Below are 62,774 nucleotides of genomic sequence, written 5' to 3' on the forward strand. Positions count from 1 at the left end.
CTAGTCAAACAAACCCTGGCCATGCTTCTGGCTTCACCCACAAAGAAACTGGCTGATATTCACAGAGCTGCTCTCAGGCAGCAAACCTTTTTTCCTTCCTCTTTTCCGCTTGTGTCATCTTCTCTTGGTTCTAAGCTGGTACTGAGCACAACCAAGAGTCTGCAGGAAGGGCCAGGCTGCAGCTGGCACACCAACACAGCCTCACTGACTCAGAGTGGCCGAGCCTCTGACAGGAATCCTCCCACATCAACAATGCATACCTGGGGACTACTGGCACAGCAGAAGAGGAAACCACGCAGAAAGACCCTGCCATCACACTTGTCTTCTCATCCCTCTTGGTACAGCTTGAGCCCCGGAGCTGCAGCGACAGGCACCTGTGCCCACTGCTCCCAGCCACATCAAGGACAAGGCTTGATCGAGCAGAGGGAAAGGCAGATGCTGTACCACCTCCTTCTGTCCTGGCAGGAGCACAGTACCCTGTCACAAAGACAGCAAGAAATTTGGGATCCTTCAGGTCACTCTGGATGTGGAACTTACCCTTGGATGAACTGGTCCCTGCTGCCTCAGTGATGAAGCACTACGAGGTTTGTAAGGTAGCTTTCTTTCGACAACCCAAGGCTTAACAAATATTCCTGCTCAACTTCTCAGTCCTTTTTGGACAGTGTGCTGCCTTCCCCCAAGCTTAACTACCATGATCACCAACAGAAAAATAACAGATTCCTCTAGAGGTCTTTAATGAGGTACCCGGTCTTAGAGAGATTTTCTTTCTCCAGCAAAGGGTAGAGAAAACCTTGGTAAAGACTGTGTCCCCCCATCTATTGCTGTGCTATTTCAATGTCTGTCTGTCTGCTCTCCCTCTGGTCCATTAGCTGTGAGCAGCTTGCAGAGAAAACATGCCCGAAAGCTCATCTGTGCTCATGACTTGTAGCTGGGAAGATACCTGTAAATTAGGGCTTTGCCCAGCAGATCCTCCTAGTCCTCCTTCTCTTGCAAGAGCGGGAGAGGGGTGGTGGAGGTCAGGCCTTTAAAGCCAGGTGACAGTAAATCCACATGGCACTTACCCCATTGTCTGAAGATTCATGGCTTTGTTCTCTGAAGGTCAGCTTCCTCTGTTCTGGTCAATTAAGAATAATCTATCACTTCTCCCTCTGCACCCTCCCTGGCTGTATGCTCTTTGTCAGCAGGACACCATTGGTCAAATAAAAGTCAGAACTGCTCAGTGTCCCAGAGATATGCAGCAAGAAGAGCAGAAAAAGGCAGAGAGCTCTTTGTCTCATGATGGGCTCCCAGGGATCCTGCTTCTCTGAAAGGCTGAGGACTGGCAGAGGGGGAAAGTCCACAGAGTGATACAAACGTCTGGGAACAATTCGCAGCGTGGGGGACAGGAGAGGGTCCTTCTGACTATGCCATAAAACAACCCCAATACCTCACAACTTCTGTCACAGTGCCATTCCCACAGATCTCATGGGGATCCCTCTAGCATGTAGGTCCATTTGCTCTCTCCATCACTCTCATATGACCACATCTCTTTCAACCCGTCTTACAGCTAGAAACACAGCCCACCAGCCCACCTTCCCAGTCCTGCCTGCAGCCCTGGTGACTCTCTGTCTTCTCTGTTCATGGCCTCTGGAGCCTTCCTCAGAGGAAGGGCTACTCCTTCCTGTACCTCCCTCTGTGCCTGCTTTTTTGAGTATTTCACCATTTGCAGAAGACCACTTGCAGCTCCCTCTTTTGAATGCTGGAGCTGGAGGAGCATAGGGCAGGCTGAGAGGAGGCTGGGTCTTGGGAATGGCAGGAGGCAAAGAAGGGCTGTTAGGAAGTGGAGACACAGACCCCCATGCCATACTAAAACCTAGAATCAGGAACAGACTTTGAGGTCTGAGCATGAAACCATTGACCTAAAGTTATTTTCTCATGGTTACTCACGTGGTGGCACCTCTAAGTGTGGCCGAGAAACCGGTCTCTAGTTTGCAGGAGGAGTCAAAGGGGCTTGAGATCTCACATATTTTATGCCACTGAAACCAGTAGCAGAGCCAGGACTACAACTCTGACCTGCTGACACGCAGCTGAGACCAGAATCTAAGAGCACACTTCCAGTGGCTTCGGGTTCTGGGATTGCAAAACAAAACAGCACATCCTGAAAATTAATCTCACATTTGATTTACAAGAGTTTTCTTAAAAAAAAAAAAAAAAACAGCCCCAGATGACAGGGGCAGTTTTTCAGCAGGGGATGGAAGGAGGCCAGTGCAGGAGCAGTGGTAACGGGGTCTCTGTTGCATCCACTGGCAGCAGGGGAGGGATGAACAGAGAGATGTTGACCTTGGCCATGCCTCAGGAGTTGTGCAGCTGACTTGGTCTCTCCTCTTGGGCCCAGACAGACTGGGAATTGGGGCACATTCTCCCTCTAAATTTTCTCTATGGGACGAGGATGTGTAAGAGTTTCCAGCCTCCCCGGTTCTTCCTTTCTTTGTTCATTTTATTAGCTCATTTTGTTTGTCTGCTTTGTTTCTGAGCAGTCCTCAAGGCTGTGTTTTGGAGAAAGAGTTTAATCAAGCAAAAAAAAGATACAAAGATGAGTTAATGAGAACGATTATTCAGTGACAGCTGCTGCTGCTCACCTCCTAACAAGTGTAAGGCACAGCCTTGTAAAAACAAGGCTTTCTCTGATGGTAATGTTCAGGGGGATTAACTTGGGAAACTTTAAGACCTGCAGTGATCTTATTGGAAATTTAGTCAATAAGCAGGCAGGTACAGGGGAAAAACATACCGTGTTTAAAGTCCATTTGTGGGGAGCAGAGCGAGCCTGAGGCTGGATTGGGGCAGACCAGAGATGCGCAGCCTCTGCTCTGCTGTCCCTGGGTTACTCACCATCACCCGGGGATGCGCAGCCGAAGTCAACGGCCCACCTGGAGCTCAGCGAAGCAGAGTCTGTTTGCAGAAGCATTTTCTCCCCCGACTGCTGCAGTCCACAAATCAAATCCTTTGTCTCAAGCCCAAACAGCCTGGGACAGGGCTGGGGAAGGACCAGACCGTGAGCTGCTGCGGTGAACACTGGCTCTGTTTCTCACTGCAGGTAGACTCCACTCTACAACTACAGTCAGGTTTACCAATGATTATCTCTGTGTCCATGCCCGAGGTGTGCTCGTCATCGGCCTCTCCACACAGGGATGTGATGCACAAGCTTGGCACATAGTGCCTGCCATTTAATGTCCCCCATCAAGCCACAGAAAAACCAAATGGACTGGAAAACTGGCCTGGGATTGGTGCTTTCCTTCCAAACCGGCGCCAATGGAATGCAGGACACCAGTCCGTTTTCAGCCTGGCATCCCAACCAGCCTCCTGCTCAGCTGTCCATGCCTGGGAATAGCATCAGTGCCAGATGCGGTTGTCTCTACCTGTGCCACCAGTGGTGGGACGGGGTCTCCCTGCTGCCTGGTGTTCTGGCACAGCTGGCCAAGGGGGACACCCACACCCCGGTCCCCAGGCACAAGGCTCAGCTCCCCTTAGAGCCGGTGTCACAGCCCTGCCAGTAGCGCAGGCAGATGGTCAGCAAGCCTGGCTCCATCTCCTGTGGCTGTTTGGCCACTACAGAGAACTGTTCAGGCCAACTTAAATTCAGCTGGCAGGTGTCTGTACCTCAAATGCAATTCTTTTGGCAGGAGCAGCTGTGAACCAAGTGGATGAAACGCTGTGTTCCCCATAGAGACCACAGAAGGGGGTCTGCCCCACAACAGCCCCTGGGATTTCCTCACCTGGATGCACCCAATCTGATGCTCAGCAGCTGGCTCCCATCCTCAGTTGCATTTTGGGCATCAGTGGCCCCACACTTTCAGCCAGGGCTGGCCCTGCTGCCAGAGCAGCATCTGAAAGCACTGGCTCTGACTCCGCATTTTCCCCACCAGGCTCTCTTTGAAACCGTGCTCCTTGATTCATGGCTGTTTCACCTCACCTGCAGTGAGTGGCCCCCAAGCTCTGGGGTCCTGCTATGGTCCATAGCTAGCAGTCAGCATTAATCTACTCCTGGCTGCCATTCATAAAGCCATGGGTGTTTTCTGGCTTTTTCTGCTGTGCCGTCTTTCATTTTGGCCCGTTCAGTGCCTCCTTCACTCCCTCTTTTAAATATCTGTGTCCTGAGAGGGAAGTGCCCCTTGCACCCTCCCATCCTGCTACAAGGTCAAGCAGCAGCTGAGACACATCAGGTCCACAATCATCACTGGCTTTCCAAAGCTGGCTCTTGAAGGGGCTGCAGGGGTTCTACTGCCACCTTTAAATCCCAGTGTATAAAAACCAAAATCAGTCTTCCCCTACACAAACCTCTAATCTGCTTTGCACACAGCCAGTGCCTGTGGCAGTAAAACTCCCACCACAAGTCCATACTGCTCCTCTTCCTAGAGAAAAGAAAGGAGCGGCATTACCGTGCTCTCAAGAGATGAGGAAACAACTATGGTCTTCTCTATATGCCCAAAGGAAACTTTACCGGCTTGTGTTTAGGGCCAGAGGTCTGCAAAAAGCAATGCTCTTAAAAACAAAATAAGAAGCCTTGAAGAATTTTTATTTTCCATCTCTACTCACAGGCAATAAGAGGAGTAGGACATCAGGTCTGGGTTTATGTGGAGGCTTTTTATCATTTTTTCTTTTTCAGTTTGTTTTAATCATATAGCTCTTGTAGCACTAGAAATGCATCTTGCATGATAAATAAATACAGGAAGAGCACTCCATAAAAAGTCTAATCAATACCACTGGACAGCAAGAGCTGAAAACATGTCAAAAAGGAGTTCGGAATTGGAAGAAAGTAACAGATGTCATTCAAAACCTCAAGGCGTGATGAAGGGCCAAATCGTGCCCTGACTGGCTGAACAGCCCTGGCCCCACGGGAGCTGAAACTAGTGTCAGGGAAAGAATCATAGAAACATAGAATGGTTTGGGTTGGAAGGGACCTTGGAGATCACCTAGTTCCAACCCCCTGCCGTGGGCAGGGACACCTCCCACCAGACCAGGTTGCTCAAAGCCGCGTCCAACCTGTCTGTGAACACCTCCAGGGATGGGGCATCCACAGCTGCTCCGGGCAGCCTGTTCCAGGGCCTCAGCACCCTCATGGGGAAGAACTTCTTCCTTGTCTCTCATCTGAATCTACCCATTTTCAGTTCCAAAGCCATTACCCCTTGTTTTATCACTGCATACCCTTGCAAAAAGTCCCTCTACAGCCTTCTTGTAGGTCCGCTTCAGGTACTGGCAGGCTACTATAAGGTCTCCCTGGAGCCTTTTCCAGGCTGAACAACCCCAACTTTCTCAGCCTGTCCTCACAGGAGAGGTGCTCCAGCCCTCTGATCATCTTCATGGCCTCCTCTGGACTCACTCCAAGAGATTTTTGTCCTTCTTATGTTGGAGGCCCAAGATCTGGATGCAGCACTGCAGGTGGGTTCACACCATGGTGGAGCAGAGAGACAGAATCACCTCCCTCGACCTGCTGGTCACGCTTCTTTTGATGCGGCCCAGTACACGGTTGGCTTTCTGGGCTGCAAGCTCATGTTGCCAGGTCATGTTGAGCTTCTCATCAAGCAACATCCCCAGGTCCTTCTCCTCAGGGCCACTGTCAATCCATTCCTCACCCAGCCTGTATTTGTGCTTGGGATTGCCCCAACCCGTGTTCAGGACCTTGCACTTGGCCTTGTTGAACTTCATGAGGTTCATACAGGCTCACCTCTCAAGCCTATCAAGGATGGCATCTGGATGGCATCCCTTCCTCCAGTGTGTCAACCACACCACACAGCTTGGTGCAGTCAGGAAACTTGCTGAGGATGCACTCGATCCCACTGTCCATGTTGCAGACAAAGATGTAAACAGTGTTGGTCCCAATACCAACCTCTGAGGAACACCACTCACCACTGGTCTCCACGTGGACCAATATTGAGCTGTTAACTGCAATCATCCAGCCAATTCCTTATTCATCAAGTGACCCAACTGTCAAGGGATGGGAGGGGGATTCATTGGTGTCAGACATTAGATACAAGAACATAGGAGCAATGGGAAAACATATGAGCAACAACAGGGAAAATTGCCCAGCCAGTGCTCTTGCACCAGGAAAGAGTTTGGCCCTGTCACTGAAGAAATGTGTGGGAGGGACAAGATAGCAAATACACAACAGCCAACAGCCCATGGAACTGGGGGGCAGCAGGGATGGGCAGAGACCACAGGACAAGGGGAGCAGAGGGAGGTGACACGCTGCTGGAGATGGAGAGCGGGCACCATGTGGGTGATGGCAGGAGCCCTCCTGAAAGAGGATAACAGAAGAATTTATGAGCACAGTGATAATGAAAGCCAGTTATCCGTGACCATCTTAAATCTTGTCAGAAGTAGGATGAGAGGGGCTGCCTCCGGTGGACAGGTTGGAAGATTCAATGCCGCTGTTCAGCAACGTAATCACAAAATTAGTCCCCCCACACTGGCTGCCACTCTGTGGGTAGGGGCTCATGCTCCTGCCCGTGCTTTCAGAGCTGGTTAGGGCCAAGTGTCGACCGCCACTGTCAGAGAGGGCCAGCTCTCAGCCAGCCGAAAAGAGAGGGAGGTTAAATAACACAGAAGTCACTGCAGAGAGGCTCAGCATCTCTCCCAAAGACCAGGGAGGGTCAGGACACCACCAGGCTGCTGCAGCCCAAATGTAGTATGTGCCAAAAGGCTCAGCTCAAAGGTTCAAAATACTCAGCTACTGAGGACATCACACCAGTCGTGTCCCCTGGCACACACCAGTGGCCCCGCACATCCTTGCTCCCACAGCCTTGATTAACAGCACTGCATTTCCAGCCATGGGAAAGAGGACACAGCCCTGCGGCAGCTTCCTAGGGCTGGAGAGGGACAGGTCCTGAGATTGTCCTTCTCTCACCAGGACAAGCTGCACATAACCTCTTCGCCACCTCTGAGCCGCTCATCTGTCTCTGCATCACCGGGGTGCAGCTGAGCAGAGCCCAGGCTGGAGTGCACACACACAGTTCTGCCTGCACCCTGCATGTCCCCCTAGCCCCCATTCCAGCACTCGGCTCCTCACACAGCTTGGCAAGCTCTGGGCCAGGCACACACGTCCGGCGGGTAGAGCTTTCACAGCAAGGACTTGGGGAGCATGAACTCAGACGTAACAGTGCCAACCCAGGAGCCTCCCTGCAAGCCTGAGGTCCACATGAGATGGCTCTCTGCCAACCGTGGGCCAGCACCAGCAGCGAGGAAGGAAGCCCCAAGCTCCAGCCAGGGACCCCAGGGTACGAGGGGACAGGGGAAGAGCAGCCACAGCCACTGCAGCCCCCACGTCCCCAGAGTCCAGCCACGGAGCTGCCTGCCTCCCCCGCCACAACCAAGCAGCCGTGGCATGCTCTCCCCAAGAGAGAAAGAAATTAGGTAAGCAATGTCTATTCCATATGGAGTGGCTGTGATGCTGCCCAGGCTTCAGCTCAAAAAAGTGCACGTCTTATGGTATAAATATTTTGGTTTGCCACCTTCTCTCCAGCCCACAAGCTCCAGCATGAGAACCACAACAGCAGCCCTCATCACAGCCGTTTTGGCAATCTGCTCCCTCTGATCCCCACAGTAACCGATGTTTGCTGCAACAAAAGCCCACACAAACTCACCTGGCTGGGGCAGAAACCCCCAACTCTACATATAACCCCCCACATACTTCCTGCGTTTTGAATCATCATTCCAGAGTTTTGGGATGCCTCAAGTCTGAATCAGCTGTGTATCCAAACTTGTGGTTTATAATGTTGTTGGAGTGCTGGATAATTTTGGATAAACCCTCTTACTAGTTGGTTCTCTGATAGGAGACTGAGGGGTGACCTCATCAATGTTTATAAATATATAAAGGGTGGGTGTCACGAGGATGGAGCCAGGCTCTTCTCGGTGACAACCAACAGTAAGACAAGGGGTAATGGGTTCAAGCTGGAACACAAGAGGTTCCACTTAAATTTGAGAAGAAACTTCTTCTCAGTGAGGGTGACAGAACACTGGAACAGGCTGCCCAGGGAGGTTGTGGATTCTCCTTCTCTGGAGACATTCAAAACCCGCCTGGACACCTTCCTGTGTAACCTCACCTGAGTGTTCCTGCTCCAGCAGGGCGGTTGCACTGGATGATCTTTTGAGGTCCCTTCCAATCCCCAACATTCTGTGATTCTGTAAACAGTTCTGGTTAGAACAAAGTCTGTTTGGAGCTTATTGCCTGCCCAAATTGATTTTTTGGGGTGTTTTTGCAACAGCATTGCTGAATGCAAAGAGGCATGAGCTGCCACCTCCCACAGGTGCACAAGGAGAACAGCGATTAAGCCCAGATGCCAGCCCCAGAACTTTCTTCAAACTCAGTCAAGTGCGGTACGAATTTTTTGGTTAAAATGGAAAGACAAGGAAATCCATCAGGGGCTTTCTTCACTGAGTCCTCTTGGAACAACGAAAAGAAAGGGAAAGAGAATTTGTCTAATTAAAAACAATATTAAAAGCTATTTTTCACCAGCATATCTATTATGTCTTTTTAAGTCTTGATGAATGAGATGGTGTCCTGCCTCCCCCAGCCCTGCTTTGGTTGTGAATGCAGCCCCAGCCTTCACCCCACTCCATCTGCACAGCGGGTGCCTGCGGAGAGACCTGGAGCAGCTCGTCAGGCTGCTGCTTTGCCTTCAGACGTCCAGAGCAGGACACATAACCTGCAACGATTGCTCAGGCAGTGCCTCCCTGCGTGTAAGCTCCAAAGCTGCACACCCAATGCAAAACCTGAGCTCAGGATCTGCACTTACCTGGGCAAACATTTGTTTTGTGCTCTAATAGCCAGGTGAGCACACAATTCCTGTGTGTAAACATCCACTTTCAAGACATAAGCACTACTGAGCTGTGCTGCACTCCTCTGTTCAAACAGCCACTTTCTAGGTGAAATCTGCTGCATTCTTCTGTGTCAACAGAGTCAGTGCTTGGGGCTTTCCTGGTCTCCTCTGAAACATCCCTTGTCTTGGATGAGAACGGTCCAAAGGTTGCTATTTATCCATGTAAATGCAACCCCTGTTTTTAAGGTGCGCTCTGTTACTTGTGCCATCTCAACAGATGGAGTTTGCAAAGCAGGAGTGGGAAGAAAAGGATGATGAACAGCATAGACACAAAAGAAAACATGTTAAAACACATAGTGGGTTTATCTTCTCAGGCTAATGTGATAACTGTCTTCAAAGAGAAAGGCAAAGGGAATAGAGCAATCTTACCTCTCTGGTCTTAGTGCTGATGCTCCATGGGGGATGGTGATCAAAGCAAGAACACGTGGGGAGTGGGAGAACACAAAACTAGACAAAAGCGAGTCCTGGAACAGAAATAATGAGGCTGGAGGGAAGGTACCAGCAGAGCGAGTTTGTGACCCACACTAATTTTTTCATTCGTGACATCATGCTGATGACATCTGATGCTGGTACAAAGCCAGGAAGCAGCAGGAGCACATGGAGGGTGCACAGCCCGTCACTGAGCAGAAGACAGCTTGGAGCCCACCAAGAGGCGGAATGAGGAGCACAGCGTGCAAGGCTCAGGCTCCCGAGCATGGGGTTAGGAACAGTTGTTTCCATTGCCCATCAAGGGCTCATCAGTTGGGAAGGGCCAAGGAAGAAAATTATCTCGTAAACTATGAGTGTGATGGGACCCCAGAAGAAATAAATGTTTTTCTAGGGGAGATGTTACAATGCCACTCACAGCAGTCTATGGGGCACTGGTTAGACCCTCAGGAAAACCCTTCAGCACCAACAGATCAGAGAAGTGGCATCACACAAGTTCCCAGCTGCTGTTGTTTTCCTTGGAAAACTTTTTAATCATTACTTTTTCCTCCCAGTTTTAGGTTTATGGCAGGACCTAGGATGTGTTTGGTGATGTGTGGGTGGGTCACCAGCATTCAGCCTGCTCTGGATGCTCGTTTGGACTACTCAGCTATTCTGAGACTGCTTGCAACAGTCTGGGACAGCACTCATGTCCCATATCACTTCAGTTTATGTTTCTGTTGAGATGTAAATTCACAGAGTAATGAAATGAGCCCTGTCCCCATAAAGGACCAGGGCTGGGAAGGAGAAAGCTTCTATACCTCCTATAGCACACCTAACCCACCCCATGCCGCAGGATGATGTCACTGTCTTCTCTCTATAGGTGGGAGGAAGGTGAGGCAAGAAAAGTGAAATCACTTGCTCAGGGTTGCTCACCGCGTGGTGGCTAAGCCAGAAGGCTGTCCACAATAAAGAAGGTTAAAAAGGAACAGAGAAGGGCTCCTGAGTGAGCTGGTGAACAGAGGACGCACGGTATAAAAATGGTATAGAAGAAGATACCTTGCTCAGCCTTGGTAAAACAAACTGGCAGTGATGTGACTTTTCCCTAAAAATGCATCTGGACGATAAACACCAGGGAGGTCAGAAAAAGCTATTTAAGCTGAAGGACAATAGTGGCACAAGAAAACAATCCATATTAATGTCTGCAGAAAGAAAAGAGCAGGTTATGGGGACAAGGAAAGGAGGAATGAGTGGCTTGAAGGAAAGGCAGAGGAAATACAGGCAGGACAAACCACAGAGCTGCCAGTGCAGCATCCCCAGCAGATCCCATGTGCTCTGCTGTCCACTTGGCTCAGAAGCCAGAGCCAGACAGTGCTTTCTCATTCCTCCTTCCAGAAGCAAGTCTTTGTTATTAGCCCTGTGAATTATTTATTCTATCATAATTAATGCAGGACTGTTAACGGCCACAGCAAAGCTCCGCAGCTCACCCGTCTGCAAACACTGCTCCACTTCTGCTCACCATTTTGGCATTAAATATGCATCAGGACTGATAAATTGCTCCAACACACCGATCGCCACAAGCCTGTCGAACAAAATGCTCTGAGCATGGATATCTCCCTCGGAAAGGGCTGTGCTGGGGTAAAGCAGAGGCCGTCGGGGAGGGAGGCATCTCCCAGTCAGGACAGGCTCACTCCCCTCTCACAGCTCACCACAGCCCCTGTTCTTACCACTAAACAGATACACCTTACCAGAGATGGTATCCGAGCCATCCTCAGATAAATCAGTCCCCTCAGGCTCTTGCTTCACACCTACCCTCTCTCTTTTCAGGTCAGGCTTAGAGCAGATGAACCCCTCCAAGTCCTCCTTGCTTTTCAGACCCGCTAGGTTTGCAGAGATGTCAGCCAGGGTGCAGGGCTCCATGGACAGTGACCATGAGACACCAGCATGCTCTGGGAGGGCGCCCAAGCCTCCAAAGGATGGGAGGAGCTGGAGGCTTCTCCAAACTTCCCAAGCCTTGCCACAGAAGAACTTGCAGCCACGTCCCTTTATCGTCTCTTCCAAGCACCTCTGCAAACACTTCTTTGGCATGAGAGAGGATTTTGGTGCCCTGTTCCCCCATCCCTTGTCACAGAGGACTCGAGTGCTCCCAGAGCAGCACCGGTGCCCATCACTCCACCCCTCCTCACCCTCCCAGCCAGATGCAGAGCAACGGAGAGAAGCCCACCCCTGCAGAGCATGGCTCACCGTCACTTGTCCCCATCCACAGCCGTTCTTTTCCGTCTACCGGTCAGGCTGCACATCAGCAGAGCTGGAGGCTGTGGGTCTTCTGCTGTGGAGGAGATGATGGAGAAAGGAGCCTACAGAGAGAGAGAAGATTCCTCCATCACAGCCGCCGGAGGTGGATGTCTACTCTGGCAGGGCCTCCCAGGACACATGAAGAGAAGGGATGGTTTCACGGGGTTTAAGTAAATGCCCAGAGAGAAGGAGGAAGATGGGGAGTAGTTGGCCTAATTGATAAAAACAAAAGGAAATTAACAGCTGCTCTGAAGCTGCTGAACAATTTTGCTCCTTTCTCAAACCAGCCCTTCGGAAGTAAAGCAATTTCAGAGTATGAGGCTTCCTCAACCTCAGTTGGCTTTTAGGCAGAGAGTTTTACTGGGAGTACCTGGGCAATTGGGTCCCATAAGGACAGGTATTACAGGATGCCTCAGGGACTCCCTGACAAGCTCACTGGTCATTAGGTGAAAAACAAGCCAATCCAGATTTAGTGCAACAAATCAGCCTGCCAGCGATCAACACCTGGGAAGCCTTTACTCCCTAACCCATCAAAATCCTCTCCCATTCACACCCCTTGGTCAGGCTGTGTCCTCCAGGACACCCTGTACCTGAGCACCCCAGTGCTGCTTATTTTACATTTTTTTCCTTTTCCAAAACTGCCACTTCTTCCAGGTGGCAGTGTCAGGCTCAAGAGAAAGGCAGGTTTCAATTATGACTAAACTGGATTTAAATCTGGAATATGGCTACACAGCACATAGGTTAGATCAAGAGACCATAAGAGCAGCAGTTACACAGCCCAGCTCCATGAGATTGCTCCAAGCAGCCTTTCACTGGCTAAACTGGTGCAAGAGAAAGGATTATTTCAAAACATGCCATGATCTGACTCTAACATGGAGGTCTGAATCCAGAAACTGAGAGTGGGGCTAGAGGAGCTGCTCCATCCCACCACTCAGGGGTTTAAAACAAGGAGAGAAAAAAGGAAGCATTAAACATGTACAGTCTGGGCTAATCCTGGCCCAGCAGTGAAGTGCATTTAAAATGACCCTTCTCTAAGCTTCATCTCTCTCATTTGATGTTTCTCTTGTTCAAGGATGTTTCTGGCTGCAACATCTATTTCTCTGTCAACAGCCCTCAGTGCATCTCTCTTGCTATCTTTAGTCTCAGTTTATCGATCTCTCATTCCTATCTATCCAATCTTTTGTGCTTGTTTCTGCCTGTCACTCCATTTGCCACAGAACACCTGTCCTGTTTTACAATGTGTAGCTCATGTCAGCCTCCCTTTTTCGAGTTCCCCTTTCCCAGTGAGGAGGGACACCAAGCAGGAAACCACATGGCAGCCTGTGGTGCCCACACAGGTCCTGGTAAGGGGCTGGGAGATGAGCAGCCCCAGCAGACAGAGATGCTTTCTGCTCAAGAATAAACTCCCCCTTGGCAGGGCTGGAGCATCCCCTTGACTGCGCCTGGAAAGGGGATAAATATAAATCAGGAAGAGCCACCTGAGCTGCCATGTTGGACCTTCTGTCCTGCAACTCCGCTGTGACACAGCTTATCGGAGGAGATTAGGCAGAACCTCGATCCTAATGCCGCTTCTGAATCCAAAACACCAGCCGTACCCTTGAAGATAAGGGCATCTTTGACAGCGGTGTCAGCTCTCCGTGCTGGCTAAATCAGGGCAAAGCAGGGAACAGGGAAAGGCAGTTGAAAGGAGAAAATAAAGACTGAGCAAAGGGGGAGGATGGAGGTGTGCCCTCAGAGCTGCTCTTGTTTTATTTTCACCTTTCATGTCTTTAAAGGTGAACAGGGAACAAAAAAAAAGGCCAAGAACAAAGCCCTATCACTTACCCTGGCTTGTTAACTCATTATCATTAATGTGGACCATGCTGTGGCAAGCAGTACAAGAGGCAGGAGAAGGATTTTCTGTCTCAGAGCAGGTGAATAAAGTCCCTCCTTACTCAGCAGGCAGTCACTTTTCAGAGGGCTTAAGCTGATGGATGTCCAGATTGCCTGGCCATCCCTCCCCAGGGCTTGGCAGGGCTGAAACCCTCACAAAGGGTCTGGTCCACATTTTCATGCTTTTTTGTGGGATGAAGCATGCTGGAGACCCCATCTCTGGACATGACCAAAGCACATGGTTAGTGTGGACACAGCACATCAAGAGGGACACCCAAAACCACTTGGACGTCCATCTGTCATGAAGGTTGACGGTCAGAAACTGGCTTACCCTCTGCTAGGGAACTGAGCTTGGAGCACTAGCAGGGGCTCAAACTCATCAGTGGGCACCACAGCCATGTGTGGTGGACAAAATGGGGTTGGAAACCCCTACCCTGGCCAGAAGACAGGTCTGGATCCTCAGTAAGTCTCAGTGTCTTGTGTCTATCACAGCTTTCGTAAAGATGGCTCCCAACTGTAAACTGCCTGTTGTTCTCCAGGCAAAGCTAAGCAAGTACACATACAGAATGTGGACTCACCCGGAAAGCCAACAGAAAAACCAGTGCCCTTCCTGAGTGAGGCTGAAAATCCCCAGAAATCCCCAAATCCTGACCCCACCAAGCAGCGACAGGTGACTGCTCCATGAAGATATGGCCAAGGGAACAGCCAAAACTGACACCCTTCTCAGGAGTGGGGAAGGATACACATCATGGCGATGATATCCAGGAGGACAAAGCCCTGCAGACATGTCCTGAGTTACAATGGCCTTGTGCCATAGAAATCCTGGGGCTAAACCTTGGTTACTTCATGGCCCATAGCAGCTCAGGGACAGAAAAGCTGCTGTGCCTGTTTCTCTGTCTGAACTACTAGATTGCCCCTGCCTGGGCAAGCAACAACCAAGACACTGATGCAAAGACCATTTTTCGCTCTTCTGCCACAGCCACAAATGAGAGAGATGAGAAAACAACCACCAGTGGCAGACAGATATAGAAGATTCATGCCTCCAATAAAAACTGTCCCCATGTTGTAGTCCCAGCACTTCAGCTGGAAATTGCTTTCACAGAAGAAGGATAATAACAGTGAGGCTGCAAGAGCATGTCCTTATTTAAGAAGTTCTGTTGGATTCTTGGGAAGGTCAGGAAAAAGGCATAGGATGCAAAGAAGGTTTATGCTCTAGCTTTGGGTACTCTGGTGTAAGACTACAGTCCAGGGCTTCAAAATCAATGGTTCAAATTACTCTCATGCTCTTTGCAAGCTGGTGGTCTTTGAAAGTGCATGCTTGGACTTCCCATGCAGGAGTTTCACCACAGCTCTCTGGTGCTCTCCGACATGCTCCTGGGCAAAGAAACTGAGGCCTGGATGGGCGACAGTGTCTGAAGTCCACCGCTGTCCCAGAGGGATGCTCCATCCAGGCTTCAGCAGGCTGCACAGCAATGGTTACTCCCAGTACCTCCAGCAGGAGCCGGGCACTCACCAGACTCCTCGTATCTCCTTGGCCTATCTCCAGCAGCAGAGCAGGGCAAGGGGAGCCAGATCCCACCAGGTGCAAGTGCAGGTTTCCCTCTTCCCTTATCTGGCATTGAGCCACTCATTATTGCACTTTTTCCACTGTAAGCTTGTTGCCTTGTGCTGGAGTGGAAAAGCCCTATAGCCTTGGGGCATGAGTCTCTCTTTCTCAGACACATCTCGCCTTCCATGAAATGGTCCCAGCAGGTCTTCCCTGTCCTGCCTTCCAAGTTCACATGTGTTAAATGCCATGGTTGTCACAAGTAACCTCCAGCTTCACTGTATAAACGCAGCTCCGACACAGTAGGGAAATCCTTCCGGGATTCCCCAAAAGTGCCAGGTCTTGTCTGAAATAACTGCTGCAGCAGCCAAAGGCTGACACAACCTTAAATCCCACCAGTGCAGAGCAAGGACCCTCAAAATCTGTGGCTTTATAACAGACCCCAGGGGAAAATCAGGAGAAAAACAGGATAAGAATAGAAACAGAGCAAGGTGGCATGCCCCATGATCCCAGCAAGTTGTGGTCTTGGGGACTTGTCAGGCTGATTTCTTTGGTTTGAAAGCTGCTGTGCTCTAACATGGGCCATGGCAGTTCGTGACCACCAGAAGACCAGGGCTTTCAGGACAGAACGAGTTAGGGAACCCAATGCTCATCCACACAACAGGGACAGCAGAGGAAAGGGAAGGAGGAGTGTGGCAGTAATTCAGCCTTAATGAGCCTCATCAAATATTCGTCTCATAATTTCTCTGAATTTACAGAGAACGTTAACAACATCAATACAATTCATTGACTCTTTGAAGACCCTGAAGCGTAAAGCTGACCCACTCCAAAACAGAGAACAGATTGGGAAGGAAGGGCATGGGTTTAAGCTGGCAGTTAAGTGCTGTGCGGATGGGAGGCCCCAGGCACTGGGATTTGCTCCAGCAGGGCCTTTGAAGATGCCAAGTTTAGCCCAGGGCCGTCCAGCTGACATGATCCCCCTGCCCTGCATCCCAGAGAGCTCACCAGTCCTGGCCAGAATTGGGTTTGGGGCGGCAGCTGAGAAGTCTTCTGGGTTTGGCTCCTGAGATAATGTGACCTGTGCTGATGAGCAGATAGGAAACGTCTCAGCCTGAGGTCTATCAGCAGCAGAGCCTTGCTGTTCTCCTGGTCTGAGACCAAGGCTGGAGAAGGAAAAAGGAATAATAACCAACTACTCCATGAAAATAGTTCTATAAATCGGACTCCTCACAGAAAGCAATAAAGCCAAGGCAAATTTACAGGGAACCTTTGCCATTGCTTTGCAGTAGAAAGATTTCCATAAACTGCTGGGTTTTAGTGCGTTTTGTTTGTTTGTGGGTTTTTTTCATGAGACGTTTTCCCTCAATTTCTTTTTTACAAAACTTTGTTTTTAAAGACAAGCAGCCAACTGGCACCCATCACTCAGGGGCTCTGACAAGCCAAAGCAACTGTCAGACCACATTTTGTCTTCTGGCTACATTCAAGGTTTTGCATTTCAACATTTTTTATTTTCCTAATGGAGTTTTCTCTTCAAGGCTAGCACACTATCAGAAACCAGAGTGCACCAGCACAAGGCAGAACTTCACACAGAAGTCTTATAATTCTATTTACTGCCAGGGAAACACTGCAGCGTGTGGCCACAGCAGGAATTCTCAAAGCAGACGTTATCCAGGTAGCAGGATACAGAACAGACCCAAATTTAGGAGCATCCAGATAACAGTGAGATTTGCAGGGATCACAGGGGGTTGAAAAGGAATAAGACTCACTGTGTGCTGGGCAAGCAGGCAGGGGAGAGCATTGGGAAACAGCAGGGCTCCTGAAGCCTTTCCTCAAGGATGGAATGTGCCTGCACCATCTGCAGACTGCAGAGCAGGCAGGAGAGCCCGGTTGCTGGGTCCAGGGTCCTCCTCCAGCCCTGAGCATGGTGAAGAAACTCCATGAGACACTTGTTCTGCTCCTGTCAGTCCTTCTGGAGGATGGCACCCGAGCTGACGCAACCCAAACCGAACTGTGCATGTGCCAGCACCACGGGAGGATAGCTCCAGGAGCTTGTATCAGAACACATTATTAATAATAATCTTTTTCTTTCATTGAGGGGGCTGGAAAGTGGGCATGAGCCATGCCTGGGCTCTGCAACTCATGCCAGCCCAGATTCATGAGTGCACTGAGGATGCAAGGGGTGGCCCAGGGACACCTGCTCGGGACAACCATCAGCCAGGGACTGCAGACCAGGCGGGAGGAAGGAGGGACCACCAGGGCAGGAGGGGAGCAGAAAAGGCTCATTGTGGAGTATAGCATCTGTTGTTCATAACTGTGATACAGAAAAATCATTTAAAAGTCCTTAGTTGAGGTAGGGTGAGCTACCAAAGGCCCCAGAATAAGCTGCAGTGGCAGCATTACTAGCCCAAGCCCCAAAGATGTGGACATAGATGACACAAAAGATCCCAGAGCCACCCACATCTCATGGGTGGCAATGCAAACTTGGGAGTTGAGCAAAATCTCTTCCAAGGGTAACAAAAACTTCAGGCAGCAGAGGTCACACGTATGTGCAAGGCACCAGACTTAGTCGAGCCAGAGGCAACATGAACTCGCAGACCAGCGAAGAAAGAGCCGAGTGTAAGGCCTGTCGGAAAACACATAAAACCAGCCCCAAATGGACTCAAGCAAGAGGAGGAAGAAACCCCCATGCTGAATGGCACATTGCACCTGGCAGAGCTGAGGAGGGTGATGGCTCATTGGCCCCCGCCCTGCACCCCAAGGCACCCAGGGGTGCCCAGTGCCAGGGGAAATACCAGCCTTTACTTGCACAACAGCTCATATCTGCAGCACTGCTGATGGTATTTGTTAAGTATTGATTGAAGAATCAATAGGCTGCCAGTGTTAGTATCACTTTAACCAGACTAACAATAACAACTGTTCATTGCATTTCTGGTTACATTGCTAAAAGTTTTAATAAGACTAACAAGAAATTCTTAGTTTGGTATAAGAAAGTGCATTTAGCTTTTGGTGCATAACATCCCCCAGCTCGGCCAGCGCATCTCGATCCTGCCCTGCCTCCCGGGGTGGATGGGAGCTGCCATCCTCCTGGTGGCTCAACACCACCCCCTTCACGGACACCCTTCTCAGGGCAAAATCAGAGCCAATGCCTCACAGCTCTCCCCGCTGCAAGCAACATTTGTGGGTCAGGGCACAGACTAACTCACCGCCTCCGCCTTGCACAGCTGTCCGCCACAGCCGATGTGAGTTCTGAAAGCCCCTTCAGCAACCAGCCCCTCCTTGCATCAAAGGAATTGGCACGCAAAGGCACAGTGGAAAAGCAGAGCTTTCATCTCAGTCTGCTGCTGATACCGCTGCAGAGACAGGTTAAGGGGATAACAGGGACCAGCTCGCATCAGCCATGCTCCAGGTGGCTGAGCCCCAAACCCAGAAGCAGCCCAGGTCAGAGGCAGCAAAGTGAGACTTTAAACTTCTGCAAAGGGCAAGTTTGCCCATGGGAGAGTATCTCTATAGCCATGCAGACAGCAGCGTGTTACCAGTTCGTACAAACTCCTGAGAGCGTTACACCATGCTGAGCACCTGTAGCAGCAGGGAAACCTTTGCTCCCGCACACGGGGATCAGCAAGATCCCTTTGCAGGACAAAGGACATCCCCCTGTGGCTGCTGGGTCTTCCCATCTGCAGGCACCACGAATCTGACCACAGCGCTAACCTGGCTCCGAGCAGGGCTGGAAGGCTGCTGCAGGCTGAGAAAGGGCTGAGTTCAGGTTATCTGCCAGCAAGCAAGAGCTCAGCCCCACACCAAGCCTGACAAGGGTCCACCCCTGTTTGCTCCATCTCCTGCAGCCTCCTCCAGGATGCTCCTAGGGGCAGATGTGACGGGTACCACCTTGAAGGCTGGAATGGGCCCAAGAGCCCCCAGATTCTGCCCCACTGTGCAATCCCAAAACTTGGCAATGTGTGGGGCTGCTTAACCCTTGCAAAACCCCTCTGTGTGCCCCATGCCAGCAACACCTTCTCGGTCCAGAGGCTTTCCCTACCATGAAAACCAGATGGAGGGATACAGGGGAGCTTGGCCACCTGGCAGGGAGCTGGGTGGCTCCAGGTCCCTCATCTCAAGTGGGGACACTTTGCCCAGCTCCCCCCAGCACCCCAAAAGCAGCCAGCAATTTCTCCACCTCCTTTGCATGCCTCACACCCCCGTCTCCATTCTCTCAGCCCCTGTGCCAGTGTCTGACAGCTTCCCAGTCCTCCCAGGGGCAAGAAACAGCGTGTGCTTACAGCCCACCCAGGGTAACAGTTCACCACAACACGCTCACTTTTAATTTGCTTACCCAAGCAATAAAGCAGAAATGAGGAATGGCAGCTAATTAAAAGTATCGATTCATGTGGCATTCAAAACTATCCAGAGCAAGCCAGGGGGGAAAGAGTGATGAGGAGCCTGGAAGAAGAAGAGGGAATAACAGGGCTGCGAAGCTCCAGATGGGTATATCCTTGCTCCCTGTGATTTCTTACCACGGGGAAGACGACTCTGCTCTAACAATCCTGCTCCTATAACACACTGTCCCCAAGACACTGGCTCTTTTCTTTGCCAGAGAAGTCTCCAAGATTCTCATTGCATCAGGTCCACGTGAACCCTCTCTGAAGTTTGGCACGCCTCATGTATTTTTAAGACTAGCTGATGGTGAGCAGACAAAAACTCTGAAATGGGGGAAAGAACAGTTGGGATGTGTTTCTACAACAATGGCACAGCACGCTCAAAGGTTACAGCTTGCAGTGCCCTTTGACCTTCGCATCTGCAAAACCCTGTGCAAACACACAAAATACGTTGTCTTTGTGACTCGGGCACATGCAGGACTGGGAGGGTGCCTGGGGGCAGCAAATCCAGAAGATTTCCAGTCTAGATGGTCCATAGCTCATCTGTTCTGCACACCATTGAATCCTCCCTGCTACAAGAAGATGTGTTTTAACACCAAAGCACCTAGAGCTCGCATGGGAATGGGAGTGCGGGAGATGGAGACCATCACCAGGGACTCGGGTCTCCTCCGTGGCTAGGTTTCTGTCAGAAGAAACATCCATTTCATTAGATAATGAAGGTGCTTATGACAAGACAGGAGCTGAGGCTGCCTGTGCCTGGCCAGTGTGGGTCTGCCTGGAGAGGAGGGTGGCTGCTGAATCCTCACTTCTCAATGAGAGCAAAAACTTTGAGTCTCAGGAAACAAGCCAAGTGAAGAGCATCTAGACAGCGCTTTGCCAGTGACAGAGCTATGAATAGACTCAGAAGCACCTACAGCCACCCATGAGGTGAGAAACTGCCACTCTCTTGCTCTGCATTACCCATGTCACTATCTCCCCACTCCTCTGTCTTGTGTAGCTACCGACAGCTGTCCTCATGGGGTTGGAAAAGAGCCAGAAAGCAGGACTGAAAGCCTTCTCCCCATCCCTCTGATCACACACACCAAGCAGATGCCACCATGGCCTAGATTGCAAACGGAGCAGGATACCCAAGTGCAGAACCACCATCTGATGACTCAGAAGCAAGGATGATCCTGCAGGCAAGGACTCCTGCTCTGCATATGCTCCAAAAGCTTCCCAGAGAAGTGCCAGAGTACCTTTAAAATTTCTTACCTTCAAAACTGCCCTGGCAGCCTCCTCAGCAAGGTCTGCATCCACATCATGGTCATGAACCCTGGCAGGATCTTCACCCTCTGCCTGGTGTGTTATCAGGGCTTCCTCTGAGCTCCAGGGAAAGCTGTGAAGGGTTGAAGGCACATGCTTAGGCTGGAGTAAGCAGAGAAGAAGGAGCCTATCTTTTTTCCCTAGACAGCAGCCTGCTCTACTCAAGCTGTTGCAGACCATCCCACCTAGCAAAGCACCCAGGCAGTTCGTCCTGGGGCACAGCCAGACATGGAGAGGGCCAGTGAAAAATATGTCACTTGGGGCAGAGAGAGGACAAGGGTGACTGAAGTCTCAGAGGAAGGAGAGGGAAGAAAACCTGCAGTCTAGAAACATCTCTCCTTGCAGACCTTGGTTCTGCAGGCTCTCGCCCTAAACCGACTGCATGGAGGAGACTTGCCCCCCGACCCCTGAGGCTGGAGGAACCAGACAAGGCAGATGCCCATGCAGGAGGTGGCAAGCTTACAGGCAACCGGTCCTGTGCCAATGTCACCCAGCCCGATTCTGGATCCTTGCTTCAACACCCAACTCAGACCCTGCCACTGTGACCCTGCCAGGGCTGCCTGGCTCCAACACCCTGCACTGCCCTGGCACAGCTTACCTGCACCGTGCAGCTCCAAGCGATGGGCAGAATTGCTATGCTCCCCCAGACCCCACTTTGCACCACCTGGTTAACTGACCACCATCTCGGCTCAAGCCTTTCCCCCATGTACCACCAGCCTGAGGAGTTCCTTTTAGGAGACCACTTGTAGGGCTGGGCTGAGGAGGGCACCAGGGAGACCCCCAGGATGCACGATGGGGCAAGGATGCCTTCACCCTCAGGAACACTGAGCTGGTGGGTCAAGGGGAGAAGGGGTGTTAGGAAAGCATCCCAGGGTTTTCCCTCCATCCCTCCAAAGGAGATGGCTGAGGTCGCTTCACCTCCTGCTCGCCCATCACGCTGAGCTGCTACCATGGCAACATACTCCAATTCAGAAAGGAATGGGTACTTCTCCCTGTTTAATCAAGAGGGAGGCAGCACCCTGGTATTTTGAATGGGGAAGGAGGAGGGAGCAAGCGAGACAGTCAGCATGTGAGCTCAGAGAAGCTGACCTGGAGCTGCACAACATGCAGGTCTGCAGCCTCCTGCCACCTGCAAGAGGGATGCAATGGTCAGCTACTTCAGCTCTGCTCCTCGTGGTCAGGAAACGTGTTCGTGGAGATAGTGATATGGCCCACACACCACACCGAGAACCCACATGAAAACAGGGGTGATAGAGGGCTTCAGGTCCACAGGACAAAACTGGGACTGAGCACAAACAGTCTGTATGACATGCTGGGTGCTCAGCACCAACCTTCCTCTCTAAAGGGCAGAGCATACCTCAGTGAGTCAAGACTTACTGAAACACCTCAGAAAGGTCCTCAGGTGCTCATCAGGGGCTGCAAAGAAAACGCACATTGTCTAGCACCACCAAAACCCCTCAGCAGTATCTCTTACGCTGGTGAGTGGTGGCTGTCCTCACCAACCATCTCCCAGGATGAGCCCCAGGACACAGCACATCCAGGATTGCCCATGGACCATGAGAACAAGCTGAGTGTAGATCCTTTTCCTTGAAACCCCACTCATACCTGCAGGAAAAGCAGGCAGTGCTTTGATTCCAGAGCTACTGAATTCAAATGATCATGGGCAAGCCATCCCTTCTCCGGGGAACAGCTGCATGGCAGTCTGGTGAGCTCATACACTACCTCCACATCCCAACCCCTGGAGAACGGGTGGATATCTTGCAGCCCTCTGTGTGCAGGACCTTGCTCCTGGGATGCAGTGCCAGCAGCATGCAGACAGTCCTGGTTCCCCTGAGTGCACAGGAGGCAGGAGCTGAGGGAGGCAAAGCCATCTGGGGAGCACTCAGAGGGGCCTGTGCTGGGAAGCTCGGACCTGCATCCAAACTTTCCTGATTTTCAAGAGGCTTTGGTCCAGCTGAGCCCATAGGAAAGTCATGACACAGTTAGAAAGACAGAGCAATACTGGGGCTTGCCCACTGCTTCGCACCACTGAGGTGGTGGCTGAATGGCCAGACCCCATCTCAGCAGTGCAGAGCAGACTCCTGCAGCAGCACAGCGCTATGGAGAAGATCATCACCAAGTTCAGCAGCACCAAGAGCAGCTGTGCTGCTGCCCCTGCCATGCCACATGCCAGAACCGCAGTCATTGTGGATACCAGTAAGCTATAAGCCAATCGTCCCTACAATCCCTGCATTTCACAACTTTTCCCCCAGCACTGTGTGAACCACAACAGAACTTCTCACCAGGGTGAGTCTGCTGTGCTGCAAGACTCAGAAGTTTCAGGCTTCATGCCAGACCCTGGGTTCAAAGCCAGGCCCACTCTGCAATCCCCAGATCCAGTGGTCCAAACTCATATGAACCCTTCTTGCAGCTTGCTGATCTAACCTCCGGAGAAGAGACAAAGCCAGATAGATGGTCTCCTGTGCTGCAGTCTCCAGCCCTGTCGTCCACAACCTAAGAAGAGGAGGTTATTTTGGGGCTTGCTCACAATCACCAAAATGGCCTCTTCGTGAACATCTGAAGAAAAACTAAAAGCAGACAGCCAGGAGACCGGAGTTATCTCCGTGGTGTCCTGGCAAGCTCTCTCGATTTTCCCCAGCTGTGAAATGGGTACTTACATTGCCCAAAGGCTGATGAGGCAGCTTTTTCTGGGTTTCATTCAGCAATTATTATTTCGTTCCTAGAAGCAGTTCTCAGAGAGAAGGAGGGAAGCCCGGTACCGCACAGTGCATTTATAGTTGATTCACCTGAGAACCCCAGCCCTTTTCCTGCAGCTCTGGTAGAGGCAGGCGAGGTCTGAAGCTGCACCCATTGGTAGCAGTAGATTTGCAGAAAACATCTTTCAGGAGGCTTCTCTGGTTTGATGGTGCTGGACGGGGTGGCTGCCTGGCGAGGCACACACATTTCCCTCTGGTCTGACCCCTCTAGAGATCAATATATTTGCTTCATATTTGATGTCTCCCACCCACAACACACAGCTGAGAAAGATTCAGTTGTATAGGGGATTCCTTTTTGCAATGGGAGAGATCTAAAAGGAGGAAATTATAATATACAGACAAGGCAGTTTAATGTGTCATGGTGCATGGGTGGTGTGGATTAGCCCCAGCTGGCAACCAAGCACCACACAGCTGCTCACTCACCACCACCCCTAGTGGGATGGGAGAGAGATTGAAAAAAAAAAACCACCTTGTGGGTTGAGATAAAGGCAGTTTAATAGGATAGCAAAGGAAGAGAGAATAATAATAATAAAAGAATATCCAAAACAAGTGATGTGCAATGCAACTGCTCACCACCCACTGATCAATGCCCAGCTCATCCCAGAGAAGTGATTGCCACCCTGGCCAGCTTCCCCAAGTTTCTATACTGAGCATGACATGATACGGTATGGAATATCCCTTTGACTAGTCTGGGTCCTGGCTGTGCCCCCTCCCAGATTCTTTTGCGCTATCAGCCTGCTGGCAGAAAAATGCTTGACTTGGTATAAACATTGCTTACCAACAACCAAAACATCAGTGTATCATCAACATTCTTCTCATACTAAATACAAAACACAATATTGTACCAGCTACTAGGAAGAAAATTAACTATCTCAGCTGTAACCAAGACAGTGGCCAAGTCTCTGCAGAGTGCTGAGCAAACTCTTACAGTGTGGACCCTCAGCTTTTCCTCCTGGACACCAGTCCTGAGGAGCAGCCTCTGGCCACCCTTGGCTCCCCAGCTCCAGGAGAGCCTTGTGGGGGAAAGGAACATACTAAAACCACCTGTAAAATGCGCAGCAGCCAAAGCTGTATCTGCTGTGCCCCACGTCTTCTCTGGCAGGAATTTAGGCAGCCCGCAAGGGCAGCTGTGCTATTGCGTGCTTCTCTCCAACATCTGCCTGTCCTGCTCACTGAAAAAAAAAAAAAAAATCATGGAGCTGCTGCTAATTTCATTAGCAGCCCTGTCAAGCGGTTCATCAATCTATGATTTCCTGGCTTGCCGCCGTGAGGAAACAAGCGGGATCTGCTCTGAATTCACAAAGCCATCCTCTGGGGCAATTTGTCTGAAGGCTTAACATTTCCCAAGTGGATTGTTATCTCGGACTAAAACTGGGGGAGGGAGTGGGTTTGGGGTTTTTTTTGTTGTTGCCTTCTTTTTTTTTTTTTTTTCCTGGAATAAAACAGAATATCCTCTAAGCTGCCAACCCAGAGGCGGGAGTTGCCCTGTCCCAGAGATGGGCAGGGACAAGCAGGACCACAGGCACCCGCCGTCCGGGGCCAGCAGCATCTCCTTGCTCAGCCCCTCTCCACAGCAGCAGAGAAACAAAATCCACAGGTGCCCAACCAGCTGCCCATGGAGAGGGGCACGGATTAGGTGTGTGGGGCAGGCAAAAGGTAACTGAGAAGCGTCGGAGCAATGAATAAGGCTCCAAGGAGCTACAGCTCCATCGGGAACCATGGAGGGTTGCGTTTCCAAACGCTGGTTTCCCCAAACCTGCCGAAACACAAGTGGCTGTGAATTCACAGCCCTCACGGAGGGTCCCGGCTGCCGGGGCTGCATCCAGCCCCCACAACCCCACCCAGCACCCCGGTCCCATCCAGCCCCCACAACCCCATCCAGCACTCCGGTCCCATCCAGCCCCCACAACCCCATCCAGCACCCCGGTCCCATCCAGCCCCTGTGGCCCCATCCAGCCCCCACAACCCCATCCAGCCCCCGCGGCCCCATCCGGCACCCCGGTGCCATCCAGCCCCCGCGGCCCCATCCGGCACCCCGGTCCCATCCAGCCCCCGCGGCCCCATCCGGCACCCCGGTCCCATCCAGCCCCTGTGGCCCCATCCAGCACCCTGGTCCCATCCAGCCCCCGCAGCCCCATCCAGCCCCCGCAGCCCCATCCAGCCCCCGCAGCCCCATCCAGCAACCCGGTCCCATCCAGCCCCCACAACCCCATCCAGCACCCCAGTCCCATCCAGCCCCCACAACCCCATCCAGCACCCCGGTCCCATCCAGCCCCCGGCTCCGGCTGCCGGTCGCGGCGGTTCCGCGGCTCACAGCTCCCTCTCCTGGCTCCATCGCAGCATCCCCCGGCGGAGCTGGGTTATTTCGGGGGGAGAGGGGATGCTCTGCCTGCCCGCACCCCACTGCCTGCCGCAGGCAAAGAACGAACGGCAAATTCAGGAGCGATAAATCACAGGAAAGGGGAAAGCTAGGAGCCGGGGCTTTTGGTGTTGGAAGAAGCAGCAGAACAGAAAACACCTCGCTTTCAACCAAAAATCATCTTAGTAATTAAAATAAATGGATAAATAAATAAAGCACCAGTAACCCTACAATTTAATTTAGAGATGACAAAAAAACTTCTTACCCCAAATTCTAATTTTGGGAATTTAACTTTCTCTCTCCACCACCAATCCCAAAAGGCAAGGCCATTATTTTAAATGGAAAAATTCTCACGCAAAATGAAGGGAGGTAGTGTTACATTGGAAGGAAAAGGACGGACAAAGCAAATACCCCCAGTTTTCCACCATTAACCTTTCTGGGTTGATACCTTCCCATGTGTCATCCCAATATTTTAGCCAAATGGTTGGCTGAATTTGACCCAGAACATTTATTCTTCCAAAATTCTATTTTCCACCAAACCTTCTCCTCCTTGGAGACCAGCCCCAGCCCACCTCACGGACTTAGAGAGCAGGAGCAGGAGGTCCCAGGTGCCTAAACACAAGTCAGGGCCAGCTACACGACAGAAGGAAGAAATGAGGTTGCATCTGCCAGTCCCAGCACCCGCACAGTACCATTAGGCATAGGTGGCATTACTGTTTGTGCTGATGTTGCTGTTGCTTGTAGGGTTTTGGTGGCCTTTCCTGCACTGCAACCCTCGCCAACAAGCTGAGGACCTGAGAGAAGTCCCTGGTCACAGGATCTGCTTTGTGAAATTGCAAACGTTGTCTCAGCACGAGGCCAGACATCATCTAGCTGACCTCTGTACCCTCTCAGTGCATCCTACCACGTAAACCTTTCTACTCGTCCTCAAGCAGACTGTCTGAGCTATCGGAGAAGAAGTCCTCCAGATCCTGCTGCCTCATCTTGGACTCCAGAAGAGTGATGCGCTGCTTGAGCTTCATCTGGGCATCATTGTACTCTGTCAGGAGCCGGCCAAAGCGGGTGTGCAGTGTGTCCAGGTTCAAGGCCAGCCTGTCCAGCTTCTCCTCTGTGCTTTTCCCCTCTGTGCTTGCCTCCGCAGCTGACTCATCCAGCAGCCCTTCCTTGATCAGGATCTCCCGGCCACGCTCCTCCAAGACCTTTTTGGCATCAGGATACTCCGTGACTGCTTCCATAAGATCTTCTTTTGAGAGGCAGAAGAGATCAGAGTAGCCCAAGCTACGGATGTTGGCAGTGCGCCTGTTGCCCATTTTGCTCCCTTTAATGTTAAGGATGCTGATCTCACCAAAGCAGCCTCCTGCAGTGAGCAAAGCATACTGTGTTATTCCATCATCTGCCACCACGGCCAGCTTCCCTTCCTTGATGATGTACATCTCTTTCCCAATGTCCCCCTTCCGACAAATGTAATCTCCTGGGCTGAACACCTGAAGGCGAAGCTTTAGCACCAGCTCCACCAGTAGACCTGCCTCACAGTCCTGGAAAATCCTCACCTTCTTCAGTGTCTCCAGGTGAACATTGATGGCAATCTCCGCCCTTAACTTATCAGGGAGATTCTTGAGGACTTCTCGTTCATCTACTGCCTTCTTGTTGGTCCACAGGTAGTCAAACCACTTGATGACTTTGGTTTCCATGTCTTTGCTCACTTTGCGGAACTGCATGTAGTGTTTGATGGCATCAATTTTTGCCTGGAACTCTGCCCTGGTGGCATTCATGTTGGATATCATGGATCCCACATTCCCCACAATGGTGGCAAAGATGAGGACACCGATGAGGAAATCAAAGATCACAAAGAGGTACTCTTCATCACGCACAGGGGGAGGGGTTTCTCCAATGGTAGTCAAAGTCAGTGTAGACCAGTAGAGACAGTAGACATACTCCCGGGTCAGATACCCATATTCAGGGTCTGTGACATTGGGATAGACCCAGGTGTCCTCTCCAAAGCCTATGGCCTTGGAGATGGCATAATAAATACATGCATTCCAGTGGATGATGACCAGGATGTAAAGAACCAAGTTGCAAATGCGGAAGATGTTGGGGTGGCTGGTTCTGGTCTCAGTCCTGTCAAAGAACTCAAACATGCGGGAGAAGTGCAGCAGCCTGTTGAAACGCAATGCAGGGTGGTGCAATCCCACAGCAACATATGCCAGGTCTGTGGGCAGGATGGAGAGAACATCCAGCTTGAACTGCAAGGTGTGGATGTAGTTATCCCGTAACTTCTTCAGGTCCTTAACCAGAAGGCCCTGTTCCAAGAAACCTGAGAAGTAAATGATAGAATTATTGTGGCTTCTGTTCAACTCTTCTGCAGGCTTTGCAAGCAGTTCTGAGAAACAATTTATGGTATGCCAATTTATGGTATGCCAACATGCGTATATACACAGGGTCATAAAAACATTACCAGTTCCACCTGATCTACTCCGTTTACAAGCTCGTGTTATCACTCAAACCCTTCATCTGGCAAAAGCCACCTAAATATATCACTTAGGGATTTACTATGTTGCCACAAAAAAAATGGGGGCACGAAGGTTTCCATCCTCCAGATCATGAATTATTGCAGTTCCGACAGAAAATGTAGAGCCACCTGCCGTGTTCCGAGAACATTAAATTCTACCATTTTTCTGTGTAGATAATTCATTAGCTGAATTGATGCAAAATCGAGATACAGACCTTCAGCTATGCCCGAATTCTAGTAGTAATGCAGGTAATTTTGTACAATTATTCAAAGGTGAAGTTGAAAGCTGGGAAGATTAATCTTTCATTCTGAAACTTACTCTGTTTCTCAGATCTTTTAATTAGATTCTTTCTCTGGAGACTGCTTCACATAATAGTGAGTGCTAAGATAGACAAAACCCTCATTCTAATGGAGCTGTAGATTAGGCCTCTCCCTTGCAGCTCATCTCTACTTTTAGGGGATTAAAGCAAAGCCCTCACAAGCCAGGGTGTTGCTTGCGCTTACCTGTGCGCAGGCGGATCACTATGTCCCCAATGTAGATAGAGTCTGAGATGTAGTCTAACACCAGCCAGAGGACAACGTAGGTCTTTTGCAGGTCACTGAAGCAAGCCCTGGAGGAAAGGCATGAAATAGGGTGGTGAGACCAAAAAATCTCCATATCATCTCCAACTAGTACAGCTGAATATAGGCTGATTCTGAGGCTCCTAACTGCAATAGGGCTTGGCTACACCCCCCTCTTCGAGAAATTAAAACCCCCTTCTCTGAAAAAACTGCCCCACCATGACCTACGTAAAACGAAGTCTTGAAACCACCTCCCAAACGCACCTTGCAACTTTACCCCAAAATCACGGTCCTTTTCACTCAGGGCCAGAGGATGGATGCTCTGCCTTTGCACCGCAGAAGTCACAGTGATAGCAAGGGTCCCTTTCCTTTAGGGTCCCGCCAGCCCCAGTGCCACCAGTATCGGTTGTCTGGTCCTGGCTGAGCCATGACAAGCAGGTGAACAGGAGGACTAGAGGAGACAGGGACCCTACAACCTCCCAGCTCACCTGGCTACAAGCAAGCACCAGTTATAGAGGACAGGAACTGCAATGACAGCCAGCCAGCGGTAATACCCGTCCCCTGCAGGGTCCACCACAAAGATCTGCCATTTCTTCCTGGAAACAGAGAGAAGCCAAAGCTGGCAATGTATGAATAAAGGGCTAAACACAGAAAATAGGGTTGGAAGGAACCATCTGAGACACATCCTTCATGCCTTGCACTAGACTGGCTCAAACAGAGCTGCAGCTTGAGTGCCATTCTGTGAACTAAAACCAGTCCCAGCAGCGATGAGCAAAAATGCCCAGCACTGTTTCAGCTCTTTTATCCCCAAAACTGTGTTCAGTCATGTACCAGGAGAGGAAACCACAGGACTGTAAGTCAAAGCAAGTGGCCTGCGTGCACACAGCACTCCAGTGGCAGAGCCAGAAACAGATGTATGGAAGGTGATGAGAAAACATCTCATTACATGACACTGCATCTCCCAGATGAGGTGTGGATTGGTGCCAGGCAGATCTTAAGAGCAGATTAATTAGAGCAGGAAGGAAAGCATGCTGCAGATCAGCGAGAGCACCAGGAGGGGATGCCCAAGCCCCAGAGGAGCCGCCCAGCGGGTGGTTGGCATTGCGAGGCTGCCACCACCATGCTGCTCACAGCTGCCCGCCTGCAGTCTGCTCAGCCCTGGGTCCACCCTTTGAACTGCTCCCAAGTGTTTGATCCCGCGCATCTTGAGACTCTGAGATAAGACGTGTGTGCTCCAGTCGCCAGATCTCACCAGACAAGCCAGGGAAGAGAAACTCTGTGACTGGGCTGATAGGTTTAGCTGCTGCAACCTCGTAGGGTAAAACTCCCTCCTCTCCCTCCTTCCAGCTTTTGAACACACAAAACTCCCTCCAGTGACAGGAAAACAAAACAGCCCGCTTAGCAGCAGGCTTCCCGTGCCTGCCCTGTTGATTCTGTCAGCTTCAAAAGCAAAATCTCTGCCTTGAAGTCTCCTTCCCCAGCCGCATAGGCAGCGGCACCCGTGGTGCCCGGAGCGTGGGGACTGGCACTCGGTGCAATGCCAGCAGCGGTCCTTCGTGTTTGCTCTAGGTTCTTCGCATTTGCTCTGGGTACAGCCACAGAGAAGCAGGTCGTCCAACATCCTCATTAAAAGTGCTTATCTTTTGCTCAGAAAGTGAGACTTAAATGGGGTTTTTTTGAGAAAGGGACTCTGCTCCCTGGGACATACAGCACTGCCAGATGGGAAGCACTGACTCACCTGCAGCCAGCCAGTACTGTTGTAACACCAACAAGCACTAGTAACCTCAATAATGGTGTTAATTACATCAGTAATTTCAGCTTTAAATCACCAGTACTGCCTACAGCAGGTGGCCAGGATCACTGGCATTACACTGACAGTGGGACCAAGGCTCTGGGTTAACCCAGGAAGAGGGAATAACCATCTGCCTCTTCCCAAAGGCTTTGCACCCAAGCCTGCAACCATGGAGGCTCTCACAGCAGTGAACAACAGCTCGTGTTTGGAGTTACCAGACTTGGGGCTCTTCTTACCTGTGCAGCTGGGGACCTAGAAAACAGCAGAAGTTACCACCATCTCCCCAAGACCCCACTGGCACTGAGCAGCCCTTTCACGGTATGCTTCAGCACCCTCTGATAATTAACAAGCTCCCCTGAACCTTGCAGGGCAGAAGATTTCTTTCCCCATGACTAGTGAAGACCCAGATACAAGGCTCAGATATTTTTCTCCTAGAGAAAACAAGCAATTTTTGGTGTTTTAATTACCATATATAATGTTAGAGTCCAGAGTAGTCTGTGAGCTTTGCCCTTCAATTAGCCAGCAGAAGAAAAGCCATGTTATTGTTTTTCACCGAGAATGTGAGCTGAGATGAAAGGGCTGGATTTGAAAGGGCCTTTTCAGAAAGCTGCCGTCACAATGTCTGCTCTTTGTGGGGTGTGGGCAGCAAACACACTCCCTTCATCCTGCAGATGATGAATGAGACCGGCAAATCCCATGTGTTTGTGTTTGCTGTGGTCTCCTGGGTGGAGATCACACATCCCTTGGCTTGTCCCCAGCTCCTCATATGCACAAGCTGAAGGGGCATCTCTTCACAGACCCAAGGCTGGCTCCAAGTGCCAACCCTGGCGCTGAACCGCTCTGAAAATGGGGAGCTTTCCCACCTGTCACAAGCCATAGCAATGTGTGTTTGCTACCAGGGCATGGACCAGAGGAGAGAATCCTCCACAGGTGAGGGAAAGGCCAGGTCTTTTCCACAAGGACAGACTACCAGGTCCTGTGTGCCTGCACAACAGCCCAGCAAAGCCAGGCTGGTTGTCTGGACAGGGGCTGGAGAGGACAGGAAGGACCCTTCCCACCACTGTGTCCCACCTCCCCCTTTCCCATCCCCACCCGCCTCCATCAGCCATCACTGCTGGGAACCCCCGAGTCCAGCCAAGTGCAGTTGCAGCCACAGGGAAGGGGCCCTACTTTTTGTTTGCCTCCTCGGTCTCTTCGTCTTCATGTCCAGCACCTGCAGCCACTGTCTGGAGCTCAGGGCCCTGGAAGCGCTCGAGGAAGGGGTCTGGCCTTTGCTGCTCCTCGTGCAAGCTCTTGCTGGCCCAGTCCCTCAGCACCAGCACCAGCCGGACTATCCTGGACAGGGGAGAGAGGCAGAGTCAGGAGGGGTCTGCACAGCAACGAGAAAGCAAAAGCTTGAGAGCAAGCAGGGGGCTACAGCTGAGAAGAAAACTCTCACACCTCCCTCTCAAGCCCAAACATTTCCTTTTTTCTCACCTTGTAGTGACGGTGTGGGACCAAGACTATATGAGCAAGAGAGCCCACCCTGGCAGAGTCCCACCGCTCCTTCCCCAATCCTGCTGCCGTTCCCACAGGGACACGAGGAATGTGTGGGTGACTGGGGCAGAGGGAGGCTGTCTGCAAGGCAAAGGAGTCCCGAGCCTTCCCGGGGTCCCCAGAGTGAAGGAGCCATCCCCTCCCACACCCCTGCTCATGGGCACCTGCACACACAGAGCAGCATTCGCAGATGCTGGTCCCTGCAACCTTTGAATGCCATGCGGCAGGAGGAGACCGTCACCCCACACCTGTCCCCAGCGTCAAAGCCAGGCACAAAAGGCTCAGGCTCACCCAGGCTCAGCAGCACACAGAGGTACCTGGCCAAGGCTCCCCTGCCTTGGAAAGCGGGGGCAGCCAGCTGCTCCCCCCCATCTGGGGGATCCCCTCTCCGCGGCTCTGAGGAGGTGTCCTCCTGGGCTGAGCAGGTCCTGCAGTGGGGAAAAGGGCAGGTCGCAGCCACAACGTGCCACCATGGCACCTGCCCACAGCCAAATGAACTGGAGGTAGCAGGCAGCTGAAGTTTGGCATCACAGCCCTGCCCACATCAGGTCTCTGCAAACACAGGGAGCTGGCCCTCCCCTTCCCTGCCTCCCTCAACCAAACCAGGGAACAGCCTGACCTCCTGGTGCTGAGCCCTGTCCCCTCCGCATCACCCTCCACTCGGGCTCGGGCAGGCGGGCAGGGGTGCTGGTTGGCCGGTGAGCTGTGCAGACCATTACTCTTGGCTGTCATCCTCCATGTGAGGAGACCATGGGCACACACCCTGTCCCAGAGACCTGCAAAGAGCAGAAAACAGCCATAAGAAGAGCCATGCAGGACACATCATGTGGTTTGAACCCAGAGATACGGCACAGCATGGGAAGAGAGAGGGTCAAACCCCATGGGATGTGCCCGTCCCATGTTTTCCACCACTGGCCATCACTGATGCTGCAGTAAGAGTCCTGCAGAGCATTTCACCCTCCCCAAGAGATCCTACATCTGCCCACGGCCCATCAAAGATGCTTTCCTCATCGTACAGGGTGCTCGGCCACTGCTAAGGCAACAGCATCCCCAGTGAGCCATGCCATAACAACGAGCCCACAGCTCTCGGCACCACTACTGTCCCAAGGACAAGAAAAGAGACTCATAAGGGATGTAAACACGAGGCCAGCCCTGTCAGGGAGATGCTGTCGTGCAGCAGCAGGGAGTAGACTTTGCATGTACAAAGGTGTTTGCACCTAAGCAACCCCTGTCCTTCCCCAGGGCACTGCAACCTGTGGGTGCTCTGCCCAGGAAGCCCCACCTCTCATCACCACAGAAATCTCCCTTGAGCTGGAAATTAAAGTTTGCTGTTTAAAAAGAGCCTTGCTGAGGTTCGTGCTGGCAGGAGCTACCATCTGGTTTCAGAGAGCAGCAGAGAAGATCCTGGATTAATACATGGAGACTGCTGTGGAGCTGTTAAGTGTGGGATTTCATCAGGAATTGTTTACCTAATAAGCAAGAGATGCCTGCAGGGCTTGCCCATCTCCAGCATCACACACGGCCCTCACTGTTCTGCTGCACCCTAGTGTAGACCACATCATGCAAAAGCACCTCGCAGAAACACAGACTTGCACATGCAGGGAGGCAAAGGCACACAGGCGTTGCCCAGCCCTACCTAGATCACGTATTCCCACTCTGGCCACCCAGCCTGCTCCCCCCGGGGCACAGCACACCCTCCATACCCGCAATGCACAGGTGAGGCAGGTTCCAGGAGACAACACGCTGCTGCTCTGACACGGTGCAGCCCACGGCCGAGGCTCTGCTTGGGAGAAGGCAAAGCCTTGTGCACCTTTACCAACAGGAACAAAGTCTACATCCACGCCGCACACCCAGGCAAGCCGCCTCCCCAGGGCAGCTGAGCTACTACTGAGAAGCCACCACCGTCCACTTACGAGCCTGGTGTCCCCCGAAGCCTGCAACACTTGGCTGCTGTCTGCTGCGCACTAGTGAGGGTGGCTGGGGAGCATCCCTCCCCCAGGAGCCTCCCGGGCTGCCTCTGGAGCACTCAGGATTTTCATACGTGTGTTGAGCTGCAAAGCAAAACCAGCACAAGCAGAGCTGCCTGCACTCCTGCCCAAGCCGAGAAGAGGGCCAGGCAGCCGGGCAGCGCCCGGGCAGCGGCAGAGGGGCTGCCGCGGTGCGCAGGGAGGGTGCACACGCGCGTGTGTCTCGTCACCACAGCACGCCCATCCCCTGAGCATCCTAAATGCCCTGAGCAGCAAGGCACACTTCAAGAGGAGTTAACTAGCAGCTGGCTTTGTGTTTGGGAGATGAAAGAGGAGGAGGCAAACACACTGCTCGGGGATGCTCCATTTCCCTACCCACCTCGGTGGCTGGAGGGACCCAAGGCATCTCTCAGGGCAGAGATCGCAGCCATCCTGAGCGGCTCTGGGTCCAGTGGCTCCTGAGTGCCCGGCAAACCTTGGGGAAGGGTCATTGCCCACCCAGGGACAGGCACAGCCGGCGGACCCCCAGCTGGGCTCAGGTCTTGCCGCACAAGGGGATGCACTGGCACTGCCTCCCAGGCCCCCTGCCCTAGGGAAAAACAAAGCTGGTGACTATTTCCCTGCTTCACAGGCTGTGCCACGGCTAATGCTATGATGGAAAATTTGCAGAAGCAGCCACATTTGAACACTCTCCCATCCTGCTACCTCTGGGGAGAAAAACACCGAATTTGCTGCTCTGGAGTTGCAGCAAAGAGAGGTGCAGAGTTTGAAGATGATCATGAAATGCATCTTTCATCAATTTCTGCCCTCGTACTTCGTTGACAAAGCCATTCCAATAACCAGTTAGCAAAAAATTTGTGTCCCCAAAGCAATAAGAAAGAGAGTAATTTTTACCCCCTTCCTTTAGCATCCAACTACTTGCAGTAGCTGAGGCTGGATCGGTCCCCACCGTGCACATGGAGTCCTGCACCATGTACAGGGCTGATCTGAAAGCATCAGCACCAGGACTCCCTTTGCCACCAGATATTTACCTTTTTTTTTTTTTTTTTTCCCCAAAGCCTTCAATTCTGCTTACTCTGATCTCAGTGAAACCTGGGCAGCAGGGAACTCAAAGGAAGAAATGGAATTTTTGCAGCCTTGGCCGGGGCAGCTGGTGTTGTTGGGTGCTGCCGGGATGAGCACCCAGCAGAAAGGGACACATCACCCTGCTCTTGTCCCCGCACCACGGAGCCCGGCACTGCGGGCAGCTCACAGACCAGGAGCACCAGCGTGTATAACCCCCCTTCCACCTCTCCTTTTGCTCCCTACCTGCAGCTGCCTTCAAAAGGAACACAGGAACCCCAGTGTCTCATAAAATAAGCATGCGTGGCTGAGACATCCAGCACCAGGTCAGAGTCCTGCTGCCAAGGGAATAAAACTTACCCATTCCCATCCACTGGGATACCAGCATCAGACTCCACGGTTGGTAGAAGAAACAAATCCAGACCACACAGAGATTATTAAAATCGGCATTTTATGGGTCAGTGTTTCAAGACTTACACAAAAGACATATTGTATCCCCTACAAACTGCCAATAACTAGCCTTTGAGAACAGGCAGTTCGATCACCTCTCCTCCAAACACCTTCAATCCACATTCTGAAGGTGATGTGTCCCCCAAAGGGTCAGCCCTTCTCGCCTTAAAATACAGCTTAAAAACAACCAACCAAAAATACAAGCTTCCGCCAAAGCACATTTGCACCTCTCAGAGAAGGAAAACCAGTCAAATGATTTACCTCCTTTCCTGGCACGAGTCCCAGCAGCAGACCCCTTGTAAAGGCCCATTGTGTTAGGTCACCCTGGCCACAGCCTTGAGCCACAAGCCAGAGGAACCAGCCCTGCACCAGTGCTCCCATTCCTCACACGCACCCAAGCCCACCACACCATCCTGGCTCCCACCTGCAATAAATCTCAGCGCTCTCCTCAGCTCATCTATCAGGCACAGGTTCAGATCTGCAATTACTTGTGGGACAGTTATTTATTAGTCGATGTCCGGCTGCCAGATTTACAGTCACAGATGCTTGATGCAGTTGCAGGCAAGAAACGCCCAAGCATCCGTGCCTGTAAACAAGCCCTTGGGACATCTGGATGACCTGTAGATCCAGCTACAATTACTTATAGGTAGAACAGAGAGGTCCTATTAGGTCATGTTAACACCTGCCCCCAGAGCCTTGCAAGCACAACTCCAGCAGATGTGCTAGAAAAACACCAAAAGCATCCCAAAGTCAGCTCAGACCCAGGTGTTACTAAACTCCACAAAAGGAAAGAAATGGCAAAGCTGTTCAACTGGGCTTGGTTTTAGCTAAAGAGAATCTGGGCCAATAATTCCCTTCACCTGTCTTCTTGCACCATTGCTGAAGTTACAGCTTGGCAGCAGAGCTGGGAGCCATCCTGCCCTCTGGCCCTGGCAAACTAACAAATAGCTACTGCTGCCCAGTGGGCAATTTTCCATGGCCTGTCTGGTGCTGTCACTGTTGGTGTGAGGTCTTATAATGCAGAGAGTCACCACGAGGAGGTTTCCCCGTTTAAATCCCTCTGGGAAAGAGCCAAGCTCCTGAATAAGCCCAGACCTAAGCAATGCTCTTACAGCCACTTTGGATCTGAATATTTGTAAATCTGCTGTTGAACTGCCTCAAGCAGGGAGGGAGATGGTGGCGCAGCAGCAGCTGCAGGGACGCGAGCTCCTCGGTCTGCATGCCTCCTAGGGAAGGGGCTACGGCACAGGACAACCGTCAGCGCTACTTCCACCAAAGAGCAGTTGTGCAAGGAAGAAAAGAAAACCTACCAGCAGTTTAAAAACACTCAGCCACTCCACACAAGCTTTTTGCATGGAAGATGAGGAACAGATCACAGCAGCTGGCTGAGAATTTTAATGGGGTCAGAATTGAGTTGTCCAAGCTGGGACGTGGTCAGGGGACTGAGCCCACCATAGTCTAAGACTGTGACCAGACCCCATGTCCACAAACACCTAACACCTTGGGTTTGAGCCTCCTCTAGCAGACAGCCCAAGGGCCAGAGGGTCTCCCATTACTTTGCACAGGACAGACACCTCCTGTATCAGCCACCAATTTCTCACGAGACCTGGGCTCTTCGCAGCAGCTTCCCACACAAGCACTGACCCCATCAAGCATACAAGGTGTTTGCTGGTGGATACAGATCATTTGCAGCCACAGCCCAGCCCGGGGACTGCACCTGTTGGGCCACACTCCTTGCACCCCACCTGTCCCTGACACCCACCTCCAGCTGCTGTGGCACATGGCCCAGCTCCATCGTTTCCCTCACCCACCTCTGATGCGAGAGCATGGGAGAGGGCTGGCACCTTCGCTGTAATCGCAGCCTAAAGCACACAAATCCTCAAGGGCCTGCAGTGCAAAAAGCAGGTCAAGTTAAGAAGAAACACATAGTTTTACTGCTTGCAAGCACACGAGCAAGGATTCTCTCCCTGCCCTCACCCTCACTGCTGGGGTTGGGCAGGGGAGGTCGGGGCACAGGAAATCATCTCCTCAGCCAGAGCCACGTGTTGATGAGGCAGGCGGAGATCAGCACGGAGTAGACCAGGGCTTCCTTCTGCCGCCAGGCGTTGCACTGCTCCTCCAGCACGCGGAGCCTCCCCGAGATCCTCGTCAACTGCAAGGGAAGCGGTGGGGCCACTGTCAGCCCTGCAGCAAAGTGCGGGACACTTGCTACACCCCAGAGGTGTGGGACAGCAAGGGATGGAGGGATGGGAACTGCCATCTCCTTCACGTCCTCCTTTCCCAGAGCAGCAGCTATCTTTGTTTGGGAGAATTAGCCGCAGTACCTCAGCTCCTGAGCAGATGCTTCAGCAAAAGGTCCTTCCCATCAGAAGAGCATCTGAGCCCTTTACCACCAGCAGATGGAAGGGTCTGGCTGCCTCCTGTAGCTCTACAGCCCCCCAGGGCAGGAGCTTGGTGGGTCAATACACATGTAAGTCCTCCCCCGCTTCTCCATTAGCTGGGACCAGCTTGGCAAGGCCAGTCCATCAGGGCCAAGCAACAGACCCCCAGAGCCTCCTCGCCCACCCTCCTACAGCTTTCCCAGGAGACATTTGCAACCCTTCACCCCCATCCCACCTGCTTTCTCATTGCTGCCATCTCAGCCACTCCAACCTCCTCCAAGGTGCCCTCTTGGGCTGGGCCAGGCTCCTGGGAGCTGGGGAAGAAAAACAGAGATGCAGACAGACAAACACTGCTCAAGAGGTGCAACTGCCTTCCCTCACACACCGCATCGCCACGGGAAGCCGAGCCATGCAGGTAGCGTGCGATGCCCACGATGGGCTGTCTGGATGCAGCATCGGGAGAAAGGAAATAGCACCTGCACAGCATCTACTCACCTCCTCTTAACCCCCATCATGCGTATTTATACCCCTCCACCATGCACCCCGTAGTGTCACAACAAAACATACAGCACATGCCATGACAGGCAACAGGGAAAACGCATGCTTGTATTTCTTTAGACATCCATCAGAGAGAAAACAAGATATTTACCGAGCATCCGTCCCTGGTAGTCAGAGGAATTCATTGAGGGTTAAATAAATCATCTTTAGAGCCAGCCAGGTAAATAAGTATCACAGGGCCAATACCAAAATGGAAGGATGATCTCATTTACATCAGCATGTGAGGATCTCACTGGTGGGAAGCAGCCATTAACTGAGGGAAAACTATCTGAGCAAGTGCATCAGCCAGCAGAAAAGGGTCCTGCGTTTGCTGACACAGGGATTTGTTCCTCTCTGGTATCTCCAGATACCACGAGCTCACTTTCCCTGTACCCCCAACAACAACAAAAAAAAAAGTATCACTTTTTGCTCTTCTAGCAAGTTATACCTGCAACTTGAAACATAAACAAGCAACCCAAGCATGCACCACTTTCTTCCACCCCTGGAAACAAAGGGGCCACCACTGGGATTAGCGGCTGCACTGGCAGAGGCAACACAGACCACGGATCTCCAGGGCATCCCCTGGAGAACCAGCTTTGCTGCAGGGCCCACAGCACCGAGACTCAAAAAGAAATACATGCACAGTGAGAAAAATCAAAATTGCCATGTTCAGTCTGTTGTTCTTGTCATCATAGGCTAGGCTTGCACCAGTTCTTCTATAATCAAAACTCCCCTATGCACATCAATAACTGCCACGGGCACTTGCTGATATCATGCAGTTAATGAGTGTCTAACACGGCTCCTTCAGAGACCTTGGGGACTGGAGGGTATTTATTCCTGTTTGCGACATGATGTTGATCTCACTGAAGACAAGCCAAAACTGCATGCAGAGATTCAGTGAATCTGCCTGAAAAATACATTTGCAAGATAATACCTCCACACAATGTAGCTGCAGTGTAAAATGAAAATCATAACAGAAAGAAAACCCAAATTTCCCCAGCACAGAGCCATTAGAAAAGGACACATCCTGGGGCTTTTGACGGAAAAAAATCCCAGCTGATACAGGTGAACACCCTTTAGAGGAGAGACTATAAATTACTTTCTGATGACTCATACCCTTCAAGAGGTCACCATCAGGCAAATATTCCAGTCTGTCCAAGACCAGACTTTATTAAAATTTCAGGACAAACAAGTCAGCTTGGTCATTTTTTATTTTTATTGTTGCATAGGAGTACAGAGTTGTCATATCTAAGAGGCACTGTAGGCATCTGAAGTGATGCAAAGTACTAAGAAGAGGCATTTCAAGGGGGTTGGCTTCAAAGGGAGACTGAGACCTGGGGAGAGGCCCAGGACTCAGCCCACTGTGCTACGGCAGCTCCACAAGGTACCACCTCTCATGGTACCATGGCCTAAACCTCCTCTACTGCTGATGGGAGGAGGGAGAAGGCCTTACATAGCCACTAACTAGATCTGTTGGCATGCCCACACTTCTTTCAGAAAGAAGAAGAAAAAAAAAAAAAAAAAAGGCAACATTTGAAGACTTTGAAGACAATCAGCCTTCTGTGGCTAAAAGCAGGGACACTACTTTGCACTGTCTGCAGGCAGAAGCCAGCTCTGCTGCCTGCACCTCCGTGCCAGCTGGGGAGGGAAGGCAGGATGTGCTGTGGATGGCACCGATGATGGATGCTCACTCTCCTTCCCTTTCCTCCTGGAGCCTTTGCTCAAGGAGAATTAGAAGTATTTAGACACTCCTCTGGGTGTTCAGCAGCCTTAGAGCGGTGGGGACACCTTAGGGCCGCAATGATGTCTTTGAACGTGTTAAATTTACTGGACTTGCACAGGTAAGAGTGTGGTAGAGATAGTTACTCCAGCCCATCCAGAGATACTGTGGCCATTGCATACCTGCTCCAGTGAGCACACTGGCACACTGCACCCTGGCCAGAGGCTATGGGGTTGGTACCTCGGTGCACCCAGTTTGTGGAAAAAGTTAATTAACAGTGACTAAGATACAGCCAAGGGTGCTGGGAACCTGCAGGAATGGGCATCTCACAGACACGACCTGAGTCAGGCCATCTGCTCTGGACTTTGATTCCTTTCACAAATTGATCTCCATCAAGCTATCAAAGCATGCAGAAAAATTAGTACTTGCTTAGCAGTGAAGAGCAGCTGAAAACCCAGCAATGTCACAGGCAGCATTTGGTCCCTCGGGGTGCCCAGTGTTAAGCTGAGCAGGAGACACGAGCTGGGCTGGGTTAACAGGGACTGCTGCACCCAGGGCAGGCGAGGAGAAGAGTCTGGGGCAGCCATGCACGACCAGCCTGCTCCTGTGGTTTGCAGAGCTCACACCTGGCTCATGCCTTAGAAAAGCAAAGGCAAGTCCTGGCAGAGTGACAGAGAGGTGGCTCAAGATGAGCTGAAGTCACCTGGATGGCACTGGGTCTTGCAGGGAATCCTGGAAACGGTGGTAGAGCATCTGGCCCAGGTGGTACATGGTCTGGAAGATGTTCTGCACGGAGTAGATCCTGCCCGTCTCCACGAGGAGGGGGACCGGGGCGCTGTGCACAGGCAGGGGGCACATGTCCTCGCTGGGGTGCATACAGAATCACGCCTGTTATCTCCTGGCCTGGTACAGCACGGGCACAGCCTGGCATTTGGAAGTGCCCTTCGTCCCTTCAGCAGCTCCAAGCATCTCTGGGCAATGCCATCGGCACCCAGACCCCCACATCACCAAGTAGGAGAACCCCCTCCAGCAGCCTCAGAGACAGTCGCCTGACTCCTCCAAAACCAACCATGGCTGTGTGACACCCAGACCTTCACCAGCCGCTCTCACAGGGGTTGCAGAAGGAAGCTCTCCTGCCACCCACCACAACCCTGGACTTCCAGGAGGAAAAGTGGCTCTGCTCTGGGATTAAGCTAGAGACCATTTCTCCACCAGAGGGACTCTAGAGCCCAAGGCCATGAGCAGAAGATCACTATCACCATGCTGCTGCTCACAAACTACATTCAAAGAGCTGTAAAGAAAGTGTGCTCTAAGCCCACTCTATCTGCAAGGCACAGGCTTCAACAACCACTGTATAAACCCGGTTAAGCCCTGGTGCCTCATTTGCCAGTGGCCACCTGCCTGTAGCCCCCAGCACTCTGCCATGCTGGTGCTGGAGCAGGAGAGCACGTTGCAGAGCACCAAGGGGAAGATGGGCACAGCCAGAGCAGGCAGCAAGGTCCTCTGGACCCAATGGCCAGGCAAGGACTGACAGCACTCCCAGCCTGCTGGAAGACGAGACAGTCTCCCACGTGCATCTTGGCAGAGAGCTCACCACCCTGGGAACCAACACAGCTGCCCTCAACGCTGCCTGGCACAAACCTTCTCTGATGCCAGGAGCCATGTTCCTCTCGTGCAAGAGTAGGACATGCCAGGTGCTGCCTTGCCCCAATCTGGACACCCCCCACCTCAGGGCACTGACACCGGAGAGCATCAGAGCAACAGCAGATACCGATGCCCACCCACCCCAGACAGCTCCGGGTTCTTGCTCACCGCTCATGGTGCTGGCCCGGGCTGCGCAAGGCCAACTGGGCACAGTCATTTGGAGTCCTCTCCTGCCGCGACCTGCTGCTGTGGTGGCCCTGTGGGCATCGAACACAACCGCGTTAGTGCAGAGACCCCACACAGGGCGAGCCCAGCGCCGTGCCCTGCAGTGCCAGGAGCCCATCCGTGGGGAAAGCAGTCAGTGGTGGGAGTGCTACATGGGCTCCAAACCTGGTGAGCTGATGCTGGATCAGGTGGAGACACGCTCAGAGCAGGGAGGAGGTCACCAGCAAGGAACCTGCTGATCTAACCTCTATTCAGATCAAAAATCCTGAACCCAGCGCATCTGGGAATGGCTCTTGAATCTCATGGAGGTGAAACCACTTGAGAAGGCAGATCAGCAGCTCCAGCAGCCAAACCAAGCCTTGGCCTGCCTATGTCAGGGGCCTCTCTTTGAATTAGTTTCACACAAGGTTAAAATCTGCTTTCGTTTCTGACACCAGAACCAGACCAAACAACTCCTTCTCATACTTCATCCAGGAGAAACAGAGACTTCAAAAGCAGCAGGAGGTTGTGGGGGGACTGCATCTACCTCAGCCGATCTCCTGCTCACAAAATGCAGCAGGAGACCTGGCTGAACCAATGTCCCAGCACACAGGTGTGTACTGGTTACGGGACAGAAAGAGATCCCACCACCCCTACGCCCTCACTCCTTGGACCTCCTGGAAGGACACAGCACTCTGGAAGATGAATTCTGGCTCGGGCTGATAACAGATGTCTGGAGAAACCCAACACTGAGATTGCTCCCCTTTCCCACCACAGGCAATCCCATCCACTCTCAACACGGTACCGATCGTTTGCGTTTCTGGGAGCTTGATCTGCTGGCCACGTGCAGAAAAGGGAGCTCCCCGAGGTGGGTGGGCTGCGCAGAGGAGTCTGGGGACACATGCACCACAACAGAGGGGACCTTCCTTTGCTGGTTCAGCAGGATGGGCCTCAAACTGGCATCTGATATTTCTACGAAGAGCAGAGAGGAAAGAATTAAACCAAACTCAATGCCCTCAGGACAGGAGAGAAGAGAGATCCACCCATGTAGGAGACCCAACCTTGTGTCTGGTGTTACCAGATGTACATCAAAAGCCATGTGCCACAGGCGTGAGTGGCAGGACAGCCCAGAGACGCATGGACTGGAAAGCAACTGAACAGGCTGTTCTGGAAAAGTGAGGTTTGGGAGCAGCTTCTCAAAGAGAACAGGGCCACATGTCTCTGCAGCCCAAAGCAGGCAGCCTACCAAAGGCCCAGAGGGAACTGTAAGAGATGTGGAGGGAGATGCCTCCACGCTTTGCTTCTCACTTTTTGGAGCTAAGAGACCCCTCCTGCCTTCTGTTGGTCACCTTTGCCCACCTCTCCCCAAGCATCTCTCCACCATCCTGTCCTACCTTCCAGAAGAAAGCTGACTACAACATCTGCCCTGTCCTCTCCTCTTGCAAAGCAAACCACTGGGGACTTCATAAAGAGGTCCCACTCCCTAGGATATTGTAGAGCCCCACCAACCTTCAGCCACCCCAAAATACAACCCAGGACATTACCTGCAAGAGAAATCCTATCAGGGATGTGCATCCGAAAGGAAGGAGGGATGTCCTCTGTCACTGGCTCCTTGTCCACAGGGCTGAAGCTATCTGCCACCTTCAGCCTGTTGGGAACTTGCATCCTTTGATTGATGGCTTCTGTGAAGAGCAGGTCACAGCGGACTCGGTTCAGGTCCAGTCCCCAAAACGGCCACATCTTTTTTTTATTTCCTCAGATTGCTCGAGCACCCTGGTGTTTCACATAGAGGAAAAGAAAGCTGAGCGAAAGCAGGAGCAAGGAGCTCTTCCAAACTGGCACCTGCACAAGGGACAGCATACATGCTGTAAGACAGCTAAAATATAGGCAAAAACAACCCAAAAGATAGACCCTGTCAGAGTCATCCTGGAGAATGGGGTGTGCCACGAAGCTCAGCTGACACGGACGAGGGCATGGGGCTGCTGCAGGTGGGAACTCCTGATCGGCAGAAAGAGAAAGGAGAAAACTCCTGCATGTCCTGGGAGCAAAGCATGAGCTTAGCACCTATTGCTTTGATTGATAGCAAGGAAAGGCTGAGAGAGGAGCAGTTCAGTATACCCTAAAAACGAGTGGAAAAAAAAAAAATCCATCCAGAAGTCAATTTTTTTGGAGGGCTGGGCACACATTTTTGTGTTCATACACCTTCAAGGAAAAAAGAGGTTTTCTAAAAACAAACAACATGTTTTGGCGATAGGATCCCAGGTTACCACAGGAAAAAACTGAGCACTAAGCTCCTTCTCCATACTTTCGCTGCAGCAGGCCCATACCCCATTCCACACCCCATCCAGCACCCACCTCCTCCAGTGACTCACACCAAGCTGAACGAGATGGACTTTACCCAAAGCAGAGCTGACAGATGCTGAACCATCCTCCCAGAGGGTAAGGAAAAGCACAGGTCAGCTCCCTCAGGCCAGCATCGTCCTGGCTCTCTCCCAGGAGGGCACTGGCATGGAGGAACAGTCTCCAGCTCTCACTGCTCCTGGGGGCAGCCGACAGCCAGAGAGGGACACAGAACACAGATACTATCCAGGGCTTTGCAGCTGCTCAGAACACACAACTGCCCCGTGCCTCAGTTTCCCCTTTGCCAAGTCCCAGGGCTCTGAGACATGCTCTGGGGCCACAATGTCCCAACACTTTCACTGAGTGATGCAAGCAGAGGGCAATCAATGAGCATTTGGAAGAGAAGGCCCAAAATACACCTTCCTGGCTCCCAGCATATGCACTCTTCATTATTTCCCAAAAAGCTGCAGCTGAGGAGAAAACCCCAACAAGTGAGGGCTGCTGATGCCGGCACATCCCAGGTGGACCCCAGCACTGTCCCAGCATCCCAGACATGCCACACGCATGCACAGCCTCTCTGCACCCTCCTTGCTGCTGCCCTTTGAGTTTTCCACACTCAAAAAGGTCCTAGTTTGCTTCCAGGTCAAAATCTCCACCACAGCACAACCAACCAGAGGAAAGAAAGGTTTTCCTCTTCAAAGCTCAAGGGGGAAGATGAGAGGAGGCGGCTAGTAGGAACACGCAGGGGCCCTGCCTTCTTTGATCACATTCGGGGACTATATTTAGTAGCTGGGTGTCTGACGCTGTGTTTCCAGCCCACCAGGCTGCTCCCAGCTGACAGCAGCCAGGGCTCCCCACCACAACCCTTGCTGCTGCTTCTTCGGACCCTCTCGCCTGCCCCTGCCTGCTGCCACCCCCAGGATATCACCCATGGCAGAGCAGGGGGAAATCCCTGGGGAACAGCGCTGCTGCCCAAAGCATGAAGGACCACAGGAAATGTGGCCACTGAGCCACTGCTCCCGTCCCCTGCAGCAGCCGGGCCCTGTAACCCCAGGTACAGGAAGGCAGCAGAACCAGCTCCACGTCTGCAATAACCAGCACTTCAGTGATTACCTGCCTTGCACTGCTCTCTCCTCCTCTGTCAGTAAAAACCTTTTAATTGAAGAGACAAAAATTTGCCCAGCATCAACAGCAGGGATTTCCTGCTTCCAGCTGTGCAGAGATGAGATCCCTGTCCCTGCAACTGGGGCTGCCCCAGAGGCGCTGCCGGAGACACGGGCTGTGGGGGCACAGCTGCCCCACACCTTCTTCACCACCCTGCCCAGACCCAATGCTGGCATGGGTGACAAAACCTCCGGGTGTCAAAACACACACGCATCCTGCTTGTCCCCAAAACCTCAAATAAAGTGGATTTTTGCAGGACCCCCCCCACTCGGGAGTGGGGCAATACGTCCTGGGATGGTCCCAAAGCGGTTTCAGTCCCACAGGAGAAACCTGTGTCAAACACCCAGCCCCACAACCACAGAGAGAGGTTTCTCCTTTACATTTTTGGTGCTTTAGAGGAGCGAACACTCTGTTGCTTTCTCAGCCTGCTCTCTGGGAAACCAGCATATATTAATAACAATAAATCTGGAGAGGGCATATCGGTTCATTTTCTAACCACCCCGGAAGCTGCTGCAGCTCCCGAAGAGCAGAGGGATGAGAGGGCAGTGAAAAGCAGGCTCTAAGAGAGTAAGCTATTAAAAAAAAAAGTCTGCTGTCAAAATCCATAAGAACAAAACGCTTAACTGGTTGGATTTCCTCTTTTAACTTTCTTTAGGGCTCTCTCTAGCTATTGCCAAGCAACCCCGCCTCACCAGCGGGAGAAGATTCCTTCTGGGCCTCTGCTTTGGCACTTCTTGCATGTGCAGCGACAGGGAATTTCCAGCACACTAAGCCTGCGAGTAGGTTTAAGTCCCTGCAAGCCAGGAAAACCTGCCCTGTGGAGGGAAACCCCACAACCTCCCTCTCTCCATCCCTCCCCAGCCCAGTATGCTCCATACAAGGCAGGAGGGGGTACCAGGATGGCGGTGCAGGGGGGAGCAGCCCTCTGCTAGAGGAGCTGACCTCGCTCACAGCTCTGCCCTGCAGCTCGGGGCCGTGCCTTGTCACGGTAGAAAGGGGCTAAACAAGGAGGGGAAAGGGGTTTTGTCACCTGCCACGGCCACGCAGAGCCAGGGTGGCCCCTCTGCCCCCCGCCTTAGGGACGCGCTGGGGAGAAGAGGGCTCCGGGGACCCCAGACACAGCACCCCGGCGGGGCTGAGGAACTCCGGCCACGGGACACGCGTGAGAAGAGCCGAACCCCCGCGGAGGTGGGAGGCGGGAGGGGAGCGGGGCCGGGGGGCGGCTCCAGGGCACGCAGGGCTCCCACGGCCTCCCGGGGGGGGACCCAGCCCTCGCCCCCCAGGGCCTCCACAGCACCTCCCGCTGACCGACGCGCTTCCCCGCAGAGTCGAGACGAGTCCAGTCCCGCCCCGTCCCCGGCACCCGCCGGCCCCGCGGCTTGCACAGAGCGGGGGAGTGCGGGGCACTTACTTGTTTTTGCAGCCCAAAGGAACTCCCGGACCTGTAAACAGCCGCACCCGCTGACCAGCCGGGGCGGGGGTGGTATCTACCGGGACAACCCGCCCCCCCTCCCGCCGCGCTTAAAGCCGCAGCCGGGGTAATTAACGACTCATGAGCGCGGCGCCTCCCCGGGGATAGCGGGCACCCCCAGCCCGGCCCCCCCGCCCGCAGGTCAACCTCGTCCCTCCCACGAAGTAATAAGATTGCCGGATAGAAAGGGTCGCTCTTGCCAGGGGCAAAACCGGGGGACAAAGGCAAACCCGGGAGCTCCGCCCCGTTCCAGGCACACGCTGCCCAGGGGTGTTTGCAGGCGAACCGACCCACAGTTCAAGGTCAGGGCTTTGCCCGGCTCTTCTGGGGACCCCAACGCCGGGCAGCCCCAGCCCCAGCTGAGATGATCCAGCGCAGGAGATCGGGCAGGAGCTGGGACAGTGGCCACCCCAGCACCGAGCTGTGCCGCAGCTCATCTCGCCTGCCTCTCAGTGGAGTTTGCAGCGATAAAAACGATCTGTTTGGGATGAATGGCAGTTTTAAGCATTTCTGAATGGGGACAGAGTCCAAGATCTGACCGTAAAATCTGGTTTTGAAAGGGTTTAAACTAAATCCTGTGCTGCCCTACTCTTGCTATTTAAAGGGGATTATCTAAGAGGTTTAGGAGCACATAGAGGAACAGCAAGAAACCTTGTGCACCTAAATCCCCTCAAAGACCTTAGGAAATCCCTCCGCACTTCACCTACTGACTGGTCAGGGCTCACAGGACATGCTCTGGCTCTGAGAGTCACATCACATGCCCAGGGAGGTCAAAGGCTCCAGTCCTGGCATGCGGTTCCCTCCCAGCCCCGCAGCAGCACACACCTGGTCCCCAGAGATGGTGCCCTCCTGCAGCTGTGCCCAGGGCAGGTATCGGTGCCACCGTGCCACGGCTGCCTCCATCACCCTGCAGAGCTGAGCCCCAGGCACCCTCGCGAGATGGAAATCCAGCTGCACCCAGGGAGGGACGCCCCTGTGGGAAAAAGCCACCCTGTGCTACTCAGCAGACAGTGAGGGTTTTTTAATAAATACCTTTTTTTTTTTTTTTTTTTTTTTCACAGAAATATACCAAGTTTTACAGAATACAAACTGCAGGGATAATGACCGAGTATCAAAGACAGAGGATGCAGAGCGCCCTTCTGTCTCCCTCCAGTCTTTTCCAGGCTCTGACCCCAATGCTCGCTGTCAGGTCTTCCCATAAGCCCAATTTGCTAAGGCCAAAAGGCAGAATAAAGGCCTGGGAGGGGACAGACAAGGTGCCAGCAGCTGCAAACCCATGTCCTGCCCCAGGAACGGCCACGCTGGGCAAGCCTCAGCTCTGGGCTGAGGGCACCTGCAGCGAGAGCATCGTTGGGACTGAGCAGGTGCAGAGATGTACAATAGCCTTTCAGTGCTGGTGGAGAGACTGGTACTGGGGTGAACACCAAGGAGTGGCAGTGCTGGGGGTTTCTGGGCTAGTCCTATGGGGCAGATGAACACAACCCCCCTTTTTAACCCATCATGCATGACTGGGAAATGACAGCCCCATTGCTCGGACCTCAAAAACAGCTGCCCAGGAAAAGGGGACACTGGTCCCACAGCAAAGCACCCGGCTCTGCCCTGGCACCACAACCAGCCAGTGGTCAGGTGCAACAGAGTCTGGCCCTACTCCCGACCCATTGGCATTGCTGGGTCATGGCATGGTCAGCCCTCACCTCTGCAGCCATCTCTGTCAGCTCCACGCCGCAGCCAGGGCCACCAAGCACTCTGCCCACCAGAAGGGCCTGGAGGAGAGTGGGGTCTCACATTCCCCTTAACCTGCTCTGGAGAACAAAGAGCACCAAAGAGAGGGGCCAGGCAGGACAGAGACGTTTGGGGTAGAGAGTGTGGAGGTTCGGCCTGTCCAGTCTCCCTGTGCCGGCATCCCACCTCTGGGGCAGACACCAGACAGGCGTCTTTTTCCAGGATGCTCCAAGAAAAAGAAGCATTCCCACTGCTTAAAGCCATGGGGCCATTTTTGGCTTGAGGTCAGAGATGAGCACATCGGGCAGCTCTGACGCAGCCAAACTTCGAGCTGCCTGGCACCCCGCAGGAGGGAAGTGGAGAGCATCACGAAAAGGACCTGCTACTCCAAAGTCACTTACCTCCCATACAAGACCACCATGAGCCTTTCCTCCTTTCCAAAGGGATCTAGGAGATCAGAGAGCACCTCCCTCACTGCTCCTCCTGATCTCTGGACAGTGAATATCACTATAGGCACCGCAGGACGGACCGGGTTCTCCATTCCCACCTGGTGGCAAATCCACACAAGGGAGGCACTTTATCCCCAAACACAGAGCGTGGACACCGACTGCGGGGATGGACAGAAATTCACCGCACTCTTCCTGCATCTCCAACTCCTCATCAGAGCCTGGAGCAGTAAAATGGGGCCAGATGAGGACATGGGGTAAGGCTGAGCCCAGGGAGGCAGTGAGGCTGTTTTAATCATGAGAAATGTTCTAACTATTCAAGGGGTAAGTAAGGGGATCAAATGCACCATGGGGAGACCCCCGCGTTGAGCCAGGAACAAGCTGCCGCTCTGGTCTGGCTGCTACAGCACTTACGTGAGCGGGGAGTGAGGGGCAGGGGACGGCTGGCTGGCTCAGAGCCATCCCCGCAGCCCAGCCTCACCCCACCTGGGGACAGCTCTTTTTGGTTAGGAGGGTAAGGCTATTGTGTGATGGCACCAGCTCGTACAGGTGAGATGGGGTGCCGACTGGCACCCAAAAGGGGTCCTGGGCATGGCAAAGGGTCGTGTGAGGGGGGAGTGTGAGTGTGTGAAGAGGCAGGAGGGAGGCAGACCCGCTATTTGCCCGCGATGGGGGCAGCAGCCACGATCTCTTCGTACTTGGGTGGTGGGTCATTGTAGGACACACTGGTCTCTTCACCGCTGCTGCTCTCTGGGTGGCCCGTCACCTCCTCATAGGAAGGTGGAGGGGTGGCACTGGACAGTCTGGAGAGGACGGAGACCGAGTGCTCTGGTGGGTAAAGGGTGTTGTCTTGCTGGGGGGTGCCCCCAGCTCTGCTGTCTCCAGCCACCCGATTGCTCGCTTCTCGCTGATACTGGGTTTCCCCTTGGCTTTGCGACCGCTCTCGGTACACCATGACCCTGGGGAGGCTGCGTCCCGTTCGGCTGGCCAGGTAACGGTTCTGGGCATAGGAGGGACGGTGGCGGGTGGCCTTTTGAAGCTGGCACCTCCAGATGATGAAGAGGGCGATGACTATCAGAAGAGCCACTCCCAAGAGGGGCACCACCACATACATAGCGTCTGAGCGCTCCGTGCTGTGCCCAGGGTCCTTGACGGAGTAGACAGAGTTCGTGTAGCCCTTCCAAAACTCCATCTGTGGCAGGAACAGAGAAGCAACCATCATGTGCTGCAGGTGGGGCAAGCACTCCTTGACCAATAGTCACTGCCCTTCCTAGGCCTATAAGAGGCAGTTTTTTGGCCATCCCCCACAACCCTCACCAGGGCTGTCAGCAGCTGAAGTGCTGCTGGGAACCAACATAAAAGATCAAGGGAACATCCCTCAACAACAGCCAGCAGCCTCCACACCATGCAGGGAGAAATTTGGCTAATGCCAACCCCAGCCTGGAGCATCGAGGACAGAGATTTCCCACACAGGAGTGCCAGCGTCACCTGCGGCTGTGGGCAGGGTGTCCTGGCAATGCCAAGGGAAGGGAAAGTCATGCTGGAAAGCAAGTCCACAGCATGCTGCCTGCAGACAGAAGAGGACAAAGAGAACAGGAGAGGCTGTTCCCTCTGCACTTTCCTTCTCCACCCCCAGCTCGCTAAGGCATAAGCTCTCACACATCCACTGGGGAGTATGGCAGGACAAACACACCGTCTTCTCCTTGTTCTCGAACACTTCCTTGACCTCCTCATAGCTGCAGACCTCCTCAATGCACTCCCGCTCGATGGTGCCCTGCCGGATCTCCTCCAAGAAGCCGTTGGCTCGGGGAAAGCGCTTCAGGACCGAGTGGGCATTCCTGGCCCCCAAGAACACTGCAACACACAAGGCAGAGATATGCTGAGCAGGGACAACCCCACATGTGGCCTCTGCCCAACCAGGCTTTCCCACCCGGCTTCCCACAGGATTTGGTGGTACAGGCATCCCGAACACCAAAAGCCCAGGGCTACAATTCCATTGGCACAGCAGAGTGCCCGCTGAGGGAGAGCACACCCAGAGGGGCACAGGGCTCTTGGGGTCTGCCCAGAGATACACAGCATCAGCAGCATCTTTCCAGCACGGCTGAGATGCTAGAGACATCAAAAGCAGCAGCTGCAGACCACACAGGGCCGCTGAACAAGAGACAGAAGGCTCCAAAAATCCTTGTTTTCATCCTCCTGCCCTCGATAGGATTTGACCTTGCTGCCTCTTTGTTGCAGGGCAAGGGAGATCTCACCGGGCAAGCAAGACCCCGCAGGGCTGGGGAGCAGAGCTGGGCCTCTCTGCCAAGACACAGGGCCAGCACTGAGACGGACTCGCAACACATAGTGCATTGCGCGTCATTCCACAGTCCCCCCCGTGCATTCCCTTAGAGCCTTCTCTCTTGCTTCACACCTCCACAGCGCCCCGCAGGAGGGCAGAGCCTGCTGGAAGCTGGTGTCCCTGCTGCCAGCTGCTGTGGGGTCATGCAAGCTCAGGTGGCTTCAGAGAGTCTGTTCAGGTGCCAGAAACACCACTGTGTCTTCTCACAGACCAAGGCCCAACAAAGGCAAACATCCCCAATGCACAGCAGCAGCACAGGGAGTCACGAGTCAGATACTGAAAGAGGCCTGAGCAACGTCTCCTCACATGGCATCACATTCTCATCCCTACTACATTTTGGCACAGGCCTTAAAACCTGCCTCTGCTCCCAAAGCCTGGGACACTCCAGGTTGTCCGTATCAGATCTTCTCACAGAGCATGCAGGCAGGCAGACTGAGCAGGAACAGCACCTTCCTGCCTGCAGGACACACAGCCCTTTCAAAGCCTCTCCCCAAATATTCTGCAGGAGGGAGACCTCCACGGGGTGCAGGGAGCAAGTACCTACCAGAACCTGCAGCGGTACGGGAGACACAAATGAGTTGTTGCCCGGAAAGCAGAAACTCCACACAAACCGCGGCCCTTCCAGGATCCAAACATCCCATGCACATGCTTCATAAGAGAGTGTTTCCATTACGCTGCTCAACGCAGTTGTAGGCTGGCACCACCTCATCCCACCAAGCCACATAATCGTGCTGCTTCCCTTGAGGAGGATGAATCGACTCACCCGGCTGATCCACAGAAACTTATTTACCTCCTTCACCCTCAGGCCCAGTCTTCCATTGGATCAGCCAGATGAACCAACTCACACAGCAGCAACATCGACAGCTGCAGGACAATGAGGCACAGGAACAGCTGGAGTCTCCCTCCCAGTGTTACAGCTTGGCTGTGACAGAGAGATACTCCTTCCATAAGGAGCTTGGTGAAGATCAAATGTAACAGTTAGTGAAAAGCTACCAACTTCTTCCATTAGGAGTCCTTTATCAGAGAGACCAGCAGGTTTCCTTCTGCTTTACCTTTCACATATCCTGCTCCTAGAACAATACAGCAAGACCTTTGTGAAAGCATTTGTAAACGTCAAGGCAGGGACAAGATCATGGTGTAAGCAACTACTACTGTGCTATGCCATCCCATGCTTGGAGGCACTGTGCTCTTTTTGTGCTGTGTAGGTGCATTTTCCCCCTGTGATTTATTAATGGCTTGCTTCAGTGAGAGCTTTTGCAGAGGCCTGAACCACTGAGGTGTGAATGAAGAGCAGCATGAATGATGTGAGTCAGAGACTTCTCCTCAGAATCAACTTTATTATGCAAACATCTTTTTTTTTTTGTTACAAGGAACAACCAAAAAAGCATTTTCAGGAGGCACAGACGGCATCTCGCAGGAGGGCAGGGATCAGCTTGCCTTGGCATTTGCAGTTGAGGAGGGCTGTCCTGGCTGGAGAGGGAGCAGATTGCCAGGCCAGCCTTCTCTTGAGCCTTTCCAGAATGAGATGAAATTTTACAAAGACACTGTCCATTCTGCAAATGGCCCATCCTTTGCTGGAGAAGTCTGGCCTCACCTCCTTTGCCTCCTGCCTTGATCAGGCTGCGGAATCGACTCTCCCGTCCTCAGCACTTGAGTCTGAGCCTCTTCCTCAGCACACCTTGGAGCAAAAAGCTTGGTCGCAGGTCTCAATGTCAGGGTGTTCCATCCCTGCAGACACCAGTCCCTTGACCCCTTCCCTGCTTTGCCATGCTGAACTGGCCACTACGGTAGGAAATAAAAACAGACACACAGGCAGGCAGGTATCCCGAGCAGTGTCCTGACTGAAAGCACGATGCAACAGACGTGTGTGCTTCTCCCCACATCCAGTTATCCTCAGGGACCTAGAAATGGCAGAAGAGCAGAAACTAAGTCACTGCTCCCCCTGGCTCTTTTACACAGCAAGTGCAAAGAGCTCCCATGTGCCTGCGGACCAGGGCAGGAAAACCACTGGCTTTCAGGAAACAAGAGCTTTGCCAACTCTCATCTCCAGCCTGGACAGAAAGAGCAGACAGCTGAGCAGGTACTGTCCCCAAACTGCAGGGCAGAGGGGACTTCCCAAGGCCCAACAGCCTCAGTACTGACCCCTTGTGCCTCTCCAAGTCTCCCCACACCAGCTGGAGAACCGGTGCTCAGGAAAGATCAGAGCTTTAGGCAGGGGGAGCAGGAGCAAGGGCTGGGTTCGCTGCATCCCTGCTGGGTTTCCCGAGGCGCTGCTGGCCCCTGGTGGCAGGCAGGCTTGGTCACACCGCCACCCCTCTGCTCTGTGTCCGGCTTGTGGGGACACCCCGGGGGCTGCTTCTCTGCAGAGTGACATGCGGCTGTGTCTGCGGAGGGACAGCCAGGGCTGCATGATGCTGCCGAGGAGGGCATGATGGTGAACGCACTGACCACCACATTCCCCTCCTGCACGTCAGGGTCACCACAAAGGAGACTGGCCAGCAAGGGACACTGCCACCACAGGGGACACCTCCCACAACCAGTAAGTGCTGGTGAGCCAGCACCTGAGCTCTGGGAAGGAGAAAAGGCAACAGTGGAGGAAGGCAGGGACTTAGCCAGGTACCCTCCTCATTAACAGAGGATTAACACTGCCTTCTAAAAACACTGCCTCAAGATTGCTGCTCCCTCCCCCACCTAGCACAGCACAGATAATGAAAGAAGACATACCTGTCACCCCTGGGGTCCTCCTGCCCAGCATGGCCACTGCCTCCACCTCCATAGCTGGCTCCAGCGACACCCCGAGCAAATCCCGAGATCTCTACCAGATCTCTGCATCTCCCTGTTCACAACCACTGTCCTCCTCGAGCTCCCACCACGTCGCTGTGTGCAGCCCTTGTGCAGGCTGCCCGGAAGAGCAAGATGGAGGGTTGAGTCCAGCTCTTTACAGAGCATACGCCATCCTCCACCCTCGCCAGACTCGGCCCAGCTGTAGCCACTGGCCCCGCGTGGCCCCATCTCCCGTCCTGCAGATGCTGAGGTGCAGCGAGCTGCTGGTGGAACCAAGTTAGGCGGCTGCCCAGAGCTCCAGTGCCACTGGCCGCCCAGGCTACAAGGCAGCGTGGCCCCCAGGATGGGCAGCTCGTGGGATGCGAGTCATGGGCCACGAAGAGAACTGCTGTTAGGAGATGTCGGCGCAGACCAGCAGTCCCTGTGGAGGAGCCAGTCAGTCTGAAGAGCCTCAGGGAGGCCTGACTTGCACAGTGAGCATCACGCAAATAAAGAAACACTGCAGCGTATGGGGAGGTCAGCCCTTCAGCACCTCCTCTTGGCTCCCACCTTCCACAGGGGAGAGAGAAGCACAAGTCAGGCCGGACCTCAAACCTCATCCAGGGATAACAGCCAATGGCCTCTGCTCCCCACAGAGAATAACACCCCCCAAAAAGCACAGGTGCCCCTTCCTTGAGAACTAGCTGCCAAACACCCCCCTTCTCTCCTCCAGCACCACTGCCACCTCTCTGTCTTGACAGGGGAACACTTACTTGCCATGCTGCCTCACTCAGCTACAGGGGGCTCCGGCCTACCTGCAGAGAAAAGAGCAGGAGAGTCACTGACAGCATAAATTTCACCCCCTGAAGCCCAAGCCCTCCATCGCGCAGGGTCAGATCCGTGCAGAAAGCAGGGTGCTGGCTGGGGGACCCATGGCAGCTCCCAGCCAAGCGGTGCCTCTCCGAGAGCCCAGGACTCGCGCTGCCCCTCTGCTCATCGCGTGGCTGGAAGGGCTGAGGGCACCCTGGGCTCTCCAGGAGCCTGGGGCAGGTCTCTGTGGCGCATCAGCCCAGGGAGGGCCAGGGCCCTGCCCAAGAAGCCCAGAGGGCTGCAGACAAGCCAAGTAGGAAGGGAAGAACTGGATGAAGGAGAGTCCCCGTATCTCATGAGCAGATGAGATGACCTGCGCGGCAGAAGCTGCTGAGAGCAGCCTGGTGCTCCTCCCTTCCAGAAGGGATTGAAGGACACAGGTAAAGCAGTCACCCTTTCAAAAATCAACTTCCCAGCCGTGCCAGTTCTCATTTCTGCAGGTCCTACCCACAATCTGCAATAAACAGGGCCATACTGTCTTCTCCACCGCCATAAAGCCAGCTACACAGCAGCAAAGCATAGGTATGGCATCTTCTAAAGGTTGCTGGGCCAAGCTAAGGGCAGCAGCAGGAGTGACAGAGCTCCCTGCATACCCAGGACAACAGCTCTGCAGCTGGAAAAGCATATTTTGTGCTTCAAAAGCAAAACTAAACTAAACAAAACCCCAGAAGAGTGAAACAAAGTCCTGCAGAGGCAGAGTATATCCATCTCTGCTCACAGGAGGAGTTTCACTCACTTGTTTTTCATGCTTTGCCTTCTCCCTGCGCTTGATGCCCCACCGAGATCAGACTATTCTGGGCAGACTCATCTCCTCTTGCCTTGCATGACACCTTGTTGTGGCAAGGCCACAGCTCCATCAGGAGACAGAGGAGACAAGACTAACCAGCCTCTACAGGGATTTATTGCAGATGAAGGAGCAAACACAGTTAGAAACAGCAGGAACTAAACCACATGCTGATCTTAGGTCCAGGACTTCAGATATTCAGAGTTATCCTAAAAAGCACTTGAATTTGCTCAGCTGGAGTGAGGTCAGGGATGGCACAGGGCCGTTCACAGGGTCAGCAAGGCTAGAAATGCATTTCTCATTTCACGTAAAGGGTCGGAATTCAGACACAGAAAGGCTGATGCACACCCCCATGGCAGACACTACCATACCTCACCAACAGCCGCCTTCTCGATAAGTCCAGCACCTCTCCCTGACAACATCAGGTTTCCTGTGGTTTCTGGGTTTTCCTGGGGTTTCTGAGGTTCCCGCACCAAAAGTAGCAAAAGGCTAAGCAAGCCTGGAGCTGCCTGCGGAGGCAGAAAGCAGCTCCTTTCCAACAGTTTGTGAAACTCAGACTGCAAACCTGAGTCTGGAGTTTAAGCAGGAGTGAGGAAAAGCAGGAGAGCACCAGAATTACACAGGAGGGGTCTGCTGCCTCCTGCACTCCACAGCCCACACCAGGAGGCCTTTTCTCCTATAAACTGTGTACCCAATCCTGCTTTTCTGAGCCGTTCCGGGGGATGTGAGAGCAGCTAAGAGGCCTCCAGATCCGTGCATTCCCCCACAGGCTGCATCAGCTCTGAGCAGGGACTGCCTGACCTGCTTTTGTTGTCATCAGTTTTTACAAAGAGATCTAAACCCACAGGATAAAAGAACACATGGCATGGAAAACTTGCTACAGCTTCCACAAAAAACCTTTGTATTGCTTGTTGTTACAGGCATTCCCGTCCTTTAACAGACAGGAGAACAGAGACACAGAAACAGGAATATTCAAGACCAGATTTGTCAGGACCCCCAGCTCTGTAAGCTACATCACACGTTGGACAACACATTTAATGCATCAGAAAAATTTTATCTTTAAGTTTTTTCCAAATATCTGTGCCAATGCACCCAGTGTCAGAGCTCAGAGACTGTTTATTTCAGTGCAACAATAAGCCAGGTCTACGCAAGCCTACAAGCATGAGTGATGTCTGTGAGAAGGGCACACAACCCAGATGCTTATTTTTATTTCTGTGCACAAATTCCTAACCACCTCCTCCGGCTGTGGTGAGCAGGAAAAGCTGAACCACCGCGCACGCTGACGCCAAGGCGAGCAGCATCCCTCCTGCCTCCACACAACCACGCAAGCCGAGAGAAGCCTGAAGCTGGAAGCTGACCGAGCAGACGCCCACCCAGTCCCAGTGCCCCCCCTCCGGCTTCCCAACACGCGTCTGCCTCCTCTATAAATACCCCATCGATAGGAGGTTGCTAAGGCAACCGTGAGGAGGCGCGAGGGATGCAGCCGTGAGAGTGAGGATGCTGCAGTCGCGCATTTGTGTCTCCCCCGGGCTCCCCCCATCTCCGCCCCCGCTCCCGTCACTGATGCCAAAGGAGGAAATCGTGCTGGTGAAATTTGGTGGGCGCATGGTGCCGGCGCCCCGCAGATCTCCAGCGGGCATGGGGAGGATATGGGGGGCACAATGGGAGATGGAACCTCCTCGCCAGGCTGGGGGACACGGGCACGGGTCAGGGGGATCCACAGACGCCGGTGACGCGCCACCGCACGCAGGGAGGCTGCCAGCTCTCCTGGCATCACGTAGCCAGGGCTGCCAGCCGCTCAGCGGGATCCAAGCAATATTTGGGGTTTTCCATGCCAAGATCCACAGCAAGGAGATGCGGCTGCACTGGCTCCGCTTGCCAGGGACCGCGGGGTCCCCGCGGGCTGCCAGGACCCCTCGCTCTCCCAAACAGCCTCCGGGTCCCATCCCACCCCACACGGCTGGTCCTCCCGCTGCCCCCGGCCAGCCCCTGCCCCGGCCCCTCCGTCCCAGCACCGGCCCTGCCTAAACCCAGCTCCAAATTATCCCCACCGCCCATCAGATTCTGCTGCGACCCCACAGCAGGGTCGTGTCCCCCCCGCCCCAACTCACCACCAGCCCAAACGCGAACCTGCCCAACCCAGCGGGGCTTTCTGGTCCCAGGCGAACCCCCCCACCTCCTCACCCACCGCCACCCCCTGCCCCACCGCACACCCCACCGGCACTCCCCCTACGCCGCTCTCCTCTTGCCCGAACGCCCAGAAACCCCTCGCCAGCTTCGCCGCTCCCACCTCCCCAGCCCCTTTCCCCCCACGCATGGCCCCTCAGCTCCCGCCCACCGCCCCACTGCCACCCTCGCCCCACGACCCTCCCCGCGGCTCCTGCCCGCCTCGCCCCGTACCCCCGGCAGCGCCGCCCCGCCCGTACCTCATGGCGCCCCGCCGCTCCGCTCCCTCCCGCCGCCGGGGAGGGGAAGGCCCCACTACCGCCCCGCCTCCTCCCGCCCCGTCCCGCCCAGCCAATCGGACCTCCCGCAGCCAGCGCGCACCGCCTTCCTCCAATAGAAACGCGGAGCGAGGGGAAGTGGGCGGTGCTACTCGCTCCTCCCTCAAGCCGAGAGCGGCTGGTAGCCAATGAGAGAGGGCTACAGCTGCCGGGAGGTGCCGCAGTGGCTGCTGGTAGTTGTAGTCCCATGTCCGCGGCGGCGCCGCGCTCCGAGCTGCGGGCGGCGCTGCGGGGCCGGGCCCTGAGGGCCGGTGACCCCGGGCGGTGCGGGCTGTGCCCGCTGCCTGCACACGGGCTGCCTGCACACGGGCTGCCTGCACACGGGCTGCCTGCACAGGGGCTGGCAGCTGCCGTGCTGCTGCCAGATCCCACATCGCCTGCTGCACCATGCCCTCACACCAGCCTGCCGGGGCTGTTTGGACCCGCTGCCATGTCCCCTGCCTCCTCTTCCTCCTCTGCCTCCTCTTCCTCCTCTTCTTCTTCCTCCTCCTCCTCGCTGCCCGACTCCTCATAGAAGCAGAGGGTGGCCTGCACCGGGAAGTTCTCCAGCAGCTTCTCCCCCACGCCATACAGATAGTCAAACGACTTGGACTTGGGCCAGAGGAGCCTGTGGGGGCACAGCCAGGTGAGGGCCCTGCCCGCCGCCCTTGGTCCCGCACAGGGCACCGGCGGCTGGGAACGCACCTGACTGGGTGGTGGAAAAACGCCAGCGCTTTGTCAGGGCCGCCGTCTGCCATCGCCTGGTGAGGCCAAGCCTGAGGAGACACAGTCGGGATGGCACCTGCCCTGGGGCTCCTGCTGGCCCCTCCACCTGGCACAGCGTGGGTCCCGGCTGGCAGTGAGGGCAGGGCCTTTCTGTCCCCTTGGCTGGGGTGATGCCCCACACACCCAGCAGATCCCCGCAGAGTCAGCGTGCCCTGAAGCGGGCATCTCCCCCTCCTCCACCCCTGGGTTTAGGTCCTCATGCCCCTGCAAAGGCAGCTGGCATCTAACCCTCACCCCGATGGGCTTTTTGCCAGTGTAATCTCCCGCCTGTGCTCAAAAGCTCGTGCCCAGGCATCCCGCTAACCCCCTGAGGAATGCCCGCCCGGCCTGGGAACAGGCAGCCCCGTGGCTGCCCGGGGTTGTCTGCCTGGCCCTGCCCCAGACGGGCTGGTGGCACAGAGCGGAGATGCACAGCGGAAGGTGGACACGGTGCTGCCCCACAATAGTGCTGGGGGTGAAGGACTCAGGAACAAGAGGCTGGTTTTCTGCCAAACAGGGACTATAAAACTCACAGTGTCTGTCTGCTCCCTCCTCTGCCCCGTTCCCTCCTCCGCTCGGGGCAGCCACGGTCTCCAGAGAGGTAGGAATCTAGGTGCAGAGAGCAGGTTTAGTGTGATGGCCACCCACCCCGGCCCGCTCCCCCCTTGCCTTGCTCCCTGCCACCACAGCCATGCACCCCCAGCCCCACAGTCTCACCCACCCTCCCCAGGTGCGTGGCTGGGGTGCTGGGCACATGCAGGTGCACTTGTCATCTCAGCGTCAGTTCTCCTTACCCTGCTCCAGCCCCTCCAGCACCTCTGGGAGCCCCCAGCATTGCTCCCAGTGCTCTGCACACTCTCCCACCTGCGGCTTCTGGCATCAGAGGGGTCCCCGTCAGAGCAGGGAGCTGCGCAGCCTTCACCCAAACTCTGCTGGAGCCTTCCCCATCCCACCTCCCACACACTCCTTGCCCTCCCCATCCTCCCCAGGTACCTACCTTCCCTCTTGCTCCAGCCCCGGGGCTGGGTGACCGCCGGCTATGGGCTCTTGGAGCTCGCAGGGAGGCAGGCAACAGGCAGCAGCTTCCATGGTGGCAGCAACAGTGTCCCCTCTGACACTGCAGACCCTTGGCGAGGACACCTTTATAGTCCTGCCCCAGCTGGTGACTCACAAATTCTTTGGGGCAGGGGCAAGGGAAGGGGACGAGGGACTGGGGGTGTGGGGATGGCTGTCCCCGGGGTGTGAAATTTGCCCCAGTTGTGTAAACAGAGAGTCAGGGGTAGGCTGGGGGCAGAGAGGCTGCGATCTCTGGTGGAAAAGCAAAACACAGAAGGGAAAAGTTAGACACCGTTTGTGAGAAAATCCCCAGGGGGGAACAGTGGAGGGCAGATACAATTAACAAGGATGATTAAGTGCTCTTTGTAGCCATTTGCATAAGGGAGGGGGGGACTCAAGGAAGGGATGGGGAGTGCCAGGGCAGCATGATGGGCATGAGTTAGGGACTGTGCAACAACCATGTGATGGGACAGCCTGATGGGCATGTGATGGGGACAGTGTGGTGGGCTGCAGCGGTGGCAAGCACAAATCAAGCAGGAGGCTGATGCTCAAGAGAGGACAGGGAGGTCAGATGAATGGCAAGGGTGGGCTTTCTGAGATGTGGACCATACCGGGATGTACAGAAAAACCTCAATATGACGGTGCAAGGCTCATTCCCCCTGCACTGCCACGCATCCCATCCCTGCCCACTGCTCCTGCCCAAGTGCTCGAGGCAAGGTGCTGCTGGCAGAACGGTCACCTGCCGCTCCCGGGAGGGTTTCAGTTTGGGACAAGGAAAGAAAATAGCAAATGGTGCCTGCTGTGGCTCTGCTATCATCATCCAAACACCCCTGTCCAAACGCCAGCCGGACCCTGCTCAGCCCCGAGCACAATTTGTCACCAGGGGCCCTCCCTGCCCCTCTCCATCTGCGGCAGCTGGCGAGCGGGAGGGGGCACGGGGCCAGCTCAGCTCTCATTACCGTCTCCATTTGCTCCTCATTTGGGCCAGGAGTCTTACAACAACAAACCCTGCGGAGGACGAGCGGGGCCGGGAGGAGTGAACTGAAAGCTGGAGCTCACTCTGTGGGCACAGGGAGTTCAACCTGTCCGTGTTTCACCACCTCTCCAACCCCAGCACAGGCAATGCAGCCCAAAGCAGACACATGGACAGTGGCCCACAGTCACCTGCTGGCCACCAAGCCTGGACAGAAGGGTGACGGCAAGTCACAGACCTGAGCCACTTAAGCAAACCTACTCTGATAATTAATAGACAACAAGCAAAAAGAGGCATCCCAGCTCCCCAGTCCTTCCCGACACTGAAAGGGTTTAATTCTCATCTGCAATAAGCCTCTGATCCAGGCTGAGATTTGCAGGTGGATTTTGCAAAGCCGTAGCTAAACAACTCACAGCCCCTGGTCCCCGGGGCCCCAGCCGCTCGCCCTACCCCGACCAGCCACCTCCAGTCCTGGGTGACCCCTCAGCCGCAGCTGCCCTCGGTCCCACACTGCATCTTCAGCTAGCTCCGTAAGTACCGTGGAGCTCCAGCATGACCCTCCTGTGCCTTTTTGCCAGCACCCTGAGCACTCTAGGTGTTTCTTTTGCAGCAACACCTCTGATACAGAGCAGGGAGTCTAGGTGAGTGCACAGGAAAAGAGGCAGAAAGTTGGGAAACTTTAGTACCAAGCATTTGAGGAGCTGGCGGGGGGACGAGGAGAGGAGCAGAGGCGCTGGGCGGTGGCAGCACTCTCAGCTGGAGCGTTCCCAGGGCAAGGGGCCACTGGCTGCAGTGTCAGCACAGGCTGGCATGGGCTCAGTCCGGTTTCGCAAGACGCTGTAGGAGGGGGAATTTTGAAACACGCAGAGGGAAAACAAACCCCCCTGCCTGTGCCCAGGGCTGCAGGCAGATGAGACCAGCAGAAAAAACCTCACTGGCGGCAGCAAGCATGAGCTGCGCCCCGGTGTGCTCACCCCACCAAGGGACAGGTCACTCTGCTCAGCTGGGGCGCTCCCGAGAAGCATCCCTGAGGCACCGCCAGTGTGCTTTGCTCTGATGTAATTCTGCCCTCTGTGTACCTCCGGGCTCTCCTGGGGATGCAGACATCACTGTCACATGCATCCTTCTCCATCGTTGTCCCCTGGCAGCATGGAAAGGCCGATAGCTGTGCTTCAGCCTCAGGTGGGTGCATCCCATTGTCCCACCAGAGCCTCAGCAGCTCAGGGTGGGTGGTGGGTGGCTGCAGATGCCTCGGGTGAGTGCCATGCAGATGGGAGCAAGGTGCAATCCCCCTTCTTCATCTGTCAGAGCCTCAGGGCTACCACGTGAAATCACCTCTGGCAGGTCTCAAATAACATGACACAGCCATAGAAGCTTGGCTCGGGACATCACAGAAGACAAGAGACCCCCCAGGAAGGCAGCAGGCACTTTCCCCCGTGCCAGCAGCTGCCTCTCCATCCCTGCTCACATCCC

The 62,774-nt window shown here is 53.7% G+C and overlaps 3 protein-coding genes across 10 annotated transcripts; all 3 read right to left on the minus strand.

Annotated features, from left to right (window-relative positions):
• Positions 1 to 25,924: 25,924 nt before the first annotated feature.
• CNGA2 (cyclic nucleotide gated channel subunit alpha 2) lies at positions 25,925 to 33,939 on the minus strand. Of its 2 annotated transcripts, XM_065643075.1 has the most exons (7): positions 33,862 to 33,939; positions 32,778 to 32,934; positions 32,476 to 32,586; positions 31,793 to 31,957; positions 29,319 to 29,426; positions 28,774 to 28,880; positions 25,925 to 28,074 (listed from the first exon to the last, which is right to left on the minus strand). In XM_065643075.1, the coding sequence occupies exons 2-7, from the start codon at positions 32,888 to 32,890 to the stop codon at positions 26,678 to 26,680; spliced, it is 2,001 nt and encodes a 666-aa protein (XP_065499147.1). In that variant the 5' UTR covers positions 32,891 to 32,934; positions 33,862 to 33,939; the 3' UTR covers positions 25,925 to 26,677. The 2 variants fall into 2 exon arrangements, with proteins under 2 accessions (XP_065499147.1, XP_065499148.1); XM_065643076.1 differs by lacking the exon at positions 29,319 to 29,426.
• A 1,625-nt stretch (positions 33,940 to 35,564) lies between these two features.
• On the minus strand, positions 35,565 to 47,119 carry FATE1 (fetal and adult testis expressed 1). 4 transcript variants are annotated; one of them, XM_065643080.1, is made up of 7 exons: positions 47,039 to 47,119; positions 43,668 to 43,896; positions 42,929 to 43,095; positions 42,088 to 42,176; positions 40,979 to 41,110; positions 38,254 to 38,332; positions 35,565 to 37,789 (listed from the first exon to the last, which is right to left on the minus strand). In XM_065643080.1, the coding sequence occupies exons 2-7, from the start codon at positions 43,861 to 43,863 to the stop codon at positions 37,658 to 37,660; spliced, it is 795 nt and encodes a 264-aa protein (XP_065499152.1). In that variant the 5' UTR covers positions 43,864 to 43,896; positions 47,039 to 47,119; the 3' UTR covers positions 35,565 to 37,657. The 4 variants fall into 4 exon arrangements, with proteins under 4 accessions (XP_065499152.1, XP_065499149.1, XP_065499150.1 ...); XM_065643077.1 differs by having other exon boundaries at positions 35,566 to 37,789; positions 40,979 to 41,140; XM_065643078.1 differs by having other exon boundaries at positions 35,566 to 37,789; positions 40,979 to 41,140; positions 43,668 to 43,965; positions 47,039 to 47,112.
• A 2,064-nt stretch (positions 47,120 to 49,183) lies between these two features.
• Positions 49,184 to 58,507, minus strand: PRRG3 (proline rich and Gla domain 3). 4 transcript variants are annotated; one of them, XM_065643082.1, is made up of 4 exons: positions 58,451 to 58,507; positions 55,144 to 55,185; positions 50,960 to 51,120; positions 49,184 to 50,458 (listed from the first exon to the last, which is right to left on the minus strand). In XM_065643082.1, the coding sequence occupies exons 2-4, from the start codon at positions 55,148 to 55,150 to the stop codon at positions 49,922 to 49,924; spliced, it is 705 nt and encodes a 234-aa protein (XP_065499154.1). In that variant the 5' UTR covers positions 55,151 to 55,185; positions 58,451 to 58,507; the 3' UTR covers positions 49,184 to 49,921. The 4 variants fall into 4 exon arrangements, 1 of the variants encoding a protein (XP_065499154.1); XR_010606861.1 differs by lacking the exons at positions 49,184 to 50,458; positions 50,960 to 51,120 and adding exons at positions 52,925 to 53,508; positions 54,332 to 54,506; XR_010606862.1 differs by lacking the exons at positions 49,184 to 50,458; positions 50,960 to 51,120 and adding exons at positions 52,925 to 53,508; positions 54,332 to 54,812.
• Between the last annotated feature and the right edge of the window lie 4,267 nt (positions 58,508 to 62,774).

This window comes from Caloenas nicobarica, chromosome 12 (assembly GCF_036013445.1).
Source record: "Caloenas nicobarica isolate bCalNic1 chromosome 12, bCalNic1.hap1, whole genome shotgun sequence".
Taxonomy (NCBI): domain Eukaryota; kingdom Metazoa; phylum Chordata; class Aves; order Columbiformes; family Columbidae; genus Caloenas; species Caloenas nicobarica.

Excerpts from the sequence above, each read along its gene's own strand:
- CNGA2 (XM_065643075.1), bottom strand. The coding sequence starts at position 32,890 with ATGACAGCCAAGAGTAATGGTCTGCACAGCTCACCGGCCAACCAGCAC. Across the intron at positions 32,587-32,777 it reads ACAGGGCTCAGCACCAGGAG|GACCTGCTCAGCCCAGGAGG; the intron begins GTCAGGCTGTTC and ends TCCCCACTGCAG. Across the intron at positions 29,427-31,792 it reads ACCGAGGAGGCAAACAAAAA|GAAGAAATGGCAGATCTTTG; the intron begins GTAGGGCCCCTT and ends CTCTGTTTCCAG.
- FATE1 (XM_065643077.1), bottom strand. The coding sequence starts at position 43,863 with ATGTGGCCGTTTTGGGGACTGGACCTGAACCGAGTCCGCTGTGACCTG. Across the intron at positions 43,096-43,667 it reads TGATAGGATTTCTCTTGCAG|AAATATCAGATGCCAGTTTG; the intron begins GTAATGTCCTGG and ends TGCTCTTCGTAG. Across the intron at positions 37,790-38,253 it reads TGGCAGCAATGAGAAAGCAG|TTGACGAGGATCTCGGGGAG; the intron begins GTGGGATGGGGG and ends CTTCCCTTGCAG.
- PRRG3 (XM_065643082.1), bottom strand. Across the intron at positions 50,459-50,959 it reads TCGAGAACAAGGAGAAGACG|ATGGAGTTTTGGAAGGGCTA; the intron begins GTGTGTTTGTCC and ends TTCCTGCCACAG.